This window comes from Topomyia yanbarensis, chromosome 2, assembly GCF_030247195.1.
Source record: "Topomyia yanbarensis strain Yona2022 chromosome 2, ASM3024719v1, whole genome shotgun sequence".
Taxonomy (NCBI): domain Eukaryota; kingdom Metazoa; phylum Arthropoda; class Insecta; order Diptera; family Culicidae; genus Topomyia; species Topomyia yanbarensis.
In genome coordinates, this window is record NC_080671.1 from 170,779,921 (window position 1) to 170,839,788 (window position 59,868).

The following is a 59,868-nucleotide window of genomic DNA, read 5'->3' on the forward strand; positions in this document are numbered from 1 at the left end:
TCAACTGCTTCAAAAATGTTTGCACTATAGGGAGAAAACGTATTAGAATGCTTTTAAGAGGATCAGTAACATTGAAAGTTGTGAAAATTAAGTCCACTATGTCAGAAAATTTCATTAGTCCGTTACTGGACTGAGTGTCTGTTGGAAAAAAGGGGACACTTGAGGTTTTTGGTGTCCCTGGAAGTGGTGGATACTCCTTGTTAGAATTAATATTTCCAAGTCCTGGAGCAAATTGCTGCGGCTTTTGTGCATCACTTCCGTTGGATTTATTGATTGTAGTTAGCGCACTCTGAGTGGACGACACCTTGGCACCCTTACGAGGCAATGTAGGGGAGGCTGGATTTCTCCTCTTCCTGGATTCCCCTGGGTTAACCAAAGATATTCCCTCTCGTGGGTCGTCGGATTCTTGCTCAACGTTAGCCAAACCAGCATAGGGATTTTCGGACAGGACAGATGGCGAAGCATTCTTTAGCATTTCTGCATAAGAACGCCTTGAGCGTTCCTTAAGGGAGCGCTTAATTTTATCCCCGCGCTGCTTGTACGCAGGGCATGATTTAAGAGCATGTGAAGGGCCCCCGCAGCAAATACACTTTTCAGTTTCTTTGTCGCAAGAGTCATCCTCATGCTCTCCTTCGCATTTGCCGCATCGTTTCTTATTTCCACAATATGTGGTTGTGTGGCCCAACTGCTGCAATTGCTGCAGTTCATGACCCGCGGTACGAACAGGCGAACTGGTAGGCGAACCTTGTCAAGGAGGATGTAGTTGGGAAGAGAGGACCCGGCGAATGTCACCCGAATCGAGCCTGATAGAGAGTAGGTAGTCTTACCTCCCTCGGTGTTTGCGGTATATAATTGTTTGCATTCCAAGATCTTAATCTGTTCAAGTGAGGGGTCCTTAAAGCAGCCAACCCCGTGCTCCAACAGTTCTTCGCATTTCAGGCCCGGTTCGGACATTACCCCATCGATTTCTACGGCCACACAAGGCACGTACGCTTTAAATTCCCGCGTAAAGCGCTCACAGCAAGCAATCGCGTTTGCCTGGCCGAGATCATTCACTAGAACACGTATCTTGTTTGCCCGAACACGTGTTATCTGAGTTACAGCCGCGTAATTAGCAGTCAGATCTCGAGAAAGTTTTAATATATTAACCGGTTTCTCTCCGGTCCGAAAATATACCACCAATGGCCCAGAGGAACCTTCTGGGTACTGCTTTATACGGGGAGCAATGCGAGTGTTAGGGGGATCAGGGACTTCCATGATTACATCAGATGGTATTTCGCCCTCGGCCATTTAAGCACGAGGGCAGAGCGTTATATAAACGGGAATGTGTCTTATTATTTGATTACAAGGTAGAATAAAAGTAGGGAAAAGGAAAGAAAGCAAACGAGGAAAAAAATCAAGCAAAACTTATCTGCAAACAACGTCGATTGTTCCGCACCAGCGAAAACAATGTACTGGATTTACTGCCGGCACCAGCAGAACGGCAGCTAACGAACGAACAAAGGATGACCTTCACTCACTGAAATTTACACACCGAACACCACTGTGAAATATAACGATCCGTTCTGTTCAAAGGTTGGGAGACGTATGTTTTTGTTATATTATCAATGATAATAATATTTAAGGTTTCACATCATTTTGAAACCGTCGTCTTTGGAGTGCTATTACAAATAACAAATTACAAATGAGTTATTCTGAAATTACTGTACATGTACATGTAAATCTATTCTATTGTTCATAAACAATAAAATACATAATTTGTCGAAAGCATGAGTTTCTGAATCTTAAAAAAAGTTCTTTTGGAGAAAATTTGACTTGAGAAAACTTCATCATTATAGTTCAATAGCTCGAAATGCTACATACCTTCAACAAAGTTGTTTTAAATAGCATTCTCAAGCACTTTTGTAAGTACACGTTGTCTCTTACTATTTTCCTGGCCACGCAACTGGTCTAAACGTTATATTATCTCGAAATTGATGATATTACGATTGTTCCAGTACTTACTCGTGGCTTCAAGCTTCTCTGTAGCGAACAGGAGAAGAAAAAACTATCCTTTGTTTAATCCGGTTTGCAATTAGAAGAAGCTGGGATAAATGGATACACAAAGAACTATATCCCGGTTTGCTCCGGATTACTTCCAGTTTCCCCGTTCACTAAAACAAATTCATTTATTTTGCAGACAAACTAATGTTTCCTAAGCCGTCAAAGCAGACAATGAACGTATGCACCATAGCGGATTTGTTCCTATTTGTTCTGATCAAAGTGTGATCATGGCATTTCACGTGGAAGATAAAGCAATATTCATTTCAATCGTGTAAATTGTGTATAGTATGCAATCAGCCGAAATTGTACAAGAGCTGATTTGCGCCTATTTCTAAATTATCTGTATGATGTTTCCCTATGGTTGATGAATAAATTAATTATAATATCGTAAAAACCCCAGTGGTGATTAAAAATAAATCAATTCTAACGTATAAGTATGAAAAGATTCCCCCACTGATCTTAGTAGTAATAAAAATATCTACTGGCATTGACGGGAAAAGGTTCTTTCTTTCTCTAGTGTGCATTAGCAATTGAGCTTACAAACTCTCTGAGTAGAATACAAAGCCCCGCGATTATCCCTCATGAGCGGAATCGCCTTCAAGAATCAGATAGTAGTACGCTTGAAGCTCATAGCAGTTCCGCGCAACAAAATTGTACCCCCGACCGTTCCGCAATAGAAGAAATTATCATTATCACGGTCCGGCAAGGCTGCTAAGTGGGCGACGACGGCGCGATGTCGCTGCGGCTCTGCTATAGTTTGCGTTTTTGGAGCTCACCTTTTCATTTCGCACTCGCGGGCGGGCTGAGCTGCCTTCCAATCCACCGCCGCACGCCAAGCGGTATACCGCAGACAGTAGCGTGCGATTTTTTTTTTCGCCAACCGACTAGGTACTACTATACCAGCTGGAGGGAGACCGATCATCACCATTCGTCAGAAGCCCGGTGCCCGAGAAGCATCATCATCATCGCGCGCGTTAACCTTAGCGAAGCGAACCCTCCCCGAGAATAAGAACTAGTTATCTGAACTGTTTTGGAACTATTTTGTGGAAAGTGAAAATCGTTTGTGCATACAAAGTTGGTATTTCTCTTGGAGTGGAGTGAATATTTGGTGTTTTTGTTAGGAAGTGACAATTTTCTGAGCGGTGGATTTTCATTAGCAGTGAAGAATATTAACGGAAGTGTGGGCGATCGATAGATTATTTGACCGCTTAACGATTGCGAATGGATCACGTGGACTCGTAGGAAATTGAATTTAACCGCAGTGGCTGCAGTGAAAAACAAAATAAAATAGACAAAGTATTCTGTTGGCGGAAGTGTGTCGGTAGTGATTTTGTGGCTTACAGTTGAGACCCAAGTCGTGCCAGCCAAGTGACTATACGAGCCTTCCAAAGGCAGCGGTAGTCGTCGTTTCGCAACAATGCCAGAAACTAAGCTTCCAATTGAGATCAAAGCCGACCGAAGGGTAGTACATCAGTACTTGGCGGCCATCTGTGGTAAGCTTTCGAGGTTGCTGGGAGGGGAGGGAGTTGTATAATTTTACGTGATTTTCTTGCGTTTTGGGGTTTATAATATTATACCGACAATATGCACGGAACTGTACACAATTTCAATTTCTGTTACTTGTTTTTTTGCTAATTATTAAGTCTATTTATTTGACACGACACGTTACGTAGGCTTGAAAATGCCATTTTTGCACACTTCCAAAAGGCATTCACTGGTTATTACTTGTTACATCGAAGTAGTAACACTAACAGAGAAAAGGGAGGAAGGACGGGCAAAGGCGCAGGAAAAATAAAGAAAATTTAGATCTTTCGAGTATATTCTTATTAACTAGGAGCCTTTTGGTCAGTCATAAGTTACAAATAACGAGTGACAAATGAGTAACCAAATAATTTACCATAAGGGACAATTACGATTCTAATTTCAAAATTCTCTTTCAAATGTTTCGATTTCAATCATATCTACAGAAATCGGGTTCTGTTCAAGTTTCGTTTTTAATTTGCGGAAATTCCGGGTTCGTGTCTTTTTTGTTGCATGGTTGCGGTTTGTAATCGGGTGCAGGTTCATTAAATTTTATTATTAGCCTTAAAAAGTACGCGAATCTCGGACGAAGCGGTCTCGCGATTATTATCTTTTCGGTTAGAGAGGTTTTAACTTGAGAGCTTTATTTCTTTTGTCGGCTAAGAAAAAAATGTGAGCGGTTGGGAACTGAACAATTTGAACAATAATTTCCTAAATTTTAATTTAAAAATATTTAAAATTGGGTGAGTGACAGAAAATCTTCAGGAGGCACCTCCAAAAAAATCCGGTGTACTTCATAACTGAAAATCTCGTTCTGAAATAACTGACTCCCCTATGTGAAAGTGAAACACTGCCAAAAGAGCACAATGATTTGTCGTAGTGAGTGGGGTAGCTCTTTTTAGTTTTTCTGCAATAGCGATTAGATCGTTTTCAAAGGGAACGCTTTGGATTCCTAGGACTCTTGATCATATGGAGTCTCTCATAATAGGAATAACTATTTTTCAGAATTCTTAATGCACGAGTCATTTTCACGATTCTCGGTGTACAACAGCCGAACAGGCCGACGATTATTGCCAAAGAAGACGTAGTTAAACACCAAAGTTCACCCGATACGAGTTTGAAGGCACACACAATTTTGTTCTATTCAGTGCGATTTACATTCAAAAAAATTTTCTCAGTGAATCAAAGGGATTTTGAAACAGCTAACCCCGTGCTTCAGTAGATCCACGCACAATTTCGAATCAGTGACCCCACCGTTGATCTCAACTTTGTCCGCGGACATTTAGACACGATAGTCCTTCATACAAGCCCTGTCGCCACTAACGTCATTTGTTTGCTTTAGACAGAATATCACAATTCTGAACTTATCTGGACAACCTTTCGGGATATCTGCAACTGTTGAATATATCTGCGTTAGTTCTTTTACAATAGTTAGCTGATTATCTTTGGTCCAAAAGAAGCATAAATATGGTCCAACCGAGTTCAATCAATATTTTTAAACAGGTAGTCGGAATCTGGGTCTTTTCAGGAGAGTTTATTTATGCCAAGGCCTAAAGCCCGGCGCAAAGTAAAAACTTAAATAATACGAAGGCAGAGTCAGAAATTATTTTTTTGGTGATCATACCAAATTATTTTTTGGTGAACGTACCGCAAAGATGTTTCTAGAGGAATCATTCAATTTAACTTTAGAAAAGTGTTTGAAACAATCTAGAACCAATAAAATACAAGGAATCTTGACTAAATCTGTGAAAATATGTTCAAAATAATTCCATTATCTATTTTTTCACTAAATCTGCCTAGAGGTCGTATATAAGTCGACGGGTTGCAGGATCTTAGTCAAATATTTATTCAGCCACGTTAGGAGTATTATTGGTCTTGCCGTAATCATGAAAAGTAAATCTTCGCAAATTGTGGATTTTCAAATGATGGTCGGGTTTGTAAGTGGTCGCTACAAGTTGTTGTAAAGCTACGTGTTTGGTACACTGAAACCTCCATTTGCGAGTTCTTTGTGACGTAGGACTACGTCTTTGTTTTCGATACTGAACGCTTATAATTTAGCCATTGCACGATAAATTTTTGAAATGTTTGCAAATATCGCTCAGAAACGCTTCTAAGAACGGATTTCGTTGGATGAAACCATAGATTTTGATATCATGACAATAAAAACTTAAATATACATTATTTAAGTTATTATTATCAAAATACCACGCATTTGCTCACAGAAGGTAGCGCTTCTCAAGTCTGGCACAACGGGTTTATGCACCTAGAGCGATACGCTTCTATGAGTGACGTCATTATCGACTATTTAAGGAACAGAATTGGTCACATGATAAACGGCAAGCAGAGCACTGCATTCTGTACCTCCACAACCAGCGTATCAGACTTACCACTCATCACTGAAGATTGGTGATGAGTGGTAACTACGGTACTGGCTGTTTTGACACACAATGCAGTGCTCTACTTGCCGGTTAACATGTAACTAAGCTCGTCCAACCAAACGAAAATCAAACACCTTGGTTTCGCTTGTTCTGTGCTTGTTTCTAGAACTCATTTTATTTTATTTTTTATTATAGAAGTTTTAACCTTAAGATCATTTGCCTCTTTGGCTCAGTCATTTATGTACAATCTAGAACACAACAGGTGCACAAGCTCAAGACGGGTCCACGCACCATTCCCCATTTGTCTTCGTTGTAGGAAACTTACATCGTACATTTCAAGAAATTGCGTTAGTCTATACTCCAAATGAACCAGTATCTTTCCGAACCGTTTAATTTCAATGTGCTAAAATGAATACCAGAATATTAATCGGAGTCCATTCCACGAATTAACCAGTAGATCCGTAGATAAGACATAAATTCGTAGATCTACGGAAAAATCCGTAGCAACACTGCACAGCCGTTTGATTCGAACAATGCACACTGTACGTCGATCGTTTGGGTACAATGTTCGAGGCGAATGTGTATACCAAGCTATAGGTAGGCATGATAGTAATCTGTAGTTCTGTTGCGGTAAGACGAGAACTTTCCTTAGTAACAACTTCATGCGAATCGATGGAAAGCACAACGAAGATTTGTTATTAACCTTCCGGCAGTCGCGCTGGTGCACTGAGTGCACGCTGCTCTGAAAATCTAGCGAAGTCGTCTTAGGGCACCAGCGGCTCCTGGTTCAGTGGTCCATAAGGCTCCATAAGAACACAACAGGTGCACAAGCTCTCCTGTACAGTCGAACTCGATATGAGTACATAGTGAACATAGCGTCGTGGCACTCTCTTTCGCTCCACCCATCATTACACCAATAGTCAATTGTGATTCAATTTGATTCATTGCACCCTTTAGCCAAGAATACAGAAGTCATTTGCATTTTAAAGATATGCTGGTTGAATGTTCAATGGCAAACGTTCGTACCTTGCCTTCGCGAAAGATAAATTGAGTTTTGATAACAAGTCGTTTGAATTAACCAAATTGTCTAGGTGTAGTAGAATAGCATCGGCCGATACGAATTGTGGTCGAAAGCTGGCTTTTCCGGTTTATGAATAACAATCACTGTTATTTGTCTCCAGTCCCGTGGACCAATGTTCTGCTGTAAAAACTTGTCGTATAAATTCATCAAATAATTGATTTTGATTCTGTCTAACCCAAGAGCATTATTTTTAGATGATGCATGGAAATTCGACGCTAAATGTTAATGAATTGTGAAGATAACCGGCGAAAAATCACGCACAATTTTCTGTATAAGAACAGAGTACCCGCACACTTCTCTTGCAAAATTTAAAACTCATTGCGTCAAGTATTCATTGTATGCGATTTGATTACCTGCACTTTTTAGCCAAGAATGTACAAGCCATTTGCAATTTAGAGCGTAGGCTAGTTTAATGTTTGATAGCAATCGTTCGTAGCGTGCCGTTCGCGGAAGATAAATTGAGTTTTGATAACAAATCGTTTGCCTTGACCAAATTGTCCAGGCGTAGTAAAACAGTATTTCGATCGGCCGATACGAATTGTGGTCGAAAACTAGCTACTCTGGTTTATGATGAACAATCACTGTTACTTGTCTCCGGTCCCATGTATAAATGTGAAAGAATTGTGTAGATAACCGGCAAAATGTCGCGCAAAATTATCTGCATAGAAACGAAGAACGCACACACTTTTGTTGCAAAATCGGAAGTTCATGGCGTCAAATCTTCGTTTCGCTTGCATGACGATTTCTACCTAATGAAACAAAACAAACAAACAATTTTTAACGAAAAATATTCGCACGCGCCTATTCCTCGAGTGTTGGATCTATACCAACGTCAACAACCTCATCCAGGTTCACAGCTGAACATACCTTTAGCTGATCTTTATAAACTTTGCGATATCAGCATGTTTGTACACAACAACCAGTTGATTATCTATCTCCTTCGACGAACGTGTCTCGTGCCCGTACGGATTAATAGGGACTATCAGTGATATGTTTGGAAAAAAGTTTTGTGTGCGTCCGTAGGATGCGGGACTTCAGCTGAATACGCAAAGCGTAGAATAGGGACGGGCGATACTGAAAACAGTATCGATACTTCGGTATCGTGATACTTTGGATTATTACGATACTGATAATCAATGTATCGGAGGAAAAGTATCGATACTATCGATCGGTATCGAACGTTTTTCTATATTTACAAGAATAATTTTCACCGCATTTTAATTGGCGAGAAAATAGAGGTTTTAACCTTAAGGTCATTCGCCTCTTCGGGTTAGAAAAATCTCTTAGGAAAAATTTCTAACCCTATGTGCGGGGTCGGGACTCGAACCCAGGTGCGCTGCGTACACGGCAATCGATTTACCAATACGCTATGCCCACCCCCGTTCTGAAATTTAAAAAACGAGAAAAAATGCAAAATTAGAAAATGAAATCAGGAAAAACAAAAAATGGAAACTGTAAATAATGCATGATGTCATCAACAGAAAGAAATGTACCCGTTTTAGTCTACTTAGTTGTGAAATAGTGCCTTTCGCTAGGATTCCATGGCTATGTTCACTAGAATTTTAAAATATTTTTATTGGATTGTTTGTCACCATTTTTAGCCATCAGTAATCGAGAGCTGCAAAGTCAAGCAATGTAATATCAATGTCAAATGGTTCAAGTTCAAAAGAAAAATTGGTGGTTTGGTGGTGCCTATTGTGGGGTTTCCATAAAACAATTATTTGCTGTTTGACCTTCGTAAGGTAAGAGCAATAGTGTCGTAGAGATCAGTCTGCTTCCTCATCTCATTTTCTTACAGATCAAAAATTAAAGCACACCGTGACCCGCGCCGTTCTAATGTGTACGTGTAGCAAATATAGCGAATGAAATTATTGAACCCCAAATAAACAATCGCGATTGACTTTTCACAGACACGTCTTAGAGCAACAGTGCGTGAGGTGGAACAGTTTATCAAAGTGAAAATGGAACGTGTTATTACAGACATTTCCCACATACAGCTACATCATACGAGACAAGTAGTACTAATAATGTCAATTCCTTAGCCGAGGCAGAAAGCTTCGTAGTGAAGAACAACATACAACATAATGTCGAATATGAAAGCGTCAAAATCAAAATCCCCGTGTATATGCTCCTTGATTGGATAGAAATTCGCCTTCACGATATGGCACCTCGCACTATTGCGGATTATATTAAAAGATTCATATCGAAGTATGGAGAAGTGGGACGGATTGACACTTGGAGAAACTTTTTCCTTGGTACCCTCAACGGTGTTCGGGTGGTGCGAATGCGGCTGAACCAACCTATACCGTCTTCCCGAGCAAACGGAAAGTCCATAATACCCCCATGCTCATGGGGCTTGACATGGGTGTTTGAAATGGGTTCAACCCATGAAAACACCATTACCATGGTCCGGTAGGTCCCATATAAAACACCATATGTTGGTGTTTTTATGGGTTATTGAGACCATTTGATGGTGCCTTGATGGTTGGGAATTTTGGCACGGACCATGTTTAAGGTCTTTTCAAGGGGCTGTGTGGTGTTTGAACCCATGAGTATTTGCTCGGGTTACTGGACTTTCGTGGACAGACCGTCTCCTATGCACATATCCTGGGCAGACGCCCACGTGCCAGTTCTGTAACCAGACAATATATTACGATAAGTCATGAATCAAAACAACTAAAGAAATCCTACCTACTACAACCAACACCACCAAACAGCCTTCGATATTTGCTGATACACCACAGACAGCCGACCAAAAGATTAATGCCGTAAAAACGATATGTCAAAGCCAATATTTAACCTACCTAGGGAAGAAATAAATTAAAAAAAGGCGGCTATGCCAAAGTTACTCGAAAACAGAAAAAGCACCAAGCATGTAACAGCGAAAATCAAAGCTCCAGCGACGACGACATGGACGTAAACACGAGCGAGAGAGAAGGTAGACTGACGTTCAGAAATTTAATGAAGTTCAGTTATAGGGTCCAATAATATTGAATGTATTTTTAGCAACAATGAAATTATCCACGTTTGCAGCCAAGTGATAGCATGGGCTCAACACGGGGCCACGCACCATTTCCCATTTGTCTTCGTTGTAGGAAACTTACATCGTGCATCTCAAAAAATTGCGTTAGTCTATACTCTAAATGAACAAGTATCTTTCCGAACCGTTTAATTTCAATGTGCTAAAATGAATACCAGAATATTAATCGGAGTTCTTGCCTATTCCTACTCAAATGCATCAACCACTTCCGGTTCGATTGGTTTCGGAATTCAATCAAGCAAATTATGTATGATTGTTAATTTGATGGCAGAATTAAGGAATACCACGAAAAGGGCATCAACCTGGAGTTCAAAAAATATTGGGCGAACATGATAGACATTCGATTGAAAAAATAAAATGCGTATTATTTTTTTCAAGCTTAGGTAGAACCCTAAAGGAGTTATGAAAATCCGTAGATTCCACGAATTAATCGGTAGATCCGTAGATAAGCCATAAATCCGTATATCTACGGAAAAATCCGTAGCAACACTGCACAGCTGTTTGATTCGAACAATGCACACTGTACGTCGATCGTACAATGTTCGAGGCGAATGTGTATACCAAGCTATAGGTACCTAATTTGTTTACGGTTGCATGTGTGCATGATAGTAATCTGTAGTTCTGTTGCGGTAAGACGAGAACTTTCCTTAGTAACAAATTCACGCGAATCGGCGGAAAGCACAACGAAGATTTGTTATTAACCTTCCGGCAGTCGCGCTGGTGCACTGAGTGCACGCTGCTCTGAAAATCTAGCGAAGTCGTCTTAGGGCACCAGCGGCTGCTGGTTCAGTGGTCCATAAGCGCGACTTCCGGAGGGTTAACCTACGTTCATTCGTTAATTCCACGTGATTCATTTACACTTAGCCTATCCTGCTTTGATTTTGATAACACATACTATAAAGCCTATTTCTTAACGAAAAGTTATCTTATATATTGTCTCTTAAATAACCGTTGTAGAAAAAAGCGTGAAGTCAATACATAAAATTATTTTCTATTTTTGAATATTTATTGTTTCTTTTTTTTCGATTATAGAGGTTTTAACCTTAAGGTCATTCGCTTCTTCGGGTTAGAAAAATCTTTTATGAAAAAATTCTAACCCTATGTGCGGGGTCGAGACCCGAACCCAGGTGCAAGGCAATCGATTTACCAACTACGCCACGCCCACCCCCTTTATTGTTTCTATATATGAACACTGCATTCGCTACATTTCTTTGTGTACTGTAGCAAAGCTACAATAATGGCAAAATAAAACTAGAAAGCTTATTCAATACATAAAATGTGACTATGTTGTCTTAAGCATGATTATTCAGCATCTGTCCGGGTGTTTTTCCGCACATAATCGAAAAGTTTTGTCCCACACAGATCTAAAACAGTTCTAGATATTAGTTCGATTATTGGAGGCAGTTTTCTGTCTTCTGGTAGGCAAGATGGTTTGGTTCAATATGGAGCATTCGATGTTGATTGGACATACGTAAACTGTACGAAAGAATTATGTATATTTAATTAATTATTAAGCCAAATTTATTTAGAAATTAACTATTTCACATTAAGAAATGTGAACGTACGTCCCTTGTAGTTTTTGTATGCTAGTCGTTGACGAACATTCCCCAACAATTGGTTTAACTCCGTGAAGGTCTATACACCTGTCTTGATCACTTCACACAGAAAGACTCGATTACTTATACTTCTTTTCGAACCCGGATCGAATCACTGAGGAACAAAAGAAACGGTGCGTCGAAGCGAGTGAGTCAGCAAAACGTAGTGCTCACTGCCAAATACGATTGCCGTTAGCTTTAGTTCCTTGTGTGTTAGATCAAGTATTTGCGAGATAGTACATTTACTGAACACGAATTATGCTTAGGTTTACAGAATTGCCTGCAATACCATATCATACCAACCATACTGTGCCGATAACGTTCAACAAATTAACTCAGCCAAAAAGATATATTTTTCACGATATCGTGAACTTGTGTAATTGGCAATAAATCATGTCGCAATACGAAGAAGTGGCGTCTGTTACAGAAGATACTTGGAGGCACAACTTCCCAGGTATTCCTCATGATATGCTGTGGTTATAATACGGTTGGATTAATAGATTCTTTCCTAATTTCAATACTAAACCGAGAAACTTCTATTGTTGCGTGTGTTAGTGTGGCCCAGTTTGTAAAGAGACGTACTCATTGAACAAATGTTTGGTTTAAGTTGCCGGTTCGAGTTCCTGGCATTGCCGGTTGTCATACTTTTCTAATGACGCCTATGGTCATATAATTTTCATATTGCGCGAAACATTCAATGTGTACTTTTATCACTAAGTAGTAACGAAAATAAGGAGCGAGACTGTATCCTTCATCTCATCCCCTCGAAACTAATGCGCTCTATGGTTGCCCGAACGTAAATAAGAATGTTATCTAGACTTCCACGTCGTTTCAAAATTTCTCTATGGTGAATTCGGGTAGTCACACAGTCTCCTGGAGACCGGGCGCCCAGAGACGTCAAACACCTTATATCGCGTGCTTTTGTTATATAATTTTTTATCGAACCCCTACAATTACTAACCAATATTCTCCTCCCGTTATACTTGTGGAGTGCGCAGTAGTATATACGGCCTCTGGCAAAAGCAAGTACCAGACTAACATTCCTTCTTTTTCCTTCCGCGATTTACGTTCGGGCCTGGCCGGCGCCGGTATTGATCAATAAACACTTTGGGATTACCAGGAGTTGCACATCGAAAGATGTTTAGCTAATCCCAATCGTAATTATCAACTGATTCATTGTGCAACTTCAGCTAGTCCAGATCGATAACGGAGTAGTAGCCAGGAGTGGTCGCACAAGCTCAAGCTAACCGAAAAACTTCCATTGTTCCGATTTCTGTTTCCATGTTGGATTTATTTTCAGCTATGGCAAAATTATGGTATATTAATGTTGCGACGGTATTCGAGGTGATTACTCAGGTTGTTAGCGTTTCAATGATATAAAATACAAATAAGATAGTAAAAAAATACCCTTTCGCATTAAATAGAATGCATATGGACAGTGGTGGATTTAGGGAGAGGATCCTAGGGGTCCGGACCCCCCCCCCTCGAAATTTTTTTAAATTTGTTGAGAAATTTTAAAATAGTTTCAATTCAAATTTTAAAATAGTTTAAAATCAAAATTAACCCTTAAAGCGCAAATAATTTTTTTTAGAATTTTGTGAAAATTGTCACATAGCTATACTGCCGTTCTACGCATAAGTGTCCCATGTATATAGGGAATCCCATAGAACATGGGACAGTTATGCTTATAACGGCAGTATATCACGTTAATGCGATAATTTTAAAAAAAATTTAGGGATGTTGTTTTAAAACAACATTGCGCATTTAAGGGTTAACAAACAAATCAAACCATATTCGACCACCAAAACTGATTTTAATTAAATGAAGTTATTACATATTACGTATTGTACAATGAACATTTCAAAATCGACATTTCGGGCCCCTTCCGACTTTTTTCCCTGGGTCCGCCCCTGCATACGGAAACGCAATAAAATAGAATATATTATCTCAGCAAAGAGGAATCGGTACGGTGAAACCCATTTTGCTCAAGACCTTCTTGCTGAAACATTGTGAAGCATTCTCCGACGCAAAGGTGTACATAATAATGTCAGAAAAACGAATCCGTGGAACTAGTCGACCTAGACAAGAGGAATTGTTTCTTCTGACCGGGGAATGCACTGCCAATCAACACACCGATCGCGGCGGTGAATTTCGTTATCCGGCAACACCGCTGATTCAAAAAGTCTTTCCACATTGTATGCAGTACACACAAAAAAATAATGAAATTCATGCGTCCTGTAAACCAATATGATCGAAAATATACTTGTTTGATAAGAACCAATGATTTAACATTACTTTAAAATCAATGTACATAATTGGAGTATCAAAAATATATAAAATTCGTCGAATATTCAAGTCAGATTTATTTGTGGATTTAGTTTTACATACATATCCATAGTAATTCTTCAAAAGGGCTAATGAGACTTTTGTAAACAAACTTATTTCGCTCATTATTCCGCTACCGAGTTGAATTTCATGAAAAATACACATGAATCAACATCTTTATCCTTAGTAGAATCAATTTCAAATGTTTTCTGTGTTGAAATGATAACAAATTAGGAGAAATCAGCAAAACAAAAGTTTGTTTACAAATCTGATTAGCCCTATTCAAATGTTGATATGGATATATATTTATGCTCTAAATACGTGTAAGCATATTAATGTTAAATTACAAAATATTTTTTTCGGTGCATGACAAGCAGAAAGTTCATTGCTACTCCAAGGGACAAGATTCTCGGGTATGACCCCGATAAAAACTACTTGATACACCGGAACATTTCTCACAACAGCACCTATAAGATGAAGACAATGTAAACAAGCCCGTAGTTTTGTGATTTCACATTGCAATTTCGATGAAGAAACCTCTCTTGCTTGAAGGAGCAATGAACTGATGCAAACATCCTGGTAAATACTGGTAATATGGAATAGGGTTACCACCTCCAGAGAGGCTTTCGCCCGGAGATTTTGACTGAACCGGGATAAGATTTTATAGCAACAAGAGAATACGCGGAAGCAAGACCTACCCAAGGAGTTGAAATGAGACATATATACACTCTTTCTTTCCTTTTGTAACTCTCGATACCCTGATTATCAAAATTGATGCACATTCTCCATTGAGTGCTTTGTTTTAGAAAAGTATAACGCGCACCATTGTTCTAAGCCTTACTCATTGGGCTGTACATTTTATTCCCGTTCGTAAAACGTTTTGTCGATTTAGATAGGTGTAGAACTTCATTTCTCCCGCTAAACACAAATAATGAAAAAGCACCAGCTACTCTCGCTGTGGGGGATAAGCCAAACAAGCATTACCATCTGCCAAATCTAACAGGAAAAGCAAAGTGAAGCAGGCAGGAAAGCATCGCCTGGGAAGCACACAGTAGGGCATTGTAAAAAAAATTCTTTTTTTGAATTCTCGAAGGCCCCCCCTCTCATATTGTGACAAGTGTCAAAGTAAGCTCAGATGCCAAATTTTACATTATTTGGACAATTTTAGATACCCGCCCACTTCGCTTGAAATTTTTTGAAATTGGTACTATGGGAAAATATGGAGGAAAATACAATAAATGCTATAATGAAGTAGCAATCAGAAAATTGCAATTTATACCTCTTTTGGAAGGAAATAATCTTGGTATTTGAATGGAGATATTTTTGTTTCTAGGAAAATACGGCAAAGTGGGGTACTGGGTAATTTTGGCCCCAAAATCCCCTATATGATTTTTCTGCTCCGTGATGCAAATCATACATATTTTGTAGTTTTTCTAATGTGAAAAAATCGGGTTAGGGTTATATGGCCTTTTGTCATTCATATTAAACTTCATCATTTTCTCGTGAATATATAATATATAATTCAATTTTTTTTGCGATGCCCTAGCACACAGTGGTGTCTTCTGGAATTTTTTTATGGGCGCAAAGAGAGCTCTTTTTCGTCAACAGGTTTCAACAAAGAAGTAAAGCTTTTCTCCCTGGACATCAGTTAAGGATCGCTGCAAGAACAGTCAGCATTAGTACCGGAATAACTGGTTTGAAATATACACATTCAGCACCATAAAAGTTAAATTTATTCGTCGTCTCACCAGACCCGGAGAAATTGATATAAAATCCGGAGGCCCGGAGATCGCCTCCAAAAACCGGAGTCTCCGATTCAAACCCGGAGAGGTGGTAACCCTATACACGAACTAACTGACTGTCAGTGTCACTTTTGCATATGTAGATTGCATAAACATTGAAAATTACTCAGTTTGGCTTGAATCCTGAAATAAAATTAGCCTTTGTCAAATCACTATGGAAGTCAAGATTTATTGTGAATACTTCCGAAAAAGATTGCACATTAAATTTGACTTTTTTCTGAATTTCCATTTCCCTTTGAACTCCTTTTGATTCGCACTCTTTTGCTCCAAACGTGAGTTTATCCACTTTAACCGGCTCTAGCACTACAACTTTCATTTCCAAAAAAAAGTAAGCCACTGAACTACTTTTAGCAAACGTTTGTACATTGATTTATAAATTTACACAAGTTTTTAAATATTTTTTTTCAGTATGGTTATCTGTGTAGACAAATTTAAGATAATCCCAATCAAATACGTGTTGAAATAATATGATTGAACCAATAACCATGATGTAATTTATTTGCATTGTTAATTTCAAGATGATAATGCGGAACCACTAGCTACCCTATAATAATTACAACTTAACCACGCCTATTTTAACTATGTGATACTACAGTAGGATTTGGCAACATTTTTATTTTTTTTTATTGGCTAAAATGGAACCGTGCCAAAAATGGAACCTTTTCTATTCTATTCTATTCTATTCTATTCTAACCCTTACACAGCCAGTATTGAAAAGCATCCTGGAAAACACTGCAGATATTCTTTAGTGTTTTTTTGTCAACATTAATATTTGAAGCATATTATGTGTAATATGTCGCAAATATTAAAACGGCCAGGCCTACTGTGCAGAGTTTTGTTTAAAGATGTTTCAAAATTATACGGCAATTAAATTATTCATTTAATGAATAATCTAACTAACGGATCATTTTGAATCTTGAAAGAGAAAGAAACGAGGACAACCGTACCGACCGTTTCAGTGTAAAGGGGATATGGCAAATCGTTGGAAGTGACTAGGCTAAGAAGGTTAATGTCACTCCTTTGGTCCTTTGGGATTCGACAGAGGTATTTACACCTTGTCTTGGCTAATGAGCCTAGGTTATAGCGCCTTTACTCGCTTTGAACCGTACCAAAAATGGAACTTTGTTTTTAAAGTTTGGATTTTCAATTTACGACTTCAAAAATATTTCAAGGATTTTTAATCATATGTAAAATGGAATGAGATGAAAGAAAAAATAAGCTAATTCAGTTTTGTCAAATTCAGACGACGTACCGTGGGGCAAACTTTCGACGCTCAAAACCTCTATAGCCCTGGGTATATATCCTGAAGGATTAATGTCTTTAGCAAAGTATCTTAGATGGAAATTATCATTATTTTGACAACTTTGGTTCTGATCTAGATAAGTAAAAAATGATCCAGATCAGTTCTATCTTTTGATAGAGGTGTTCTAAAAACTTTCTTCAGCAAAGTTGTTTGTTTTGATATTTTTAACATATGTACTGAAGGCATTTATACTTTATAACCTATGTAGATGGCGCTACATGACATGTTAAAAAATACTCGAGAAAATGAATTTTAACATTTGTTTATGAAAAATATAACTAGAAATAAATGTTTATTCCTAAATCTTCGAAAATATACAATAATAAAAATACTTCAAAGAGTGATAAATGCAATTATGACATTTAAAGGTTGTTTTCATCGAAAACATCAAAAATATATATTCCACCAAATTTGTAATAACCCACGAAGCGGCAGATGGTGGCAGCTGGAATATTGTTTGTGACTAGTACAGACCTTTAGCTTTATAACCACTAAGAGAAAAAAAGTAGGGCAAAGTGGGCCCTTTTTTCTGCAGACAAATGAAATGAGGAAAAAAATATATAATTCAAGTGAAATAGTTCCTAGTTCGCTAGAGAATTTTTGAGTAAACTAAAATGTATGCAAATGTTTTCTTGTTTTTTAATTCAAATATAATATTTCGGACTGAGAATAATTTTATCAAGTAATTTATAAAGTAATCTTATTTTTATAAATTTATTAATTTTCCATAACTAATCAATCGTTAATCTTTCAAATGGAATTGATAGATTGAAAATCGAACTGCAATGCTTGAAGATATTTAAGTTTGAAGAAAACCATTTTTGCTGTAAAAATCACTTGCAACTTGTCCATATTATACATAAATAATGCATCTCTCTACTTATTGTAATCATTAAATATAACACGTATACTGTAAAATATAGGTAAACCTTAAATGCATAACGCTGTTTTAAAACAACATTGTGAAAAACATCTCAAAATTATTACAGTAATGTATTGAAACTATGAGACAATTTTCACAAAATTTAAAAAAAAGATTTGCACCTTTGAGGGAAAATATGACTCCCATGTTTGGAAATGAAGTCAAATGTGATATCAATTGATACAAAAAATGTCCATTGCACATTTTTAAAAGACTTATTACGTGCAACAAAAATGTTGTCAAAATCGGAGTGTTCCAAAAAGGTAGCATGTCAAAAACGGAATCTTACTGTACTTAAGTGGTTGATTTTGTGAAATCATATTTTATTCCTGTTTGAAGTTGATTCATCAATAAATCAAATAAATAGAAGGTCTGAGATGAATGACCTTCTGCAAATACTTTTTTTGTGGCCAACCCGGTCTGTTTCTGGGAATGAACACAATGTTTTAAACACCATCTTTTGACAGCTTAAATACACAATACAACTACTGAATAAATTATTAAACAACACCTAGGTAGATAAGCTACTTCACATACAATTCACTTAACCTTCTCCGCGTTTAAGGGCTGCAAGTTCACATGGTTATGTTATCAGTTTTACGACGTAGGTAAACTATCGAAAATTAGTTTCTTGTTTTGCAACCACAACCTTGCACAACGTTGAGTCCGAGCACCTGTGATAATTATGTGAACAGTAAAAAAAGTTACACTAAAAATAAACCCGATGTGTACGGCGCTGCTGTTAAGGTGATAAATTCCCCCCAGCCAATACAAGCTTTTGAATGCACGTCGTCGGACTGCTGCCATGATTTGCACTATTCATTTCGGTTCGATTGCATCCGGCAAAAAAGAGTTGACCTTTGTGACTTTAGTCTGCCCCAGGAACTTGAAACGCTTATCGAATTGGCAAACAAAAAATAATGTGTGCCTTTTCTTATTTTTATTGAATCAATACTTTAATATCGAGACAGTGAAGTCAATTTAGAAATTTTATTCGAAATCGAATAGCATTCTACGGAATATAATTTTTTGACGCAGAAACTTATATTTTCTATGGGGCGGTGATTCTGGATGGAACAAAAACGAATTCTAACTTAGACCTAGAAGAAAAAGATTTTGTTAAAGCTGACAATTCGCAAGGTGAACCAATAAAAGAGGGAATAGAAATAGCGCGAAAAAGAAAAATTTTCAAATTAATATAAAGCATATGTAAAGAATTAACCTTCCAGAGTTCGATGTAATGTTTTATTATCCTATCCAGTTCCTTTATATAATAAATAGGTATGGCATGCATATTAGGGTGACAGTTATTTTCACGATGTTGAAATTTAGTCCATTGCCGGCCAAAAAATGGATCAAGGCAAATGTGAGCGAAATTGAACCATGTTAAACGTGCCTTAAAGCGATTGATGTTTTGTATAGGAGTCATACATATATTTTTTTTAATAAGGCGGTGGTCAGCTATTTTCGTCCGCGTCCCCTATCACCTATTTTTATAAAGTGATTCATCAGCAGTGCTATCTTTGAAAATAAACCACATTGGTTATGCAACTAATTTTTTCCGATTTTTTTTTCAATGCAAATAATTAAGCATTTTATTATATTCTGAATTGCACATATTACGTCGTATGTAATTTTAAATGTTCTTTGATTTGATGGCATTGTAGGCGGTTGATGCCAATCGAGCTGACATTTCATAAGACTGAGCAAACTAATGTATTTGTTTGTTTAGTATTTATTTGACCAACTAGCAAACGAATCCACTTGATAATGCGCGTGGGGAATACGCATGGTGTTGTGTAAGTGAATGATGACTTTTGAATTATGTATGAGGGTTGACAATTCGCAAGAACACACCAATTTGTGGAAATCATTTCAGCACGAGGAACAAATGTTTTATTGTCATATTTAATGGTTTACTTTTAGTCCATTAAATGGTTAGTCAATTATACTGAGCTAAGAATAAATACGTACTATTCGAAACGGGGTTTGTTTGATTCGTGCTTGATATTAATATCGTTTAGGAGCGCAGCATCGATATTTTTTTCTGTTTCATGTCTAGAGCTTCCATCCCGGGAATTTATTTCCCGGGAATCCCGGGATTTTTGGATTTCCCGGGATTCTCGATTCCCGAGAAATTGTGTTTTCTCATTCCCGGGATTCAGGATTCCCGGGAAAAAAGATTTTTAATTTATCCCAAAAGGCTTAGGTTCTGCGAAAGAAATTATGTAGAAAATATTTTTACCCGTAAACATTTGGAGTGAGTAGTGAATGCAGATTGTAGCGTTAGTGATGCGCACGATATCTCTGCAACCGATGAGCCCATTGATCAGATTTTTAACAGTTCTTTTAATAGTTTATTTTAATAGTTAGATCGTGAATGAAAGGGCTTGCAATTAAATTAGTAAAGGAAATGGCGGCACTTTCTTAAAAAATCGATGAGTATGTTTCAAAACTTGGTTTGGTTTCAAAACTTAGGAATGGTTTTTAGTGATATCATGTTTAGCGCAAACGCTATTTAAAATAAGTAATGTTTCTAGAACGTCTGCAGATTAATTTGGTCGGTTGATCGAATGTATATTTTGTCTAATTTGTTATACCGTAACTGTAATATCTGTAATTTTTTAGGTGTATGAAAAGAAATACATAATGCTGTATCTGTCCAACGTCATGCGCATCCAAACTCTTTGAATATCGCTGTCAATGATGCAGAAAGGATTTTTGAAGAGATAAGATTTCACAATCCTGATACTCGCCCGTAACATGAAATCTATGGTAGGCTTTATACATCGCTGCACAGTTCGTCCATTATCTGCTTGATTTTGATTCACACTTATTTCTGATCCTACTGTGATGGAAATGGATTCCATATATCACATTTTCTCATTTTATCGGAAATAACTGCACACTACCCTGAAGCATCTCAATCTTTTCATTCAAGATTACTAACGAAGGTGCTTTACATTACATTGTTTACATTCCATCGTATCAGAACAACGAATTCCAATTTTGGACAGAAACTCCAGCAGCTGCGTTTAGACCCCATCGTAATCGTAATTACCAAAATACATATAGCCAAGAAAAATCACAAAAAGAAGTTGATGTTGCGTAAACTTATTGATGAATGACTGAATGATGGCCACCAAATCGCCATCTCCTGACAACTGCTTTTAGGACAGATACACATGCAATCAAACGGGTTTGAAAACTTTTCAATTTATTCTTTTGTTTGCAAGGAAATCTTTCTCCTTTTTATTTTTCTTCTCTATTCCCGGGATCCCGGGATTTCCCGGGAAATTTATTATTTATTTCCCGAATCCCGGGAAGCTGAAAACCGTCGGGAAATGGAAGCTCTATTCACGTCTTCATTGTAATATCGCAACGTTTACTCGAACGAGGTGAAACATTTTAAGTTACGGGATCTCAATATGCCTGTGATAATACCTATAAAGAGCCATTTTTAAATTATACCACGCTATTAAGGGGAAGAGCTATGATAAATAGTGACATAAATGGTATGGGGAGCACGTCATGTGCTTTGATGCAATCGGCCGTTTTACGCACGATTGTACGATGTATATGGGACATTTCATAGAACACGGACACTTTTGCGTGCAGCGGCAGTATTGTGCTGCTACAAAAAAGGAAAAACCGGAATCATTTGGTTCGTATTAGACCAAGGGTATAAAGAGCGTGGTAATATAAGAGAAAGTTAGTCCAGCCGGCTGCCGGGAGTTCAAGTTGTTTTCGATTAAACAAACTCTCGGAGAACGGTTACCCAAATTTTAAATGCCTTCATATCTAGAGCATTTACGTATCCTATAGTCAATAAACTAATCAAACTTTTTATGCACGAAAATGTATTCTCAGTCACATCGCTTGCTTGAGGCGAATCCTGGCTATCACTACAATCACTACCCAATCCGTGGTACTTATGGGAGTGTCACTGAGTCGGGGCCTTCTGTTAAGTAAGTACCACATCAACACTTCCTTTCTCGTATCCCAAGTTACGGTAAAGATGGTCATGACCCGCAATGGTAGTTCTCAGGCGAAATTCTTGCTTGTACTGGATCAATTGTCATTCCCAAACAATGCTCCTCAAGTAGTCTGGGTAGAAATGAAAGTCTGCAATCTACGAAGTACGAAGCAAAATTAAATTGCTTTAATTTTTTTTTAATTCATAGTGTGCTTGAGCTACATATTTTTAAAATTATTAAATCACTTTGAAAAAAGTTATGAATATTCATATAAAACCTATGGAAGAACCACTAGTATTTCCCACATAAAAATTCAGTCGCACTCCTCGAGCAAAATCGCATGGGTTAAAACACCGCACACCCCCATAACAATACCATGAACATGGTCTGCGCAAAATTTTACAACCACAAAAACACCATGAAATGGTCTTAAAAACCCATAAATACACCAGAATATGATCTTTAAATGGGAGCTTCCAGACTATAGGGATGGTTTTTTCATGGGTTGAACCCATTCCAAACACTATCAAAACACCAGGCTGTGGGAGCGAATTTGGACCATGATCATGGGGGCATTATGGGCTTTTCGTTTGCTCTCGTGTTAACATGGTCCAATTTGGCTTAAATTTTGTCAAAAAAAATTCCTTGATTAATTTTTTACCCGGCGATGGACAAAATTCTATCGTCGCAAAAATAACTGCCACCCTAATGCATTCAGTAAGTAGTACCCGTCTTGTCGAGAACATTTCAAATAAAGCGCTCGTAATATACTCCCAAAAGAATGTTACCAACTGTTTAAACATAAGCTCGTCAAAAAAATGACTATAGTCATAACAGTTACTACTTGGCCAGCTTGTCTGCCCCCTTTGTATTCATATAACGACTAAATACATTTGCAATTGTTGAGATAATCCAGCGATCAAAATGAATACAAACCTCTAAACATTTGTTTCGCTAGGATAGTATCTGTGTAGAAGTAAATGATGCAGGGTTGAGACAATAAAAGGTGAATTTTTGAAATCAATATATACTCAAATCGTCAGTAACGGACATCAATTTGGGGTCACTTAGACGACGTATGTACATATTACATATGTAAGCAGGTGGCTCATAGACATCACGCGGGATCGGCCTGTTGCATTAGGCGTTCACATATGTAGTGTGAATTGTTTGGATTTAGTATCTAACCGGTCCCCCTTTGGTGCTAATTTGGATTGATTGCCTAATTAGTTCCAAGTTGATATCAGTTACTGACGAGATACAACCGAAGCATCGAAATCCAACTTTTCTAATTTTTAATGACATGGTGTTATCTGATGCTCGCCGGATCCGTAGGTTGTATTATTTAGAATGAATTCTAATGCTATGCAAAGAAAAATACACGTTTTATGTAATTCTTCAATACATTGTTCAGTATTTGCAACACAATTAGACACTAGACTACAAATTAACACTCGATTTCTTCAAGTGCTGGGCCAAAAATATCAAGGTTTAAAATGTTCCATGAAATTCACAAATTACGCACACTTAAATTTGTGCAAGAATATCAAAGCTATTTGCGATGGCAGATTCTATGCCATTTGTGCATATACTTTTCTTGTGCGTGCAGTATATGAAATTTGGTATTGAAAGACGTCTATATCAGAAGAAAATGGGAAGAAAAATCTTCTCTGTTGACATTTTTGCTTGAAACTGTCTCAGTTCCGAATCGAACAGCTCTCAAACCATTTGCCTGAAACCAGTTTCGAAAACAGGTTGATTTCTAACTCGTTCATAAATCAGTTTCGTGGATTTTCTGTTATTCGCGTAAAACAAACATGAGGATTATGGGTATCAGATTTGCAATTTGCTGATGAAAGTAATTCTAACATCATTTGCTCAGGTACTCGAAAATTCGGTGGATAACGACATTTCACTTTATCATATTTTCTCTTACCTCCTTAAACGTAGAAACAAATTATACCTAGATGTACCGAAAGTTAGTTAAGTCAGCAGTTTGGTCGATGTTTACTTACTTATACCGGTTCCAAGCTGAAATTTTAAATGATAGTATTTCCACTTATCCATGTTCCTTTTCCACGGGTGCTTGTCAACGGCTGTAAACTGTAGTGGTAATTAACGATTATGTTTCCGGTGCCATAAAGCTAAGAGCTGTGACTGAAATCAATATAATGTAAAACCTGTCGTAGCAAACAATCTGTTTACTTTTTCGTAGAAAATCGATCAAAAAGCTATCTACCGTTTTAAGGGCAGGCAATACAGTTTTATTCCTTACGATACAATAAAGCAAGAATCATATTTCTCATTCAACGAACAATCTGATCTACTATAAATCGGTTGCGTAGTTTGTTGAAACAGAAGACAAAATTCTACAAAAAATATCATTTAAAAACTTTGTTTTATTTCGTGTAAACTACGAACCATTCAAAGAATTATATAGAAGCAACAGCAAATATTCAATCAAACTTTAAAATATAAATCACATCATTTTGCTTGACACCCAACCCTGTATTGTTTAGAATAACCTATAGGTTATTCTGAACAATACAGGGTTGGGTTCCAAACAAAATTATGTGATTTATATTTTAAAGTTTGAATGAATATTACTGTTGCTTCTATATAATTCTTTGAATGGTTCGTAGTTTACACGAAATATAACATATATCATATAACGGTTCAGTAGCATAAGATTTGAGCTATCAAATCCCATCCAACACAATCTCTTCCGAAAGGCATTGCAACAGCTACCGCAGTCAGTGCAACAATCATTAATGCAACTGATACTGAGCTATTACCCCTCACAGCACACCTGCGTAATTAAACGTAATCAGCTCCGTCAAACGATTCATTGTACTGCCGGTTTCACTGTCGGACTGCTTGCTAGCGCAAAAGCACGTTCTGATAATGATCGTAACCTAGCCACATGCCAACATAGAACGATGATTTGCTTAAATTCGACTGCAAGTTCAATGCTAAGAATGACGGGAGCTAAACGAGAGTAGCCGCACTCAAAATACACCAACTCCAACTATCCGCGGGGTAATTGAATCAGCGAATACAATGGAGTGACTATGACGTAGCATTGGATTATGTTACGACTATAGTACATAGAGTTCTACAGCCGATAAAAAAGATTCTATTGTGGTTTAAAATTAAACGCGAATTTGCGCAAATCGGGCAATTGTGTCGCTCGGTGAGGATAATCTAAACGTTCCAATTTCGAAAAATGTCGTAGGAGCGTGAAACGAATTCAAACTGATTGTTGCTAATTTGGAAAATGAACGAAACAAGCAGAATGAATGCGGCCACTATCTAGTGCCTACATTTCAAGACAGCTATTTTAGTCTTGCACTATTATCGTGTAGAGATGATTGCACTTTAGAGTAATTTGACTTAAAATGATAACATAGTCATTTTGGCGAATGTTTCAGAGTATGTTTCCTTGGGCTCGGTGGTAAAGTGTATACATGTATTCAGATGACATAAAATGTCTATTGTTTATAGACCATTGAGCTGGTGTAATTTAATACAGCACATGAAAGTTATATTTCGGAACAAATCTTTAACAGATGGGTTACTGTTTTCGGTTGAGTCTATGTTCCTTCGATCCTTGAGTCTAATTCAGCAACCTCGTGCATTCTGCACGGAAACTGGGAAATTTGATTTGCCGTTCGGTATTTTCTGTGATTTTTTTTAGAATTACGTTCTCTAAAACACCTTCTGGAACTGGTTTCAAGATACCGTAATATGATTAATTTTATTCTAAGTGAATTTCGGAAGATTCTTAATACAGTTAATGCATGAGTTTTTAAAGCCTGCGTTTTTTATTCGATAGTAGGTGTTTTTTAATCAATCAATTAATTCTTATTTGTGATCGAGGCATTATCCCTAATGGATTCGTAGTGCTAGTATGAATAATGCCAACATATCGTGCACGCAACGTTTGGACGCGATTGAAAATCTTTCATGCGGCGCAGCTTCCCACTCCGCGCTTGATATCAAAAATAATTTTAACAAGATTGAAAAAAATCCACCCCAAAACGAAGGTCCTGAAAGCCAGTTTGACGCATAAATTGTCACTTGAGTTCGATCTCCTAGAAACAAGTCATTGACGCAACCAAGGAACCTTTCTAGAGTGGAAGAAAAGAGATGTAAATCAAGTTGGTTGCCACATTTCGACAAGAAAATGTGTAGCAATGGAGAAAAACATGAACGTTTAACACAAAAAAGTCTTTACTTAACAGTTGCCCCGAATTGATAAGAAACAAATGGTTTAAATTTAGTCGTAAGGGTTATCTACTACAAACCAATCCAACACCACCACGAGCCAGTAGGCAGCGGTACCAACCGTACCAACTGAAGATTCCTTCTCGCTGACAGACATTTACCCAATTTGTTGAGCTTAGTCGATCGGTACATAAGACTCGTCCCACCAGGCCGCGTTCAAAGTTTGAGGGTTTCTATATCTGTCTTTGGAAGAAACGTAAACAAATCAAAACTCTCTCCTGAGAATTTTCTGCGCACGGGCCTGGTTTATGGATACACACAATCTTCCTAAAAATCATTACGCGACCAATAGAAGCTGCTAAAATGTTGAATCCCAAATTCATTATTGTTTGATTTATATCTGTAATACATTTTACCATGAACTGACAAACTCCGAACCTAAAACATTCTATAAGCATGTAAACGAAAGGAATCCGGTTGCCTTCAAGGATGGGCTATGAAGGGCGTATGACCTCTAGTTCACAAAAGATTTACCAGCTATTTTCTGAAAAGTTCGCGAGAAACTCACAACGACCCAGGCTTCATTTGCGGCACTTAATGTACCTCTATCAATATCGACAATAATATGGTACAACTGGCGATCGGTAAAATGAAGGATTCAACCTCAACAAACTATTATTTTTAAAAAATGCTCTGTCGGTGTAACTGAACATCTGTTTCATTTGTCGCTAACAATCGGAGTATTTCCCGACTTCTGAAAATTCTTTTTAATTTTTCCAGCTTACAAAAGAGACCATAAAAAGGAATTTGACAACTATCGTGGTATTAAAAAGATAAGCGTAGTTCCTAATCTGTTTGAAATAATTGTGTTGGAACTCATTTTCACTGCATACTTAGAATTATATTCTGTAATAAAATTACAGTTTTGTATGTCAATTAGTATGAAATTTAAAAACATGTATAAAGTTATTGTTCGATAAACTTTTTTGCTGATAATTTCTCCAACACATCCAAAATGTTTCCTTTCCCTTTAGATTTTTGTTGACAAAATATAAAAAATAAGAAAAAATGGGTTTTTTTTGTAATTTAAATTTTTATCATAAATTTTTGTTTTTGTGAAAAATGACACAACATTTTTTTAGGTGTATATTTTTTCCGTGCGGAAGTATTCATTAACTGTAACTTGTTCTCAGATAGTTTTACTGTATAAAATAGCGTAATCGAACAAAAAAGTGAAATTATCGCACGTAGAAACGTTTACGCCCTTTTAAAAAATTACGCTTGAGTCAACATAATCTTATTGACTGTGGAAAATGTTTAGTCTTCCATGCCGTTTGCACCTGTAAAGTTTTATCTGAATATCTAAGTCATGATTTTAGAGATTTTCGGACGGAATTTATTTATTTCGTCAATCAAATGTAGACTACATTATATAAATATTAATTGCTTATATACTATCCTGTAAACTTTTTTTATGTACTATGATGCCGTAAAGAGTTGAAAAACTGTTTTAAACTTGTTCGGGGCATGGTAAGGTCAATACTTTCACAATGCTCGTTATACACAGCCATCATCTGGTTTAGTGGTCCGAATTTAGCATAGTCTGTACGATGATGACCTATCGCGAACAAATTTCTATTGCGTAATTGACGAGTAGGAGCATATAAATTTAATTTTGACAATATATAAGATGAGTCAATACGCTGCATGACGATATCGTTTAGAAACGAGATCATAGCATAGTCCCGACGTTCTTTCAATGTTTGAATATCTATCAACATACAACGTGCTTCATAAGATGGAAGAGGGAATACTGTCCATCTTAACTTGCGTAGTGCATATAATAGAAACTGTTTTTGGATTGATTCAATTCTCACTTCGTGTTTTTTTATGAATGGTGACCAAACAATACTACAATATTCTAAAGTAGACCGAACATATGCTACGTAAAGAGTTTTAATTATGTAAGGATCTTGAAAGTGATATCCGAAGCGTTTTATAAAATTAAGCATATGACTAGCTCTATGAACAATTGTGTTGTAATGTTCCACAAATTTTAATTTTTTATCTAAGATAACTCCTAAATCTCTTATTTTATCGCATTTCTGAACGGTTTGATTACCTAATGTAATTGACACGGAAGCCGTGATTTGTTTTCTGCTAAAAGTCATGAGATTACACTTTTTAACATTTAACTCCAGTAAACATTTACAACACCATGTATAAAAGATTTGTGTTTCATCGTGAAAAACATTATAGTCATTATTATTTCTAATTTCTAAAAATAGCTTCATATCATCCGCATATGAGAATATTAATGTTTTTTAAAATAAGAGAGATGTCGTTGACATATAAAATAAAAAGAAGAGGTCCTAAGTGTGAATCTTGCGGAACCCCCGAAGTAACTTTAATTATATCAGATTTCATCTCATAGAATTTTACTATTTGCTGACGATCTGTTAAATACGACTTAATCCAATTGAGGAGTCTCATCTCGATTCCCAATTTTTCAAGTTTGAATATTAACATGGGAATGTCCAGCTTACCGAAAGCTTTGCTGAAGTCAGTGTAAAGAGCTTCTATATGATTTCCTTTATCCATGGCATTTAACGAGTAATCAACAAATTCTAAAAGGTTTGTACTAGTTGAACGACCTTTAAAAAACCCATGTTGTGAATTTGTTATTTTATGTTTGACTTGGTTGAAAATGGTTTTATTTATGATGGATTCGAAAAGTTTGGGAAAGCAAGACAGAATGGCAATTCCACGATAATTGCGAATATCAGATTTTTTACCCGATTTATAAATAGGTATTAAAAAAGATTTTTTTCAATCTTTTGGGAAAATACCAGATTCTAGTGACTTATTGAACAGCCAGAATAAAGGTGACGTAAGCTCAGTTGCTAAATTCTTTATGAAAGCAGGTGGAATTCCATCAGGTCCTGAGCCTTTAGTGGCATCTAGATCATTGAGACCAGACAAGATATCTTGAACATTAATGTGACTGACACCAACATCCCTTGAATAATCAGGAAAATAAGAAAAATATTCAAAGTCACAATCATTGTCTGAATAGTTTGAATAAGTTTCTTGAAAAAATGTTGCGAAGAGATTACAAATATCTTTTGAAGTTTCACCCTCTTTCCCATCTAAAGACATTTTTGATGGGAAGTTGCATGAATTCAACTTAGTTTTGATGTAATTAAAAAAGTTTTTTGGGCATGACTTGATCTCATTTTCAGTTTTTGCATTATATACAGTTAGTGCCGAAGAAATAGCCAAAGTTAGTTGGTCACGAATGTTAAGGTATTTTTCCAAATTATCCTGATTATTGTGTTTTCTGTAAATTTTGTGAGCTTTTTGCTTCCGATTTTTCAAATTAATAATTTCCTTGTTGAACCAAACTGGATTTTTGGATGCATGATTTCGTCGTTTTTTCGTGAGTGGAACTTCCTCCTGTATTATTTGCCATAAAATATTATAAAAGATCTCCACTCCACATTCAACGTTCACTTGATTCTTTAAAAGGGACTGCCAATTAGCACTACTTAATTTATATTTAATATTTTCATAATTTGCTTTTCTATAATCGAAAACGTCCTCGAAGTCACAATCAATGAAATTATGATTCTTGTGCACAAGAATAGAGAATTCTATTGCTGTGTGAAACGTTTCATTTTTCCATAAGGGAGAATGAGATTCATCAACACAGAAATCTTCATTAATGTTTGTTAATAGCAGATCTAAATAACGATTGTGTTGATTTTTTATATGGTTTATTTGATTGAGTCCTAGCAATGCAATTTTCTCAAACATATTGTTGGATTATGTTTCGGAGCACCAACTCTTTTTAGCAAACGTTGTTTTTTACTGTTAGCTTTAAGCTAGAAATAAGTTTTATTTAGTATTTTAATTAGGTTTAAATAGGATAATTCAATTGATTAGGTGCTTACAATTTTGGTTGACCGACAAACTGAACGGAAGGTGTGGGTCACCCTTGGCTTTTCGTTTATAAAACAATGTAGTATATGTACCTGTTAGTATAATTGTACATATAGTTAGTATATAGGAAATAGGTTTAAATTTACGATAATCCGTACTACTCACGTACTATTAGCTTTAAGAAATTCAAGAGATAGTGGCACTACTGCCGTAACCGTATTGACTCGTTGAAGAAAGTTAGGGTTATGTGCTATTGAGCAAAAATGTGTTCACTATACGGTACTGTTTTCTTCTTCTGCCCCACTGTATCCTGCTGAATGACGTTTCCTCGTGAAACCTCACTGCCGGCAGATCTGTCACCGTCGAATAAAGCGCTGCGCTCGGTAGCGTCGCCGCAGCGAGGGGTCTCGTCAGCACATACCCCCGCCCGTAAACCTTGGTGAGGGCCAGGAACTCCTGGAATACTGGAACTAGGTTTGCTATTCGGCTCGACGTCCAAAACAGCAAGCTTTGCGGCTGGTCTTCGAATTAGACCCGCTGTGGTTCGTACCAACGCCTGCCGTACTCTTCCGTCTTGTCCAGGAAATACTGCTTCTATCCGCCCCCGAGTCCACTGGTTCCTCGCCGCCTCGCCAACCACCAAGACCAGATCGCCGACCTCCAGATCCTTGACCTCCTTGAACCACCTGCATCTGCGCGTAATTACTGGGAGGTATTCCTTTAGCCATCTGTTCCAGAATCCGTCGCTGATGAACCGCGCCAAGTTCCAGCTGCTTCTCAGTGTTGAACGACTATCTATCGCGCCAGTAGGCAGGAACTTGATGCCGGATGAATTACCCAGCAAGAAGTGGTTTGGTGTCAGAGCTTCTTGATCTGCAGATTCCAATGGGATGTATGTAAGTGGCCTTGAGTTTATCATGGCCTCCGCTTCTAACAGGATTGTTTCCAGTGTTTCATCGTCAGGTTTTCGGGTACCATCCAGCGTCGCCCCGATTGCCACCTTGACCGAGCGAACGAGCCTCTCCCATGCACCGCCCATGTGCGGGGAAGCAGGTGGAATGAACTTCCATGTTGTTTGTGAGGTAGTAAACTTTTCCGCCATCATCTTGTTGTGCATATCCAGTTTGTTGCTAGTGCCCTGGAAACAGGTGGCATTGTCCGACCAGAATTCCCGCGGAATACCCCGGCGGGAGACAAAGCGTTGAACAGCCATGATGCACGACTCCATACTCAGTGAGTGTACCACTTCCAAATGGATGGCTCTGGTAGTGAGACACGTAAAGAGAGCTACCCAGCGCTTAACGTTGCTTCTGCCCATTCTGACGAGCACCGGCCCGAAGTAGTCCAGCCCGGTGAAGGTAAATGGCCGGATGAACGAAGTAACCCGCATTTCCGGTAGTGGGGCCATAGCGGGCGGTCTCGGGGAAGACTTAGCAATTCTGCACCAGACGCAGCTTCGTGTGACCTTGTCTAACAATCGACGCAGTTGCGAAATGTCGAATCGTTGCCGAATTTCGTTGAAGATGGTCTCTCGGTTGGCGTGGCGAAAGCGGCGGTGGAACCAGTCTACAAGTAAGAAGGTGATTAAATGTTGTTTGGGTAGGATTACGGGAAACTTAGCTTCGGTCGGTGTGTAGGGTGCCGCACCGATTCGGCCACGACTCCGCAGAACTTTATTCTCATCGAGGAACGGCCACTTGGTGTAGATGTCGCTGGCCTTATCCACAACATTATGACGTCGATCCGGTGGGCCTTGAGTTTGGACGAGTACGGCGATTTCGTCAGGATAAACATCGCCTTGCGCCATCTTCCACAGCTCTTCTTCCGCTAGTCGTAGCTCATCGCTGGTAAGATTGCCAAGCTCCTTAGCTCTTCCTTTCTTCCGCCGAATGTTGTTGATAAAGCGGAGCACGTATGCTACTGAACGGTGCATTTTGGTCCAACTGCTAAACCGGGTGAATTCCACCAACGCAAAGTGTGCGAAATGACAGTGGGCATTCCTTAGTTCTTCCTCAGTTGGCTCAATCGGTTGTTGCGTAGGCCAATTCCTTTCGGTGGTTTGGAAGAAGTCATGAGGCTGGAACCAAGGGCTGTTCATCGTCAGCTGCGGACCAATTCCCCACTTCGTCGCGAGATCAGCAACGTTGAGTTTCGATGGTACGTACATCCATTCATTTGGCTCTGTGGTTGTCAGGATCTCGCCGACGCGGACAGCAACAAACTTATGATACCGTCTGTGATCGATTGATTTGATCCAAGCGAGAACGGTTTTCGAATCACCCCAGAAATATCGGAAATTGATTGGGTAAGAGTGCTGACTTTGGATGCTGCCGGCCAAGCGGACCCCGAGGTTGGCGGCTTTCAACTCGAGTCTGGGAATAGACAACGTTTTCAATGGGGCAACTTTAACTTTGGCCCCGACGAGTGCCACTTGTACGCAACTGTTACTCTCCAGTCGGAAATAAGCCACCGCAGCATACGCCATTTCGCTAGCATCTACGAACACGTGTAGTTGGAGGCGATCCAGGTTCTTAGGAAAGGGTGACCTAAAGTAGCACCGGGGTATACGGATCTGGTTTAACTGTCCGAAGAGCTCCGACCACTGTCGCCAGCGCTTGTTGAGATCGTCAGGAATCTGTTGGTCCCATTCCGTACCTTTCGCCCACGTGTCCTGGAGGAGAATTTTGCCGTGCACAAGGAAAAACGCGACAAAACCGAGCGGATCAAATAGGCTCATAACCACTCGGGCGATTTCCCGCTTGGTGGGAATGTGATCTTCATGAAGAATGCGCTGTATGTCATCTCTCATACCAAAGGAGTACACAAACACGTCTTCGTACGGTATCCATTTAATCCCCAGCACTGATTCGGACTTTTCACCTCGCTCCAAGTCTAGATTTTTCGATGAAGGCATTGTCGTCTCTCCTATTCCTTCCAGCACCCCTACTTCGTTCGATGAGAAATTCCGCAGAGTGAAGCCTCCCTTTGAATGCACGAATTTTACCTCGTTCACAACCTTTATTGCCTCCTGAAGCGTCTCGAAGCTGTCTAAGTAGTCGTCTACATAATGGTTGTACCGGATAGCTGTAGCGGCTCGGGGATACTCGTCGGCGAACTCCTCTGCATTTAGGTTCTTCACATGCTGTGCGGACGCCGGGGAACAAGTGGAGCCGAATGTGGCCACATCCATCACATACACCTGAGGGCAATCCGATGGGTGGTCCCGGAACAGAAACCGTTGCGACTGGCAGTCGGGAGCTCGAATCTTGATCTGATGGAACATCTCCATTATGTCTCCACAAACGGCGACAGGATACTGACGAAACTGGTACAGAACTCTTGGCAGGGGGGTCAACAGATCCGGTCCCTTGAGTAGCCTAGAATTGAACGACACATCGCGCACCTTTGCCGCTGCGTCCCATATCAGGCGAATCTTGTTTGGTTTCTGGGGACTAGAAACTACACCAAGGGGTAGATACCAGATCCGGCTTGACTCAACAGACGTCAGTTCAGTTAAAGTAGCCTTGTGAGCGTAGCCCTTACGCTCATACTCGAAGATCTGTTCGCGAACGCGCTGCTCCATAACCGGATCCTTTTGGAGCTTCCGCTCAAGTCCCTCCAGCCGTCGCACAGCCATAGGGTAGCTGTCGGGGAAGTCTGGGTTGTCCGTTCTCCACAGAAGTCCCGTCTCGTAGCCTGGCCCGAAAGGTAGCCGCTTGGTTGTTTCCTGTAGCAACTTTCTCGCACGCTTATCGTCATCGGATTCCGGAACTACACATGGGCCCAGGACTCCTGCGTTCTCCAAAGTAAAGTAGTCGCGGAGCTGCTCGTTTAGCTCTCGATCAGGATCGGACAAAGCCCCGGCGTGAAAGCTAGTGATCGCCGTTCGAGACGGTTGGCCCGGAATACATCCATAAATACTCCATCCTAGCCGGCATTTTGCACCAATTGGATCGCTCGGGCCTCCTTCACGCAGCTTCAGCGGAACGCACAGACGTAAGTTGTCGAGACCAATAAGTAATTTGGGTTGAACTAGCTCATAATCCTCTAGCGGAAGACCTCGAAGATGAGGGAAACGCCGTGCCAAATCACCGTATTTGAGCGTTTGCGAAGGCAGAACCAGACGACTAACCGTACGAACATCAACGATTTTGTGCCGTGCAACACAGCCCTTACCAGCAATGGCGATGTTCACGCGCTGCGATCTCGATTCAACCCGCCTAACATTTCCTGTCCATTGGAGAGTCAGGGCTTCTGTTGGACCGGTAACCTTCAATTGCTTCGCTATAGATTCCTCCAGCAGTGTAAAGGAAGAGCCCTCATCTATAAAGGCGAAGATCGTTTGGAAAATGTTGTTGCTGTAGAGGACTACTGGCACGATTCGGAAGAGTGGCCATTTCAGGACACCGGAGGATACGTGGCTCGCTGAGACGGAAACGTTTTCCGGAGTAGAGTTGGAAGTGTGGAGGAGGGTGTGATGCTTATGGCGGCACCCTTCTATTCCACATCCATTCCAGGAACGACACGGCCATTTTCCGTGACTGTTGAGGCAGGTCCGGCATAACCCCTTCTGCTGGACCAGCTTCCAGCGTTCATCCAGACACGCGCTCTTGAATTGATGGCAATCGGCCACTCGATGGCCAGCACGCCCACATGCCCAGCATGGCTTACCTTGCTTTGAGTTGTTTGATGCACTACAAGCCGCTGTAGGTGATGCACTACGATTTTTAAACGTCTGCGAATTTCTTTCCGCTGAGTGTGTATGCAATGTACCGGTGTCCTTGGATTTTGGCCGGTTGGTTCTCGACGCGGACACTACTCCTGGAAATTCGAAGGATACTTCGCTAGCTGCTGTCACCAATCCGGACATGAACCTGCCGAATGTGTCGAGGGTTGCTGGCTGGTTCTGCGTTTTGTAGAAGGCCCAGTTCATTCGCATTGATCCTGGTAGCTTCTCCACTAACTCCTGCATCAGGGTTGGATTAGACAGGTGGTCCTGCTGACCTGCTGCTCTGAGATGATCAACCAAATTTTGCACCGACAAACCGAACTGTATAAGTGTTTCCAGCTTGTCGTGTCGCGGGGCGGGAACATGCTGAATCTTGTGTAACAGTGAACGGATGATGAGTTCCGGTCTTCCATACAGTGTGCGCAGAGTCTGAATGACGTGCGGCACATCAGAGTGTAACAACAGACGACTACGGACCGATTCTAATGCGCTTCCTTTCAGGCACCTTTGTAGACGCACTAGATTTTCTGCTTCTGTATAACCACAAGTAGCCGTAGACTGCTCAAAGTTGCTGATAAAGATCGGCCACTCCTCCGGATTTCCGCTAAATATTGGCAGGTCCTTACCCACGACGTGACGCGCTGCAATTTGCACCTGCGTTAAAGCAGCAGCGGGGGGTAGTGGGGGTGCTGGAGGAAGTGGGAAGTCTTGAAGCAACTGCGGCCTAGGTGCTGGAGTCGGGATTGGCGGCAGATGTAGCGGTGCGGGAGGGGCTGGTGCCGGTAATGGAATCGGAGATGGATTCAGCTTATCTAAAACTTCTCCCGGGTCTGTTCCACTTTCCTGCGATGCTAGCCAGTTCTTGACCCTCCCGAATGAGTCTGTGATAGAATTACTCTTACTGCTATCTTGCGCAGCCTGTCGGACGATCTCTTTTCGTTTCTCGAACGACTCCTGTCTAATTTTCTGCTGCTCCCTTTTTAGTGTCTGTTCCGCCAGTAGCTTGCGCTCACGTAGTAGGCGCTTTTCCTCGAGCTGGCGTTCTTCTTCCTCCAGCTTGCGCATCTCGATTTCCTCCTGTTCCAGAAGCTGTTGTTCTTTCATTTTCAACTCGTCTGCAACGAGCTTCAACTGCTCCTCCAGCAGTACTGCACGCACACTGGATGTAGTGCTTTTAGCTGGGTCGGGTTTCTTTTTCCCCCTTTTTGATCCTACCTTCGAACCGACCTTGGATCCTTTTGCAGGACGTATTTCTTCGGGAACATTAAGCTGTATGCCACCGGAGGCCCCCTGCTGTGATGCACATTTGTCGCAGGAGTATTTAATGCCACGTGCTTTCACTGCATCGTCTACTCCGGCGCATCCGAAATGCTCCCAGCCGTTACACACGCAGCACTGTACCATCTGGTCCTCTGCGTCGTCCGGACGTGTACAGGACTTACAGTTCCGCGGGGTGTGTGGTGGTGGAGAAACTGGATGATCTTCCATCATACCTTCCGAATCCCGAACAAAATTCTTAAAGAATGTTGGATTATGTTTCGGAGCACCAACTCTTTTTAGCAAACGTTGTTTTTTACTGTTAGCTTTAAGCTAGAAATAAGTTTTATTTAGTATTTTAATTAGGTTTAAATAGGATAATTCAATTGATTAGGTGCTTACAATTTTGGTTGACCGACAAACTGAACGGAAGGTGTGGGTCACCCTTGGCTTTTCGTTTATAAAACAATGTAGTATATGTACCTGTTAGTATAATTGTACATATAGTTAGTATATAGGAAATAGGTTTAAATTTACGATAATCCGTACTACTCACGTACTATTAGTTTTAAGAAATTCAAGAGATAGTGGCACTACTGCCGTAACCGTATTGACTCGTTGAAGAAAGTTAGGGTTATGTGCTATTGAGCAAAAATGTGTTCACTATACGGTACTGTTTTCTTCTTCTGCCCCACTGTATCCTGCTGAATGACGTTTCCTCGTGAAACCTCACTGCCGGCAGATCTGTCACCGTCGAATAAAGCGCTGCGCTCGGTAGCGTCGCCGCAGCGAGGGGTCTCTTCAGCACACATATATTGTAATGTTTCGTTATCACCAACGACAGGAAGTAGAATGCTCTCATTTTCAGAGTCAGGAATAAAATCTAAGTTGCGCTGATTAAAATCACCATAAATATGAACTTTGAATTCTGGAGGAAAATTAGAGATTATTTCTTCAGCTGCTTGAAAGAAAATCTCATATGTTGATTTGCAAGCTAGGTCCGGTGGAAAGTACACTGAGACAAAAATGTGGATTTCATCAGCGATATGTGCTTTAACCCATACATGTTCAAATTCTTTGAATTTTGGTGAGACAATAAGATCGGAATTAAATATAGATGAAACTGCGATGAGAACTCCTCCGCCTGACATTCTTTGGGTTAGTCGTAAATCACGATCATCCCTAAAAACATTATAGTCACTACCAAAAACCTCTTCACTTTTTATATCCTCATTCCAACTTGTTTCGGTACCTAGAATTATCGAAAATGAGGAGCCTAATATATTCTTATGGATTTCGTTCATCTTTACGGCGCTCCTCATTCTATTAAAATTTTGACAGTAAACCAAAATTTCAGTGGCTTTCGAAGAAGTTGGTTGTGATTCGTTATTCGTAAAAAATATTGTTTAAAACTATTGTACTGTTACCAGCTGCGTCATGCTTGTCCTGGTCTGCCTCTGAGAAGTGCGTTAAAATTGGCGAAAACACGAACGTTCACAGGAGCAAGATGAACAATGATGTTTATTGTTATGGTGATTGTTGTTAAGACCATTGTTGTTTCTATTGCAAATGCTGTTTCTGTTGTTGTTGCTGTAACTACTGTTTCTGTTTTCGTTGTGGTTGTTGTTATTTCTGTTGTAGTTGTTGTTGCTGTTGTAGTTGCTGTTTTTGTTGTAGTTGCTTATTCTGTGATTATTATTGTTGTTGTTGTTGTTACTGCTGTTAATGTTGTTGTTTCTGTTTCCGTTGTGGTCGTTATTGTTTATGTTGTGCCTGTTTCTATTGAAATTGTTGGTGGTATTATTGGACTTGTAGCTGTTGTTTTTGTTGCTATTGTTGTTGTTTCTATTTCGGTTGTAGTTGTCATTATTGTTATTGTTGTACTTATTGCGGTTCCTGTTCTTATTGCACTTGCTATCTTTGTTGTTGCAATTCCAATTGACGTTATGTATACGGACTTTTCAACTACTTTTGACAAGATTAAGCACGCTATTGCTGTGGCGAAATCTGATAGATTTGAGTGTGGTACTAATAGTCTTCGTTGTATGCAATCATTTCTCAGTAATCATAGTCTAACAGTCAAGATTGTGTATCCGAAGATTTCTTCGATACATCTGGAATTCCGCAAGGCAGCCATCTCGCTCCTTTAATTTTACTTCCCTCTTTTAACGACGTCTGCTTTTGTTTGGAAGATGTTTAAGCAGCATATCAGCTATATTACCGCAAAAGCATAATACTTTTTGAGGTTCGTAATGAGAATCTCTAAGCACTTTTCAGATACTTATTGCTTAAAATCTCTCTACTGCTACCTCGTTCGGTCAACACTAGAATGTTGTTCAGTTGTGTGGAACCCTCATGTTCTCAACGGTACAATCGAATTTAGACAGTACAGCGAAGATTTCCTTTCGGTTTTCCCTTCGTCGTTTGCCTTGGAACAATTCTCACCAGCCAGTACTGTCTTTACGCATGGACATACTTGGCCAGGACCAGCGGCTCCGGGTTTAAGGGGCCCCCAACTTAGGATGGATATAGAATCATTCTGAAGGCTATGTTCCAAAAAATAGTAGCACTCAATAGTTTATACCTCTTGAGTGTGTGGATATCCATGGATCAAATTCGCATATCGCAACTTAACCCATGTGATGTTTTAAGAACATCAGATAATCAAGCGGAGGGATGTTAGCGGTAGGAAACGAGGCACAGCATGACCAGGATGGTATTGAACCAATTCAAATGTCAATCCAACATTTCGATTGAAGTTTCAATTGTTTGGCAAACCATCCGCGAACGTGGCAAATTTTCATTTCTTTATCACATCCATTTACAATACAATGGACAAATCTACATGAAAACCTCTGAAAATAACTCCTGGACTTCTTGAGTTCTCACGATACTTTCGCGGCTAGATTAGGCATTTTCCACTATGCCGTCGTAGTCTGATGCAGAACCAATTGTACGACACTCCGCCTTATCAAAAATATTTTAGGCCTTCAGAATTAGGAATCAGAATATGCTGGCTCAAATGGAACGCATCCCGTAGGTAGTCGAGGATTTGCATTCGATTTGTTTCCTATTTCGACTTTTTACATGACTAGTATTGAAATGATTTTTTTTAATTGAATTGTTTATTCATTTATGTTTGGGTTTACATTTTGTATAATACTGCAGTCTAAGTAATATTACATTTGCTTTTCATCTTTGATGAGCTTTGTTGGTAGATGGTTGCATTTCTGTTTGTTGCTGATTATGGATGAAGGCCTAATAGTTGTGGTGTGAATTATTGAAATGAATTCTTTGGCCTTTTGAAATTGAAAATGGCTTACTGCACTACTGTCATTCTAAAATCTAAAATCAAACGATGTCACGTTTTTGCGTCACTATTTTGAACGCTAATAACTAATAAATTATGTTTTATTGCTATATTGTTTTGTATTTCAATAGCACACTATTGAAAAACAAGCAAAAATGAAAAGATCTCGGAAAACGTGAAAACTCCCATACATCAGTCCATCTATCCCGGGCAGTACCGTCAATAGGGAGCACCTGGAGGCTATTTTAGTCAGTCGTTGCTCGATTTTCGCACGAGCAGAACCTGGACAATAATGTCCGGACGATGCGATAAGTGAAGCATGGCAGTGACGGCATGGCAAACTTTGCACAGACTAACTCATTCGTGTATGCAAGGTTTCAAATCGCACAGCACGGTGAAGAGCATGCACACTTTGCGCAATTGCATACAGTAAAGAATCGGGTGCGATGAGTTCGAGTCGTACATGATGATTTGCAAAGGGGGGGTAGGGTGGGCTTTGGTTTGATCATTGCAGGGTGCCACGTGTTTGTATGCCGCTTGTGAGTTTGTGTTGGGACGCCAAATGTTTTTGGTGGTTAGAGTGTACGTAGGGTAATGAGTCAATTGGCACGCACCTTTTATATTTCGGATATACGTGATGTGTTTTTGGCACTAAGGTATCTGGCATGTTTCTTTATGTTTAAAGCGCGGGCAAACTTAATTGGGTTTGTGTCTACCGAAATGCGGGGTGTGTTGAAGATGTGAACGGGGGTTTATGTTTATCCTAAGTTTGTAAGCATTAGTTTTTTATGTTATTCAAATTTCTTCGGGCATACTAAGCAGCGTAATATTTCATATAGGAGTTTTAAAGCAAAACTGGAACGAAAACAATCAAATTTTATTATTTAAAACATTAAAACTGTTATACGCTGCTGTTTTCTATGTTGCTTAATTTGAAACATGTTTAGAACTTCTAATATAACACTGAAAAATTCAAAACTAGAACTTTGATATTAGGAAGTGAATTTTTACTATAACATGATAGTTTTGTAACATATTATGTAAAAAACAAACCACGGTATAAAAAGCTTTTGCAAATATCGTGTCAAAGAAACGTTTTATCAAAAAACATGAATTATGGAAACTTTTATTGGAAAATAATATTTAATTTAGAGAGCGTTGGCAAACCCTCAATAAAGCGCTGAGTGTATAAATTGTATTTCATATAGTTGCTAATAGTTATCGATTAAGGCTAAGAGATGATTCATTAATTGAAATAACCGATTAGTTTAAGAGCATAGCAGAGAGCATGGCGTTGTATTAGAATTTTTAATTTTGCTATTGTCGGAGGTAAATAATAAATTATTTTTACGGGAAAGGTGTATAACAAATTGTAACATATGGAATCGAGGAGTTAGCTAGCATGTGCCGTAACCTGTTTTTTACTGAAGACACGCACGTCTTCAAAAAGTTGCATTTTCAACGTCATTGTGATTGTGTCCTGTAACCCTTTAATTTTTTTTGAAATTTTTTTTAAACTTGTAAGTATATAGCCCAAAACTTAAATATTGGAGGTGGCAGCACAAAGTTTGCATAAAAATTGTAACCACTCGATTTTGTGAGTAAATCAATCGTTTTCGATGCTTAATAATAAAAAATCTTGCTATACGGACATTTTATGTGTCTAGTGTATTAACCCTTTCATGCCCAACTTTTTTCTAGTACATGTAGGGTTTCAAAACTGTTTTTTCTTGAAAACGGTGAGATCAAGAAACACAAAAAGTCTTTTTTCATCAAGATAGGTGCTTCGCTTGCAGTTCTAGAAGCTGCTCAATTTTTACCTTCCCATGCTCAATACAATTCTGCTAGAATATTTACAATAGTCGGATTGCACGGAAAACGTAGCCAAAGACAGACTAAATTGATAAGTTTTATCAGTTTTCAAAAATTTTGCACCATTACAACCTGGCTGACAGTAGCATAATATTTCGATTATTATTATACATACATCCCAATACACTAAAAAACAAAATTATATTTTTTTCCTTGTTTATTTGACACGGCCCAATGCGTTAGCAAAACTGAGCCGTGGGTCTTTTAAAATTTTTACAATGTATAAAAATTAAAATAATTAAAATTAAAACCAAACACTAAAATTACCTTTCAACTATCCATAGTGTCTTGTTGATGCAGCTTGCTGCTGCGTGCTGAGATCCTCTTCCTAGGTGGTGAGACATTAGGTGCGTAGTCTGCCGCACATTGGGGGTCATTCGGTCCGTCTTCTCTCGCGTTTTCGTTCACGTCCATGTCGTCATCGGTACAGCATTCATGATGCTCACGGTCGGATGTTCTTGTTTGTTGGTTTGGAGACATTTGCAGGGATGCCACATTGAAATCTGTGTTTCGGTCAAAAAAATCTTTTTACCATCTGTGTTGACTAAAACAGGGAAAAAATCTGTGAAAATCTATGAAAAATTTCCAAAAATCTGTGAAAAATCACAATCTTTCCAAAAATCTGTAAAAATCTGTGAAATTTTCATCAAAATACCAATAATCTGTCATCTGTGAAAAAGAATCTGTGATCAAAAATTGTGAAAAAAATCTGTGATATTACAGAAAAATCTGTGCATATGGTAACCCTGGACATTTGGTGTAATCGTTGTTACTTCGATGTTGTGGTTTAGCATACGACGGCTGTATACCGGCTTTGGTCGTAGCAGGAGGAATTTCCTTAGCAGCTTCTGCGCAAGGTTTTCCGTGGTGTAGCGGCTGATCGCAATATTGGCACGTAGGAATCTGGCCTGGGTACGTGACTAGTGTTCGTTGAGAATGTACAATACCCCGAGGGCACCTGCCTGAGATGGTCAAGTAGGAGGGAATAGGTTTTGTCGGCCGCTACTCCAGCGTTCGAGTAGACATTGCCAAGTCCTGGGAAAAAAATTCCTCCAAGTATCTTGCTTAACACTATCCACCTCGCCGTATTTCGGCATGAGTTTTTTTGATAGCGGCGGAACTATTGCGTGGTGCCAGGTTATGTAGCTTAATTTCAATACTGTCATTATCAATATACGTTGGGGTGCTATTTAAAATGTCATTACATTCGATAAGCAGCAACACTGTTTATCCGCAACGGGACATATTCTTGATTTTCATTGTCACTCATTGTTTGATCACGTTTCATGTTCAGAATTGTTTGCAGAAATTCTAACAATAGATGAAGTGCCAAACTCCTTAAAGGCTAATAAATATACAAGACAGTACGTTTGATGTACAAAAACAAAACAAAAACATCATGGATAAACGTCGTTTACTATTCTTCCTCATATTTCTATCTCAGGCGATACTTCGATATCAATCAAAAGATTCTCAACCGCTATCGGGCACCACTTAAAATACAACTCTTTATCTCGAGAAAGAAGTTCTGCGCGAGGAATCTGACTGCCTTAATATTGAAAATGCAAGGTTCAGTTCCAATAGTCCCTGGGTGCCTAGGAATCCCATATGGTTAGACAAACTAGCACTCCAATAAGTATCAATAAGTATACTGCCCGGTGTTCTCCCCAATACAATTTCAAAAGTGAACGGCGGTTTGTCTAGAGTAAAATTTCATCAATCCATTGGTCCCTCATCGAAGCGTGTCAAATGAATTCATTTGATAAAACTCACCTGTCCGGGTCTTATGTGCGAACGGCCAGACAATAACGATCGCTTTTTTTTCTAAATGAATAATAAATTAAAAAAAATATGGATTACCAGATAAATCCAGTTCACGAATGTTTTTGATGAAATCAGAAGCTAACCGGTTTACTTACTATAAAAAAACTATTAAAATGGTATGCCATTTCAGTCTCCGTTTGACTTCTACTTGATACAGAACCAGCCTGAGCAAAAAAAACCGCTAGCCGTTGTGTTGTGAATTTACACTCGTTCATCAATTGGTTGAGTCATCAAGATATAATCAAGTAGCAAACTAAAGTGATTTCAGAAGAATCCCCCAACTTTGTGCACCTGTGGCACGGATGCATATATGATAGGAGATTGGGTTAAGCTGAATCCAGCGGAATCTAATGCGTTTCAGGAAAATGTCGCATTCTAAAACAATTATCGTATCTTGAAAACCGTTGAAGATAATGGGATAATTAAGTAAATATTTAGACGCTTCGAACAACAGTACGTGTGGGAGGATGAAATGTTTATCTTTTACGGAACATTCATTGTTCGTTCCGCGTTAATTCAAAACGAAATTTGGGTGTGTTTTCAGACAAGTCATGCCTTCGTGCCATTTATCTGAAACAAAACTACAAAAAAATGTATTTTTGTATCCCCTCTCCGGTATTTTGATTTCAACGCGACTTTATATTGACAAGAATATTTTCGAATTTTTTTGGACGAAAGTGAATGTGACATGTATAGACGAGGTACACAAAAAATTAACATTTCGATTTTGGAGCGAAGTCCAGAAATAAGGATAATTAATGTCTTTTCTTACATAATTATAATGACTTGCTACGCCTACGTTGTTGTTCAGTTACCCAACTTCAACTTTTATAAAAAAAATTAAATAAATAACTCTTGTTTGCTAAACCTTTAATAATTAAAAAAATGTTGGTGGCTACGTACAATACCTACATACTGGCAGCTCTTTTCGTGCACTATAGGAAATATAATCAATTGTATATAAATACCACCATCATTATCACAAAATGTTTGCCATTTAGAAAACTTAAGTATTTCACTAAAAAAACAACTTTTAAAAATCATAATGTTACACAGCAAAAACATATTACTTGAAGTGAGACAGCAGCATATGTCTTCTCCAAACAGAGGATTTCGCAATCTTATCCCCACCGCCAACTAACCCTGGTCTCACATACTGATAATATTTCAAAACACAAATGCATTCCCTCTGGCGCCTCCAGAGTGGTTCATCCTTCGGAACCGCTTTGCCATTTTCGATTTTAGGTCAACATGTTTTTTTTGCTCAAAATTCAATGTTAATTAGTGTTCATTAGCATATCAGACCTAATCCGGTGTCGAAACGATATCATCCTGGAAGTTTTTCAACAATATCGGAGCGCTCGTGTTTTTCTTTATTCTTAGTTCAAATAGTTGACAGATTGAAGTACGTGCTACCAACCATGGTTGTTTTGAAATTTTAAAGTCGATCAGCAAAACAACAAAATTTTGGCGAATCACATGCTGGAATCAAGTACAAATAGTGATGTCATCACCGTGCGAAGAATTTGTTTTACCCTAATTGAAACGATTTAAGTTCAAAATATTGATTCAATGGAGCGCGTAGACTCCCAACTAAAAAAAAACGATTGCCTTTTAACAGAAGGCGATTTTCGTTAAAGTAGATGAGTATTGAAAAAAAAACAATCAGAAAAACCCCAAAACCTTTTGAACGGAAGATATAGGTTCGGTGCACGTGATTTCACTCAGCACGGTACATGTTACTCCAAAGATGGTTTTTAAATACGCGTATATGTATCATTAACCCTTTAGAACTCTATTGAGTCATTAAGGTGTTTCTTTGGTATATACTGTTTGTATTTTGCATCAACAACTTTTTTCGTTAAATCTTATTTATAGTAATTTTTTAAAATGTGCCGCAATATTAAGCGGTGATCAGCTATTTTCGTTCGCATCTATTATCACCTATTTATTTGGACTGCGCAAATTAATTCTTTTGTTTGTTTAGTGTTTATTTGACCAACTGGGGAACTAATTCACAGGGCAATCAATGTGTGTGAAGAATACGCATGGTTTTGTCTGAGTGGAATGATGACTATTGTATCATTTATGAGGATTGAGAATTTAATTTACGAGAAGGATCGAAAATTGGTTACACGTGGTTGGAAGTCATTCCTGAATGAAGAACAAATGTTTTATTGTTTGCTTTTAGTCCATTAAATCATGTGCATTAAATTGATTGGTCTCATTACTTTTAGATACATCAATCACATGTACTTGCATTATATTGTTAATGGTCATGTTCATCATATTCCATCTTGAGCATAAATATATTAAAGCTTATTTATTTCCATAAAAGTTGACAAAACCAGGAGTTCCTTTTTATTTTGTTCGTATCGAAAATGTTGTTTCCGAATTAATTCAACAAATAATAAATCTGTCATAAATTCGTGGCAGCCGGCTGCCCAGAGCAATGAACACACAATTATTAAGATTATGTAACATTTGGTAAAATAATTTAAGGTTTTTTTTTCAGATTATGCAATATTTGATAAAATAATTAACACTATTGCTAGGTTATTGCTATACTATTCATTATTTAAGCAAAAGTTAAATACAGTACATTTATTTAATTTTAATTATCAATAAAAAGTTAATAACAAAATGTATAGACTGATACAATTAAAAAAATCTCACCAGCACTGGATGCCCTGCTATGATCATCCGCATAATAATCTCAAGATCAAGATCACACTCTTTTATACATCTATCATTAAAGTAATTTCTCACAATTGTTATTCTCCCACGCAAAGTATAACCTACTGATAGCCCCTTGCGTTCACGGCTTAGCCATTGAAATCTAGAACGTACTGTCACTCCACGATTAGTGCGGATTAATGTACATACAGTTATTGTTCAAAAGCTCTGAAGAATCAGACGGAAATATATCCTAGTTCATCCATAGCGCAATGAACGAATGACGGATAACTGTATGCTTTCTTCTAATCAATTTGTCCTGTTTATCATTGGGAAAGTTAATTAGTTCTACTTGATACAGGTATGATGGACGAAAAGATTATGTATGTTTTTCTCCAATCTAGAGATGCAACACAGTGCACTGGATGTTTCAACACAATATGTAGATGGGAACGCGAAAAAAGTGCTTTCCTATCTATACACTATGTAGGTAGGAATGCGAAAAGCTACCGGTGCGTTGTATGCTAGAAACATAGCCGTGAATATATGTGAAGACGGATGTTTGTCATGTTGTTGCAATCTCACAGGCAGCAGAATGTAGAGAGTTATAAATACCGTAAACCGGGGTGACTTTGATCATCGGAGTGACTTTGATCACTCGAAACTTTTTTCGTAGATCGCTTATTAAACCAGAATAGTCTACAGAATCATTTTAATTTGAAATGATTTTTACTCTAAACTTTTTAAATACTGATTTGTTATACTTTTTGAGCATATTGTTCGGTTTTTAGGTACAAGAACTACAAAGAACCGAAATTTGACTTAACTTTATTTTTACGAAGCTTCGTAAAGTGTCTATTTTTTATAAAACAAATAAATCTCAGATTTGAGCAAGAGTAATAAATTACAAGCGCGTTTTTATTTTCCTTTAGAGTGGGATGTGCCAAATTTACTTTTAAGTTTCTTATTTTAAATACCATTTTTTGTGAAACTAGTTGGCAATTATTTCAAATTTTTTCAAGCTAAAATTCGCAACATTTTTTATTGTTCAATATTGCATGCAACGTGTTAAAATGGATGAAACTTTTTGTACATTGATTAAGAACTGAAATAAAACAATTTTAGCAGTTTTAAAGGTTTTCAGAATATTTTATTCTAATTGGAAACAAATTATACGAATTTTGGTTACTCGAATTTTACAGTATATTGAAATGCTTTCTATAATACCAATTAACATTTATTTAACATAGGATATCTTTCCACAGACAGTTTAAACAAACATTTGAATGTAAAACATTGACATCAATAACTTAATGTGGGTAAACATGTAGGTTATCAAAGTCACCCCGGAATACGAAAACGGACTTCAACTTGAAATTATTTTTGGAAAAATAGCTGCAAGCGGACAATTTTAGGTTAAACCATCCAATCTTATTCTCCATACATCAGTACATGGTTTAAAAATATTAAACTTGAAAAAAACGTTTTGCGTCTAAAAATATGTAATGATTACTTCGAAAAGTGATCAATGTCACCCCGGTTTACGGTACCTTGTCGGAAACCGGATTTTGGAAATTTTCTTATGGATAAACGCTTAACTTGCAGCAAAATATGGAAATTTAAAAATAAACACTGAGCAAAATTTACATTGAATTTACATAAAAACGTCTTATGACTTTCAGACATAAGGATTTTAAATGGATTTTATAAATATGTCTTATGATTGGGAGGGGAAATTTTCCAAATCCATCTCTTATTATTTTCATAAGACAGTCTTATGAAATTTATGAACATGTCCGAATGAACGCCATAGGTGCCCATTTATGAAAATTGCTGACATTTATAAGCAGTGGTTTGAATGTAATAGATGGGCACCCGTTGCACTCGAACTCACGCAACTGACAAAGTATAGAAACCACCGAGAATTGTCAACCATGAACGTCATTCATCATGAGTTCATTCGTGTGGTCATCTTGGAGAACTAAATTCGGGACAAATGAACCGCCGTAGATCCCTTCAGAAGATTGGAGAGAAAATTCTCATTAAATATTAAAATTTGTACATAATGAGCAACACTTCAATATTTCCTGGGAAATTGGACTTGACAACTGAATGATAATGATTGTTACTTTTCAAATGATTTTGTTAATTATAAAATACGCGTCAGATACTAATTATATGCACAACTTATTTCATTTCAAATAATCGGATATCTTCTGTAATCTTCTTCTGTAAATCAGAACCATGTAGACTGATTTAATGCTCACAGTAATTTATTGAATAACAAAAAGCAATTAATTTAAATTTTGTTTCAATTTGACTAAAAATATCACTTCTTTTGTTTCAAACAGCGGTAACCAAAAAGTGCAGGCCTGAAACTATTAGCTCCTGGTTGGCCATCCAGTCCAGTACTGAATTCATAAGAAACAATTATGAACTTCTCACAAAAGTGACGTTTATGAAAAACAAAATATAATTTTAAAGAATCAATAACAGATCTCATGTGGGTTTCATAAAAAAAACTTATGAAATTCTTAAACACATTTATTGGGACGAAGATTTAAGACTGTTTTATGAAATACATTATTTGTACGTCTATGGAGTGCATGACTAAAGATAAATGAATTCATAAGCCTGCCTATGAAATTCTAAAGCGTTCAATGACATCGAAGAAGGCTGGTTCATATGCCGAGATTTATGAAATTCTCAGATTCTTTTTGCTCGTTGAATGTAAACAAAACACAACATTGATTGTAGATGGGTAAAATTTTAACGGCACCGTCATCGGTTAACTTATTCTAAATTCTCTCCAGAATCTCCGCGTATTTTAATTTTTCTCCAGAATATAATTTAGATTTTCTTGAAGAAGAGGGATATACTAATCAAATTATTAGGTAACAGGATATAGATTGCATAAAATTAACCTAGCAATGTAATACATTTATTTGTGATCGTATTTTTGTCCGTATTTTTGATTGTTTAGTAATTTCAAAAGCCAACAGTGTCCGCTCACCTCATTACAGTTTAGTAGTGAGTTAGGGTGTAGCTTTTGAATTTAGATATTTTTTTTAAATAACAAATTAAACAAGATATCTATACTAAAAATTTATTTATAACAATTGCAGTTATTGAGAAATGTTTAATTTCATTAACAGCAAAAAAAAATCAAAAAACCCGATTTCAAAAATATCATTTTTTAAATAAAAGTAGAGTAGAGTGAAATGTGATGAGATATTACCACCTATTGTAGCCCCTTGAGCCTAATCTGATAGACAGTGTATGAAGCGCCCTGAAGGAACGGCTGCTCGCAGAGTACTTCGCATATTCTAGAGTAATCACTTCTCTTATACAATCAACGGGTATTGTTTGAGAATTTCCTTTAAATGACTAAATCTCATCAATCAGTCGCCATTAGATTCATTAAAAAGCAGAGCAGAACCAATGGGAAAAAGAACCCGCCCTTTATCTATTAATTCTTAGCACAGTGAAAATGGCCAAATCGATTCAATCAGGTGCACTCATAGGCCCACTCTGTTGTCACGGATTTTAGTTGCTAACTGGTTATGTCGCCATTGCTGGGTTTTCGTTCATAATCAGCAGAGATTTATATGCCTTTTTTTCCTTTTTATTTCGACTATGTTGATCACATTTTCTTTTTTACATCTTAACGACATTCAATTAGCTAGAGATTACTGGATAGGGAAAGTTATGAAAATTAGAGCCATAGTACTCAAGTGAGAGCAAGGATGTGAAGTAAACAGATCGGAAAAATAGAAGTTACAGGGCCATTAGAACAGGCTTAATATCGTACGGGCTTAATCTTTGTCTTCAGCTAATGAGGGTCGAGCTTAGGCAGCATAACTACGAATCACCCGAGTTCATTACCATGTGTCCTGGTATAGATAGACGTGTCCATCTTTACCGCGACAACCGTCGGTTGTGGTAGGATCATTAGAACAGGTTGTCGGTTGTCACGGTAAAGATGGACACGTCTATCTATACCAGGACACATGCTAATGAACTCGGGTGATTCGTAATTATGCTGCTTAAGCTCGACCCTCATTAGCAGAAGACAAAGATTAAGCCCGTACGATATTAAGCCTGTTCTAATGACCCTGACACTTCTATTTTTCCGATCTGTTTACTTCACATCCTTGCTCTCACTTGAGTACTATGGCTCTAATTTTCATAACTTTCCCTACCCAGAAATCTCCAATTGAATGTCATTAAAATGTAAAAAAGATGTATATGCCCATTACATAATTTGGGGTAGCTTTGATGTCGGTTTTAGAGGCACTCAATTGATGGCAGAGACACAAATCTGCTTATACTGAATGGAGGAAATTACCCAATATTTGTACCATCTTGCAGGGAAGAGGTGTTAGATGTAGCTCTCTGATTCGACACTATTGTGCATGATTTGACAAACTGGCTCGCACCAAACGAGCTCGAATAGTCGTTATCTGATCATAAGTGCATCATCTTTAATGTTTTAAATGTCTCGTCAGATATCGTCACATACCGTAATTCTAAATATTCGAACTGGGACCTGGCGACTGGCAACTAGGATTCACGGATGTTTTCGACGATGCAATCTCTTAGTGTCTTAGATGAGGTCATCAATAAAACAAACTCTTTCATAGTAGCAGCAAAGCAAGATGCATGTCAATTTCGAGTTGTGCGTGCTTTTAGAGGAAACCCTTGGTGGAATGCCTGTCTCAGCAAGGCCAGTGGATTAAATGAATTACTTTCGAGATCGGACGACTTTTATGTCTGTTAATGGTTAATACATTTCTGACGAAGTTGAAGTACTCAATTCTCTTATTGATACATACTTTCAAGGCTGTACCGATCTATCACCAACGAATGCCGCAAGTTTTTTTTTTCAAGTAGTCCTTAAGGCCCAAACGCAATGGCGACAGAAGCGGAACGGCAACGGTACGCGGAATTGTCGCGGTTTGTACTAAAAAAACCGCGACCATTGCCGCGTATTCAAAACGCAATGAACATCAGCGGTTAGAGCTCGAATAGCGCTTGACATTCCTTTGTTGACAAATTTGGACCAAACCAAAGCGACTTTCCTTTTACAAAGCTCATCGCAGTGAATGTCTGCTTTATCAATCGTGGTCGGTCCACTCGATTCCTTGATTAATACAGCAATGATGAAGTAAATAGTGGCACAGGACTACTGATACTATCCATCCGAACTACAATGCGACAACCTTGTTCACGGATTCTAATACAAAAATTGGTTTAATCATTGCATGCTCGAATAATATAAACCTGGTTTAATCATGTGAAATATTTTTGTTAGATTGTCCTTGATGCTTTCACTGAAGGGGGAATAGATTAGATATCTGGTGATTGATTACAATCGCTTCACCTGCTGCGGGGTATATGTATATTTGGATAAAGATGTAAATTATGGATAGCGTAACGCCAAATATTCAGGTCATGGCAAGAAATTAGTATAGCCATGTCGGAATTCGGTAGAACAATTTGCATGACATCTATATTTTTTAAAGAAAAACGGTTGTCAATTCTACCAAGTGGGTGCTATGGAAGGACATAGACATCGCATTTGTCAAAATAGCTGGTCATACAACTTCCGAATCCGAACCTAAACTGATTGAAATAATGAAGAACACCAATAGAAAAACGAACAATGAAGAACACCATCGATTCGAAAGCATCCAACGACTTCAGATCTTTTGGCCAAACCTGTAACCGAATCTTGAGAATCGCAGGTTTGATTATATTCAAAACTTTCTACCAAAGACCCAACCATGAACCAGTATCTTTGATATACTGCAGATAAATGGTTTACGTATCGTATCCGGTAGCGAGTTTCTCCTTTTCAATCAATGTCAATTAGTTTATCCTGGCTAACGCTTGCTTTGTACACTTGCTTGCAAAGTGGCTTACGAAGTTGGTCTGTGCATCCAAATGATTTTTCGCGTTCGTCAGAACGTAAACTGTGAACAAAACTAGAGTAACAAGAAACGTAGCTGTCTAGTAGATAAAATAACCACGGTTCCGTAGTATGCCCACCGACGTGCCAGTTTCCTTAATTGTTTAAATTAAAATACTTTGTTACACTAGTGGCATCTGTATAATGGTTCGTTTGGTGGACGTCGATAAATCAACAGTACGCAAAATCCAAAGTGTATTGACGTTGTACCAGATGTGCTAGAACGAACAAACTATCTTTTATTCTTGTTAAAATATCGTTTCTTATCTTTCCCAGCTTTTTATTATCTTGTGTATGCACTAATTCACAAAACTGTTCGTTAAAAGAACAAAAAGTAACAGAGATCTTTTGCAATGAGTACAGTTTCAACAGTGAATTTCGTTCATGTTTTTCATGCCGCCATCTTTGAATTTCTTCTGGTCCATTAGTACGCACACGAAAATTGCTTATTTGGGTTCGATTCCCAAAGCCGCACATATGATTGGAGATTTTTAGAAAAAAGCTTTTTCTACTCCAAAAAAGGCGAATGACCCTAAGGTTAAAACCTCTAAAATCGAATGAAAAAAAAGCTGCTATTAAGTTCACTCTCTGCCCAACCTAAATATCCGCAATACAATACGTTAGATTCCACTGAATATGGAATTCGGTGAATTTGAATTAAAACAATCTGTTTACCGCGTTTTCGATTGCCGCTCTTTTTGAATTTATTCAAAAAAACGCGGTTTTGTTCTTTTAGTACAACGCCGCGTTTACCGTTCCGCCATCATTGCGGACAACCGCATTGACTTGCATATATTCAAAATTATAATTGACAGCCGCTTTCCGTTGCCGTTCCGCTTCCGTCGCCATTGCGTTTAGGCCTTTATTCTCTGGTATTTATTCGTAGAATTATGACAGTCGAATCGATCAAATGGACGCTTGAAAGATTTGCTCCGGCAAAGCTTTCGGGAAACGATTGAATCATTTCAGTTCTACTTCAACGAGGATATTAGCAGTTAAAGAATATTTAGTAAAACATTCTTACTACTAACGTGACGGGAAATAATTGTAAAGTTCATTCCCAAAGGTGATCGCGTTACCAATGCGGAGGCAAAGCCGATCAGTCTGACATCCTTCTTTCTCAAATGTTTGGGACGTTTAATCCATCACACCATTCGGGATACTGCCTTAAGCGAGCACCCGCTTCGTGCGTTGCAACATGCATTTCAGCGGCAGAACTGAGCACCCTGATGTAATTTTTAACATTGAAAATGGCTTTTTGCAAAAGCTCGTGTCTTTCGAATCCATTACGGAAGCAGCACAAGGCCACAGATGTTCTATATGGCAAGTCGAGGAAACTTCGTATCGGTGGATGTCCTCAAGGTGGTGTACTATCTGGACTTTTATGGAACCATATTGCCGATAACTTTTTGAGGAAATTTAATGAGCTTGGGTCTCCGCAAAATAGTTTCGTCGAAGATCATCGTATAATGATCATACTTTTTGATTTGATACAGAAAATGAAAAATGAATTTTCTCATAACAAGTTTTTTTTACCCCCAAAATTTCCTGCACAATGCCCAAAATTTTTTCTAGCATTGCTAATTTCCTAACGAAACATGAGCATTGCATACATACCGTAAATTTTGTGAGTAAAAAAAACTTGTCACGGTAAATTTTCATGTTAAATTACTAACCGATTTGTGGCATCTAAACACATCTACAAACTTTGGGCTGTCCATGTTATAATCTTTAAGATCTGTTGGGGAACAGTGGAGATGTAGCAATTCAAATTAGCTGTATTACTAGTTTTGACGCGTGGTTCTTGGAGTGTTAATGACACTATTCGGGCCACTTAGCCAGGACCCGTGCAAGATCGTGTATAAATAATATAAAACTGAAAAACCCTAGCACGTTGCTTAGTGGCACTCCAGAGGTAGCTTTACAGGATGTAGAAACGGTGAGTGCGACCTGAATGAACGCTTCATGGTCGATAAAGTGTAAATCAAATTGTTTGACAATATATGCGTATCAATGTGCGCAATCAAGTCAAGAGCCAATCGAAAGATCACGTATACCAAATCCACTTAACAGAGAGATTATAAAGCGGGAACAATGGGTTCATTTGATTTGTTGACAGATGCTCAACGGTAAAGCTTACTATGTAATAGCTTGTGTGGTATCGTATCAAAGCGGCTTCAAATAATTTGCTGAAGGTACAAAGTGTTGATATTTCACCAGTGCAGTGTCAATACTATATTTTTTTTACAACGTAATTCATCCATTCTTTATCGATGGCATCTTTTCAGTAGTTTTCGAAAAATATCAAAATATAATATTTGGAATTAATGCGCTGGATTTTTTATATTGAAGTATAACTTATATAATTTCTTCCAAGGGTGCAGCTAGTTTCTTTGGCAGTATTTGTCGTTAGTATTTGATTCAAACCGTTACGTACTGAACCATCCACCCTAAAACTGTCTTTGCTGAATCAATAAGTTGTCAACTTGGACCATGATAAACCGTTATAAGCTTCTTTGAACAGCGGGCCCTCGACTCTTCTTCATTCTGGATGATGCCCCTTTGCTCACTGCGACTATCCGACATTCCGGCGACATGACAAGCCACCTAAACTGTCCGATCATTTCTCACTGCACTTCCGATGACCAGTTCACCAAGCAGATTATGTAATTTGTGATTCCTACACCTTCTGTGAGTGATCTTGGTGAAATTTACTCAGACCCGAGTGTTTTGGAGCACAGTTGCCGGATACATCTCTGGATTTCTTTGCTGATGTCATTCTCGGTCATTAGCAATAAGCCCAAATAAAAAAGTCCACTTTACTCTCATCGTCGTGTATTCACAATTTAGTCCATGGCTTTAGTCGGATACATTTCTTCAAAATAATATATTCAGGCTACTGCACATTTATGAATTAAAAAATGTATAGTGGAACGCATCAGATAGCCGCCTCCAGTTTCCGAGACGCAGTGCGATCAATGTCGCTTTATCCCAGCCCGGGGACAACTTGACAGATAGTGCTTGTTTCATATAGGTACCACTAATTTGATGGTGGCGCTAGTATGCCTTCTCCGTACGAGTACCACGAACAACGAAACGAAATAGTTTCAAGAGAAAAGTGTGTTTCGTTACGTGTGTTATGAACGCCGTCAATGCAGCAAGAACAACATTTAGAAAAAGCGTATTCCAAAATGTGGATAAAGAAAACAATTATTAGAGAAAAAATTATGCCTAACTGGAAACTGTCAGCAAGGTACATAAATCTTATTATAAATTTAGCTGGAAGTCGTTGTTTTTTTTTGGTTTTATTGTTGTGTGAAGTGTGTAAGCAATGCTTTTTGCCCGAGAAATATGAATGAAAATCATTTTGGCCAATGAAAGTAAATCATGAAGCCAAACAATTCGTGAACATATGACATCTTGTTTCAAATTAATTAAGAACGTCAAGCATTCTAGAATGTTGTTTGGGAATATAAACGAAATATGTAGGATTTTCTACACAGTTAGCAAAATTTGTGCGCTTTTGCCAGAATTCTGGCAGCAAACCGGTAGTGCCCGGTTTTAGCAAGATTGCTGCCAGGAATATACAATTATGTTCGACTCCTGCCAGAGTTTTGTTTGACTTTTGCAATAATTCTGTTCAAAAGATTTTGCGATGGTTTGGGACGGATCCCTTCAGAATTCATTTTGCATATTACTCAGCTCCAGTCCGACAGAAAACTAATTGAACGGCGTCTACAGGAGGATTTCATGTTGGTTCGATTCTGAAGTTTTTCGGAAATTTCAATATAAGTGGAAGTGGCTCGATTTTGAAACCCATCTTCTTGTATTTCTGAAAATCGATTTATTTTTCTTGGATTATATAGGTCCAAAATGGAATATATGTTTCTATTAAGGTATGGACAGTTTCTAATTTGAACAGTGAAATAAATTTGGTGATAGAAATGCTTAAATTGTCCATTTTTTACAGATATAGAAAATAATAGATGGGATGCGCCTTTTTTAAATTTTGTTCCATTCGAGCCGCCATGACATCACCAAATCACCACAAAATTTGCTTATGAGTTCAATATATGGAAGCTGTCAAGTTGTCCCCGGGCTGCTTTATCCATCCACTTCTAACGTAACTGGTTTCGAATAATTGCATCGTATATGAATTCGGAGTTGGTGAACATGGGATGCGTAGAAATGTTCTGTTGGAGACATTTCGGTGAAATTTTCTGAATCGCAAAAGTTTAACCGTTCATCGACTTTAACTTTATCAATATCATCTGGGTAGTGTTTTATATGCAACTCCGTGTTAATCACAGTTCATAAATAGGACTTCAGATAATTTTTGATATAACATATTGCTCTACGATTAAATTTCTCGATTAGGGTATTTGATACACATTTACTAGACATTTGTGTGCACGTGGTGCAACTGCTAGTCGCTATAATTAATATCTGAATATGCCAATCTATTTCTAATTGCTTACAATCCATTTCACTTTTTCCCTTTCGCTCCGCAGTAAATATAATTTCCCTGTCGCAAGGAACCGCAATTGGATGGCTCTCACCGTTTCTGCCACTGCTCATATCAACCGAGTCACCCCTCAGCACAGGACCGGTAACAGATATTCAAGCCACGTGGATTGCGTCGTTGCTGTGTGTTGGCGCCATCTTCGGGACGGTTCTGTTCGGCTGGTCGGCGGATAAATTTGGACGAAAGTTTTCCCTCTGCATCGCAGCGTTGCCCCTGATCGGTTTCTGGGCGTGCATCGCTTTTGGAGGATTCGTCGAAATTTTGTACCTTGGCCGGTTGTTGGCCGGAGTGGGAGCTGCAGGAGTTTTTCTTCTAGTTCCACTATACGTAACCGAGATTTCGGAGGACAGGTTCGATTAGTCACAGGAAACAAACAACATTTATTTTGATACATTATTGTTCTATTACAGAATAAGAGGATCTCTGGGAACCTTTTTCATCTTGTTCATAAACCTGGGAACGCTGGTTTCGTTCGTCGTCGGAACATATCTCTCGTATCACATCACGTCGTACATTCTAATTTTCCTCCCGATCCTGTTTCTGCTGTGTTTTGTTCGGTTTCCAGAGACACCGCAGCACTTGATTCGCTGTAATAAAATTGAAGCAGCCGAAGGTTCGTTGAAGTATCTACGAGGCTATACATCGTCTCCGGAGCACGTAAATATGCTGAAAGAAGAAATATCTAAGCTAATGAGCCAAATCGTGATTCGAGGAAAAGATTCCAACGTCGATTCATCCATCAAGTGGGCTGATTTTGGTGAGTATTGGAATTGCTCAACTGTTCACACTCCGAGATCCGTCACTCAGGATGATTGCCATTCGCTTCATCAATTGTTTTAAATAGATTCCTTACACTATTTCTTACCTTCTTTCAGCTCCATTCTCCACGAAGAAAGCCATCATAATAGGAATGGTTCTCGTCGCTTTAAACCAACTGTCCGGATGCTTCGCTCTGATCAATTATACGGCACAAATTTTTGCCGATGCTAGTACAGGGCTAGATCCTAACATTTCCGCCATCATAGTCGGTGGTATCCAGATTGCGGGATCCTATGTGTCAACACTGGTTGTGGATCGCTGTAGACGAAAGGTAATTTTTCAACTATCTATTTATTGTTCCTACTCGTCAACTTATTTCTTTGTTGTTTATTTGTAGATTCTGTATATAGTTACCACTTTCGGTTCAGCCGTCGGTCTGGCTGCTATGGGCGTTCATGCCTATCTCAAAACGAGCGGGTTCGATGTTAGAGTAATCAGTTGGCTTCCAGTGGCTAGTCTGTCGTTCGTGATCTTCATTGCCTCTGTCGGTATGTTGCCGTTGACGTTTGTGATTCTGTCCGAAATTTTGCCGCAAAAGGTAAGGGCTAAGTTAATATTAATGTTGACTGTAAACAGTCTAATCCTCTCCTTTAATCTCAGCTTCGAAGCTTCGCTGGTTCGCTTTGCACCACCTTCCTTTGGGTGGTTAGCTTTATCGTGGTGAAGTACTTCCCTGTGATGGTGGAAGTACTTGGAATGCACGGCTGCATGTGGACCTTTGCTGGATGCTGTGTCTTCGGGGTGTTGTTCAATGCGTTCTTCATTCCTGAAACCAGAGGAAAGAGTATTGATGAGATTACGCTGGCGATGGAGAGTAGGAGTAAGAATTGAAAATCAGCTATTGTTAAGAAGTTTTCGCGTATTTCTTGTCAGCGTGCCATTGCAAAGGAAAGAAGTAGTCAGCAATAATGGAGACCTGTTTCATCATGAAGTGCAAATTAATACCATTAGTGATTATATTCAGAAATTTACAAAAGTTGAAAACTGCGATGACTACCTTGTCCAATGTTTGAGCTCGATATGGTGCTAATTTACAAACACTATTGGTAGATATCTGTGGGACTCACTCACTTACTACTAAACACTTTAATTTTAAAACTACATTCCCATCACTAGAGCTTCCAATTAATAGTGCAATCATTCGTGAAGAAGTATTTTTATATTTATTTTACATTGCCGAGTGCACAGTAAGCTGTTTTACTTATAAGAATGTGGTTTAAAACTGATACAACTGCAGCTTAAACTAAGCACCTGCAAGCTTTAAAGATAAAATGAAAATGTGTGATTTTGTCTCATTAGTACTAGTTAGAACCTAACTTATTGAATTTTATGACGAATTATGACGAGACCAAATTACATAGTTCCTGTTTTATAATAAAACGAGTAGTTTCAAATGACTAATTGTCTTTTTCTGCTTCTGAAGGCTTTTTGTGAAATAATTCCTATTCAACCAACAGCAAATATAATAATCTTAAGAATTCCAATTGAATTACCAAATAAAAGATGGGTGAGTGATGTCTGTGACTGTGAGTGTCGTGACTGCACCCTGGGCTGTGAATAAAAATCTATTGATTTATTGGAATTGGAACGGCTGTCTCAGTCAAGTATAAGCAAAACAACTGATGGTTATTGTCTGACGTTTCGGCCTTTGAGGTTGACCTTTTTCAAGGGAAATATGGTATTTCCCTTGAAAAAGACCACCATCAAAGATATAACCCAATCTATTGATATTAAACGAAATCACGTTTAAATTGGAAATTTTCAAATAATTGTTTAAAATACTTGTGGTGGTTCTGAAAAGAACCTTTGATGTTGCCGTGCTGCTTTGGATTCGAAGATCGATAGATGCTGCTGACTTTTGACATAGGGACTCATCTGCTATTCATGAATTCGATTCTGACATAATCGGTGTAGATATTAAAAACTCAATTCTTCTGATTTGATAGCGTTGACAGGGGCTATTTTATTTGCTAAGGGCCGTCATATACCACGTGGACAGAGGAGGAGGCGGTATAAGCGCTTGGTATTTTCCTTTCAAATTTTTCCTCACTAGTAAGCAACACTTAAATTGCACATACAGTTCTGTAACTGACCTCACACAACTTTGCTCTCAGAAACATTTGATCCAATTTTATGTAATTTAGGCAATTCCCATTATTTTTTTGGATTTCGTAATTTGTTGCACGGCCCAATTCAAGAATTCATATATTTCTTCCATTTTACGTGATTATGATGAATGCAAAAATGTGTTTTTTTGGGCACAAATTTTTCAAAACCTTTTTCAAACTGATTTTGTTAAAAAATGCGATATTTTCACGAAAGTCACAAAAAACTAAAATTCTGTGAAGAAATAAGAAATATATGCTTTTGGGATAACATTCAACTTCACAGTAGTTCAATACATTGGAAAAATCCATAATTTCGTGGAATTTAAAGCTCCTTTGTGAAATTACCGGACAAAAAGGGCAATGTAGGTAGGAGTACAGAGATTGTCTACGCTTGTCCACGGAGGGTAAGAAGGGGGTCAGAAACCAAGGCATTTCTGAACGGCGCCTAACGAAAACAATCTCTAAATGGGAAATAGTTGTTCCAATTGGCTTCAGCTGTTAGCATGGGGCTACAAAATTTACATGATGCAGTCAGTTCACGTAGGTGGCCGCATCCTAATAATCGTCTTCTCACTCGGTATTTATATACAAGATTTTATCAAATTGCCGTCACTACTCACC

At 38.3% G+C, this 59,868-nt stretch overlaps 1 protein-coding gene across 1 annotated transcript; it reads left to right on the top strand.

Moving 5' to 3' along the window:
- The first annotated feature begins 2,758 nt into the window (after window positions 1-2,758).
- Window positions 2,759-58,536, top strand: LOC131682110 (facilitated trehalose transporter Tret1-like). Its single transcript, XM_058963331.1, has 6 exons — window positions 2,759-3,536; window positions 56,307-56,670; window positions 56,731-57,077; window positions 57,196-57,410; window positions 57,477-57,677; window positions 57,740-58,536. Exons 1-6 carry the CDS (start codon window positions 3,461-3,463, stop codon window positions 57,968-57,970), a joined length of 1,434 nt encoding a protein of 477 aa, XP_058819314.1. The 5' UTR covers window positions 2,759-3,460; the 3' UTR covers window positions 57,971-58,536.
- Window positions 58,537-59,868: the final 1,332 nt, after the last annotated feature.

What these genes read in the sequence shown, in the direction of transcription:
- LOC131682110 (XM_058963331.1), top strand. Translation starts at nt 3,461, where the DNA reads ATGCCAGAAACTAAGCTTCCAATTGAGATCAAAGCCGACCGAAGGGTA. An exon ending in CATCAAGTGGGCTGATTTTG is followed by an intron (nt 57,078 to 57,195) that starts GTGAGTATTGGA and finishes ACCTTCTTTCAG; the next exon opens with CTCCATTCTCCACGAAGAAA. An exon ending in CCGAAATTTTGCCGCAAAAG is followed by an intron (nt 57,678 to 57,739) that starts GTAAGGGCTAAG and finishes CTTTAATCTCAG; the next exon opens with CTTCGAAGCTTCGCTGGTTC.